Source organism: Molothrus ater, chromosome 3 (genome assembly GCF_012460135.2).
Source record: "Molothrus ater isolate BHLD 08-10-18 breed brown headed cowbird chromosome 3, BPBGC_Mater_1.1, whole genome shotgun sequence".
Lineage (NCBI taxonomy): Eukaryota > Metazoa > Chordata > Aves > Passeriformes > Icteridae > Molothrus > Molothrus ater.
Window position 1 is genome coordinate 18302101 of NC_050480.2, and position 71258 is coordinate 18373358.

General features: G+C 44.7%; 1 protein-coding gene across 1 annotated transcript; it reads left to right on the top strand.

Moving 5' to 3' along the window:
* Positions 1-7276: 7276 nt before the first annotated feature.
* Positions 7277-32371, top strand: DUSP10 (dual specificity phosphatase 10). The gene is made up of 4 exons (XM_036404627.2): positions 7277-7404; positions 8915-9760; positions 26788-27165; positions 30142-32371. Exons 2-4 carry the CDS (start codon positions 8959-8961, stop codon positions 30405-30407), a joined length of 1446 nt encoding a protein of 481 aa, XP_036260520.1. The 5' UTR covers positions 7277-7404; positions 8915-8958; the 3' UTR covers positions 30408-32371.
* The last annotated feature ends 38887 nt before the right edge of the window (positions 32372-71258 follow it).

Genomic DNA, 71258 nt, shown 5'->3' on the forward strand with positions numbered 1-71258 from the left:
GCATTCTCCATAAGCAAATAAGTGAGGATGTTCTCTTAGGACAAATGTTTGGAGTGGTTTCATGAGAATTCAATTAGTTTCTTCTGAAACACCTGCAAATGCCAAAGTGCAGTGCTGCTGACGGCTGACTGAAGTGCTTTTCCTTGAAGCCTGCTTGTGTGGTCCTCCACGCCCTCATCTCTGTGGGCTGGTGGGAGCCTGGTGTCCTTCCACCTGCTTAATCAGGTGAGTGAGCCATGCCATTCATGCCTTGAGAGAGGCTGAGGAGGTTCAGGTGGTCTTTGAGCAAAGGAGTGGAGCTGGTGATTTGCCTGCATGGGTAGTGTTTGCTTGTGGGTCTCTTCTGCTCTGTGCCCCTTTGCTGCTTTGGCACAGGGGCTGGTGCAAATTCAACACCTGGTACAAGAAGAGGTAGAGGAAGGGGGATCTGTGCCTCTTCTGCTGGTTCCTGTCTCAGTGGGCCAGTGGAGGGCAGGCAGCAAGGCAGGAGCAGCAGCTGGAGGTGATGCAGGCACAAAACCCTGGGTTAAAAAGTTGCCTGTAAATCGGGGCAGCTAATGCCAGTTATCTGGGCTGCTATTTGACCCCCAAAAGTCAGGTCAGTTATGTCAGTGAGTGAGGCTGGTGAGAGCTTGGCTCTGGTATTGACACAAATCTGCTGTCTGGAAGGGCTTCTTTTGCATTGCACTTTTTCCACACCCCTGACCTTCAGAGCCTGACTAGTGTTTTCAGGCAAGCAGGACCATGACTGTGGTCCAGGTGGAAGGACTTATGTGAAAGCTTGCTCTGGAGGATGAGAACCAGGAGCTACCCTTCCCAAATAAGAGCTATACAGGGCTGCTGCTCAAGCAGCTACAGTGGCAATTGAAACCAGCACCTCTGATGATCTGTTCTGGCACACTTCCAAGTGCGGAGAAGTCATAAAGGTCATATTCCTGTCCTGCTTCCCCTTTTGTTTCTGGTAGTGGAGGCAGAAATATGCAAGACAGAGTATTCTCACTGTTGTGGCTCAGGAGAGAGAAGCCACATTGGTTCATGAAAGAAAAAACAGGAGGGAGAGCACACCAAATGTAAGAGTTGTCACTTTTAGCAGGAAGAGAGCCATCATTCCTGGCATGAGAAGCAAAGGCTTTACCACCTGGCTTTGCAGGGGGGTAGGAAGGCTTTGGTCTGCCCAGGATGACATCTACAGCCTCTCTCCTGAAAGGATCCCCAGAAGCACTCCATCCCACTGTGTCAGCCCCAGCATGCCCTCCTCTGCCCTGTGCATGTCTGCCTGCAGCTGCCAGGCCAGGATAATCAGATATGTGCCTCTGGGAAGGGGACCTTGTGCATGGAAGGCACTGTTTGCTCTCAAGGCATCGATTGGGAGGGTTGGGCGTGACGGGAGTGGAATTTGGCCCAGCTGGCTGTCAATATCTCTGCAGCACTCTCAGCTCACACCGATTGTCACAGCAGTGACTGTCTGTGCACTTGTTTTCCAACAGAGCCAATTTGGATAATTCACCTTTCCTGATCTCTTTTTAAAGCCAGGAGGGACTAGCCTTTATGACCCCAAACTGCTGAACAGAGTTATGGGAGTGACTCCAACTGGACTTTTTCCAGCCTTCTTGCTCTGCTCCTCATCACCAGTGTCTTCCCCTTTGGCTCTACTAAGAAGAGACACAGTGAGGGATCTCACCCAAGCTCTAAGAAAATGGAGGCAATTTATAAATAAAGACCTTCAGAAAGCAGTTTCTTTTTTCTTTTCATACTCTTTTACTCTTTTCCTCCCAAGCCGTTGTTCCCTCCCGGGCAGCACAGATGTGCCTGCCTTGTCCTGTCCTACTGATGTGCTCTTGGTGTGCTCCTGATGTGTTGCTTCATGTTGCTTCAGGCTGCACCTGAAGATTTCTTGTAACCAGAGTCTCTTCTGCTCTGTAAGGTACAAGTACCCTGAGGAGACCAGTAACTGCCTGTTCACTCAAACAGCCACAGTTTAAATGGGAAAGTCACAATGATAAAAGGACTGTTAAGAAAATAATAATCTCTGTCTGTCCTGCTGAGATTCCTGGCCATGCTGCAGCCAGAGATGATAAGACAATCTTAAATAAAAATGAGCAGGTTGGACCCAGGCAGGTTTGAAAAATTAGATGTCTTTACTGAAGCAAACTCCTATTTAATCTTTCCTCTGTTGCTTTAAAGGTGGAATATACAGCCAGGTAAGTGGAAATATGGTTTTTTTGAAGCCCTGGGTAAATGTCATATAGAGGAATTAAAATGTCAATCTGTAGCTGCATTTGTTTAATGAAATTGTATAAACAAGGCTGGGAGCACACATCATCTCACTCCAGCATCTTAAAGGTTTTGAGCCACTTCCCACTCCTCTGAATGTGCAGCCATCCCCACACTCTGCTGGCAGAAGGGGGGATGCTGATGGTGTGCTGGAGGCAAACTCCCCCAGGTTGGCTTGTTCCCTAATTCATCAAACTAACTCATCCATCTGCAGCAGGTCAAGGTATTTGCGGGGTGGTCTTGAGCTGTCATCTGCCAGCAAGCACAAGGGATGCCTGCAAGGGCTGTGGGGTGAGTATCTGACCACAGTTCCACAGCAGTGACTCAGAGCTGAACTGGAGCAGGCATGGTCAGGAGACGTGGGCTGACTTCACCTGTCTGCCTGCTTGTATTGTTGCTTTGTTTAAAGGATGCTGCTCACCACCATGACTTCCTTGCTCTAACTCTCCTGTGGTGTGCCGCAGAGAAGGGACACCTGGCCTCACTTGTGCCTTACCAAATCCTCACAGGCTGATAACCGTGCAGCAGAAGCATCCACATGGAGTTACAGTGCCAGAGCTGTTGCATTTCAGTTTCTCACTTAGGTAATTTTATAGCAGCTTCCCCACTGCTGGGGATAAGCCATAAAAAGCACGCAGGAGTACCAGGATGCATCTTTATGTTTACTACTGGCTCTCATTTTCCTTATAAATTCACTTTGTGCACAGTTTCAATCCCACCCCCTTGCTTAGAAGATAAACTGTTTGTCTAAAATAGGTTGTTTCCTCTCATATCATATGATCACTTAAGAGGGAAGCTTGTATTTTACTAAGGTGCCTTTAAAACAGGCTTCCAAAAGAAAGGAGAAGGGGGGATATCCTTTTCTTGCAAAATGACTAACAGTGGTTTCTCAGCTTTGCCTGTGTAGTGAATTGAAATTTCTAGCAAAGACAAACAATGGCACCATGTGATGTATTAAAACCGAACAAGAATCAAAGATTGCTTAAAAAAACAAATGGGCAAATTTAAGCAGTTAACACATAGATGTTCAGTCTAGCCCCCAAGGACATTTTCTTTTAGCCAGTTCATGTGATACCTGATGAAGTGCGAGCTACAGGTTTGCAGCTGAAATACTGTGCTGGTTAGCACCTTTGTTTTCCCCAGTTTCCCAATTTTCTACTCCACTGTGTAAGCTGTTGTATTGCTTTAGAGAAGTCACTCAGCCTCTTGCTTCCCATTTCTGCTGGTAAAATTGGGAACTTGCATTGCTCTGTTCAAATGACAGTCTCAGGAGGGACAGGGGTCTGTCCTTTGTTGTCTTTACACTCGGCCTGTTACTGTGAACTCCTGGCTTTGGTTGCTACTGTGCTCCTAAAACCAGAATAACGCTACCCCAGAGAGCAGCCAACATTGGAGTGCCCCATTCTGCAGTCATATGTACAACAGGTGAAATTCTTTCTTCATGCATGACCCCAGAGATTTGAATGTTCAGGGGACAGAACAGCACACCTTCTTCTCTACTTAGGTGCAGGGCAGGTGCTGTACATGGCTGTGTTGATAAAGGAAGTTATGTTCTGGGTCTTTTTCTAATCCTAAACAAGATAAAACGTCCCTGATTGTAGAGTAGAAGAATGGTTGATGTGCAAGAAATATTTCAATAAGAAGGAACTGTTGAGTTTGAGAGCACTTAAGGGGTTGGTAAGAATTGTGATGGCTTCTTTTTCACATCTGTTAAATATTCAGCATGTGCTTTTAGCAATTTTTACCCTTTTTGTGAGGTTGAATAGGTTTGATTGGACTTTATGCAATTAGTATACTGTGAGAGTTTGTGAGGATTTGCTTCAATTCTGAGATAATTTCACTTTGTCTGCCTGTGGTTTTCTTCAAATGTCTGAGCAAGTGCACCATGGTGGCAAAAACATTTGAGGAAAATAAATGTCAAAATCCCATGTGCTGCTACTGCTGAAAGCAGGAATTTAACTAAGATCTGCCAGATTTCATAGTAAGTATTCTTGTGTGCTTTTCAGAAAATAGAAGTTTAGTTTTTAGGGAATAGATAAGTATTGTCTGTTTTGGGTGTTGAATTACAGAGAGCAAAAGCATTTAGAAAGCTGTTTGTTGAATATGCTCAGAAAAAAAAGTCACAGTGGGCTGTGGTTTCTGAGAGCAGGAAAAAACGCCAATCTTATGTCATAGGCTAATAAAATGTATTAAGCATGAAGTCAGTAAAGTCGTGTAGGAAATCCTCTGAAACTGGTGCGGAATAGCAACTTACTGTCAACATTCTTAGAAAAATAAAAAATTAAGTAAAATATCAGACAAAATAAAATTTGGCCTCTCTTTGTATTGTATGAAAACTTGGCAAAGGCTGAGTATCCTTCAGAAGGGAGCATTGCTTGCTATGAGTAACCTCTGCACAGCTCTCCTGTGAGAACTCCTCCATAAGCAAGTCACAACACATTTTCTTGGTGCACATTGTTAGTACTGTACTGAGAAGTTTGGTCAGAAAGTTAAAGGTTGCTAAATCAATGACTCTAAGTGTTTTCTAGCAAATATTTGCCTTAGGAGATGTCTAGCTTTGGGAGATGCACAAACATGAACACAGTTTCCAGCTGCCCGGGTGGAGGGCACCATTTCAGGTGGTGAACTGAACACTGTCCATAGGGAGCTCCTTCCGCAATTGCAAGCATGGCCTGAAAGGGAAGTTTTTGAGGGAAGCATGAACTACCCCTCCTCTGCTGTGAGCCCAGTGCCAACCTCAGCAAGCCACGGACAAAGAGGAATAGAGAGCATGGAAATGCTCCAGTGGTGTCTCACAGTGGCACCTCTGGGGAACTGACCAGTGTTTGTGGAGTCTGAATGAGAATGAGACCAGTGCATTTCTCCATTGAGCTGTTTGCTCCCTCGCTAGGGAGGGCAGCTGTTCATGCAGCAGGCTGGTTTGCATTTTTGCTGGGTAGTGTGGGGACTTATATTTTATGAATATTTTATTCAGAAGGTAATACCTCCAAACTGTGGTCTTTGTGGGGTGAAGTTACTCTATGACTTAATTGCTCGAAGTCTTTCCCCACATTTGTTCTCAGTAGAAGCAGATTGTTGGAGGTGAAGCTGTTACAAGTGGGAGCCTTCCCCCACTTCCCCTTCCTTCCTAGTGTGCAGGGAAACTGGTGCCCTGCTGTGGTATCACAACACTTGAAACCAAAAGCCTCAGTTTGTGCTGGATGAGTTGCTGTCCTACAAGGAACATTAAGGAGAAGCAACTGATTGTTTAAAGAATGGCTGTGAGAAAAAGGATTTGCTGTTTACCTCAGAATTATTAATAAAAAAAAAAATCAGGTATTCAGGGCTTCTAAAGTTTTGCTCTCTGTTTTCATAATTTTTTTAAACTGAGTTTCTGGATGATGATATTACTCCATTTTATATATATATATATATATATATATATATATATATATATATATATATATATATATATACTTTTTTTTTTCAATTGACCCAGTTGGATTGGTAGTTACAGCTTGAAAATCCCAGTTGAAAAATAAATTATCGGTATACATCCCAGAACCAAAATCTTTGGGCGCTAATTTAGATTCAATGTTATCATGCTGACAACTTCTTACCAGCTCTAACTTCATCTTTCCTCCTGTAGCTCGAAGCTTGGTTGGCATTCCCAGCTGGTGAAATGCTTTGTTACCCCCATGGTTAGGAAGGACATGGGAGGATGCATTGCTCTGGATATGCCACTTTCCCTGTCACTGACTTGGTGGATTGATATGTGATGGACTGGACATGATGAGATGTGATTGCTGAACCAGGAAATGTGTAAACAGATTGCACAGTGAGGAAGGAAGGGGCACAGAAATCCTGTGCTGCTGCCAGGTACTCTCCTAGTATGTGTGAGGAGCTGATCCATGTGGCTTGAAAATCAATTCTCACCTTGTAGTGCTCACGTAACAAGGGTGAGAGCTCATTATCTTGCCCATGTCAGCCTCTGACAGAAAGGATGAAAGGGATTCATGCTTATCCTCAAAATCTTGTCCTCCAGCCTGTGCTGCTTTCCTTTTTACACTGACTGGACTGGGAGAGTCCAATCTAATCTGGACATTCAGGATCTTTACTGGACAATGCGCCAAAGCTGGATTCTATCTGAGTTTCCATAACACGCACCATCTGAGGGTCAGGCAGGGACCTCCAGGCCTGGCTGTCTCTGGGCAGTGTAGGGCACATCTCCTGCTCTCCCTGTGATTTAATGATTTTGTGTGAGGAAATTACTGTTCTTCTACTCCCAAGAAGGTAGTGTGGGCTTTTTCTTATCTGCTCCAACTTCAACCTTCCTCCTGTAGCTCAGCGGGTTTGCATGCTGGGCTGTGGATGAAACTCTCCAGTGCTCCCATGGTCAGGGTGGGACTGGTAGGATGGAGATGCCACTTTCCCTGTGTCTGCCTTTGCGGATTGATGGACTGACCCAGGAGGAGATGTGGTTCCTGGGTTTTCCTCCTCCCAAGTACCTCATGAGGTCTTGTTTCTGACAGGGAAGGACTGCTTGGAAAAGCATCTATACAGCATCCTCTCGGGTTGGCGCCGCTGGTTCACTGCTGAGCCTCTTGCGGCGGGGCTGGGGCGGAAAGGCAGCACTGCCCGCTGCCGCCGCACTCCGGGAGCGGGGATGATGCTCTCCTGGCCTCCGTGGCTGGTGCCGCTGCCCCATTCCCGTGGGCCGCGGCCACGGCCGCGGCCACGGCCACGGCCACGGCCACGGCCACGGCCACGGCCGAACGCGGGGCGCTCCCGGACGCTCCCCGTCCTGCGGGGGCGCTGCCGCGGGACCGCGGGCAGAGGCGGCTGCCCCGGGGCTCGGGGCCGGCGCCGCGCCCTCCCCATTGGCTACCAATGACGTCACCGCCCCACCTCCGGGCCGGCCCCCGCGCTTCGATTGGTCGGCTCTGCCGCCCGTCGGCGCCGGCCCCGCCCCCGCCGGGCCGTACATTTACGCGGTAGCAAAAGAGAAAGTAACGAGGATGGTGCGGGCGGCGCGCGGAGTCCGGGGCGGGCGGCGCGCGGGGCAGCGGGCGCGACACGCACCGGCACCAGCGGCTCCTCCCGCGGCGGCTGCCGCCACTTCTGCGCACCGGGACGGAGCGCGACGCGCCGGTGAGTGCGGCGCACGGTGCGGAGCGGGGGCTGCGGCTGCGGGAGCCCGCGCCAGGGCTGCGGTGGCGGGGAGCGCCGGCCCGGCCCGCCGCGCGATTGGCGGTAGCCCCGGCTCCCTGCGATCGGGGGCAAAACTTTAGCTTCTCTCTGCTCCTGGGCTCTTTTCGTTGTCTCCCCTCACTTGGGTAACTGGTTTGTCTCCCTCGTTTATTAAACAATTTTAAGTGCGTCAGGCGAATGCGCTCGGGGCGCCCTTATTCTAGGTGTTATCCTAAAATAGGGCGAGGGGAGGGTTGGGAAAAGAACGGGCTGGGAAAGCCTCTCGAGCGAGCCGCCGCTGGCCCCGCTCTGCCCAGCCGCGGCACCTCCCCCGTGCCCGGGCGGGCGGGTCGCGGCACCTTTCCGCGCTCCGGAGGTACCCGCGGGTTTGCTACGTAGAGCGGTGGCTGCTGGAGGTGGCAGTGCCCCCCGGCCATCCCTTATTCGGGATGGACATCTCCTAGCCGGCCCGGTGCAGAGCCGGCCGGGGAGGCAAACGGGAGCTGCGAGTGCTCGCCCCGCTCCGGGGTCTTGGTGGAGTTGGTGAAGTTGGTGCTGGGATGGGTTTTTCAGAGGGAGCTGCGGCTGCTCCCGAAGTTGCTGGTGAAGGTGACGCACTGTCAGGGCTGGCTTTGGGTATTTTGTTCCTGTCGTCTTCGTTGTCTGCCGAGTAGAAACGGGGGGATTCAAATCCTGTGTGCTGCGTCTTAGCAAATGGGAAGGCAAAGGTGGGGAAGGCAGTGACCTTGCCTGGGGCGGAGGGGACCACTCTTTGAAGAAGCTGTGAAGTGTGGTGGGGAGCGGGAATTTACCTCACGGACTGCTGGAGAACAGCCGACTTCCCGAGCCTGGAGCTAAGGGCTTAACTGGGATTGGATTCACCTCTAACAGGGGGAGGGAAGTGCAAGGTGCATGCTTATAAGGATCTCCAGAAGCTAATTTTTTTGTTTTCTATTGGGTATTTTTTTGTTTAGCCTTATGTGTTCAAGTTTGTAACTGTCTCAGAAAATTTATTCACAGGCTAATTTTATTCCAGCATGCTGGAAAAGTTGCATATCACCTCTGACACATTCAGCTATTCAGCTCTTATGCGTTTCTCCCTGTAGTGGACTCAGCCCAGTAGTTGCTTCCTTTTCAGTGAGCAACGGGATAAGGGAATGTGCCTCTGTCGTTATCAGTGGTGAGCTTTCCAGCCTGGGGTTTCGGAATAGCTCAGTACCGTCTGCATGTAGCTAAATGCCTTCTCCTGCACAGTCCAAGCTGCTCGTGTGGATTCTGCGTGCTATGGGCGCACATGCAGATAGCTGAAGTATTCCCTGCAGCACTGAAAAGGCTTTTTACTGTGAACTGGTAACTGTCAGAAGGGGTGTAGGGGTAATGAGTGTCGGCAAAATAAGTTGCTGGATCTCTCGGTTTATGTGATTTCATGATCTGTTTTCATCACCTTTCCCTTCTGCTTTTTCTTTTTCAGGGTGATCTTGAGTTCTTCTTAGCTTGCTAGTGCTCAGCCTCCTCATGCCTCCATCTCCTTTAGACGACAGGGTAGTAGTGGCACTTTCGAGGCCAGTGAGACCTCAGGATCTCAACCTGTGTTTAGACTCCAGCTTCCTTGAATCTGCTTCTTCTGCTGGTGAGAGCCACTCCAGTCTGCTCGGCGGAGTTGTCGTGTCCCTAAAGACTGCTAATCTCACGTATATGCCCTCATCCAACGGCTCTGCACGCTCTCTGAGTTGTGGATGCAGCAGTGCCAGTTGCTGCACTGTGGCAACTTACGACAAGGACACTCAGGCCCAAACTCAAGCGAGCACCGGCAGCACCCACACCGGAGCCTCCCCCGCCTGCCCTACCAACCAAATGGTCAACAGCAATGAGAACGCCGGCAGCCTGAGCCCGCTGGGCGGAGTGGGGAGCCCTGTCTCGGGCAGCACCAAGCAACTCGCCAGCATCAAAATCATCTACCCCAATGATCTGGCCAAGAAGATGACCAAATGCAGCAAGAGCCACCAACAGAACCAAGGTCCTGTCATCATTGACTGCAGGCCCTTCATGGAGTATAATAAGAGCCACATTCAAGGGGCTGTCCACATTAACTGTTCTGACAAGATCAGCCGGAGAAGGCTCCAGCAGGGCAAGATCACAGTCTTGGACTTGATCTCCTGCCGGGAAGGCAAGGACTCCTTCAAGAGAATCTTTTCCAAAGAAATTGTAGTTTATGATGAGAATACCAATGAGCCAAGCAGGGTGATGCCTTCCCAGCCACTCCACATAGTGCTGGAGTCACTCAAGCGAGAAGGCAAGGAGCCCTTAGTCCTAAAAGGTAATCCTCCTCATTGCCCAGACACAGTGTGTTGGTTTGCTTTGCAGTGTGTACTCTCTGCTGTTAGCCTTGCTGATGGTTGCACCTTGAAAGCATCTGTTTATCTCTGGGAAGGCCTGGATGTCTCAAGTCACCAGTGGCAAAGCAAATGCCTTCCATGGACAAATCATGGTGCTGGTAGCAGAGAGGTGCTTGCTTTTCTCTGGATGTTGTCCTTGAGTAGCAGGAGGGTTGAGAAGTGCAAGGAGGAGGAAATGTGCTTCCTGGTGTCTGTCTGTGCAAACAAAGAATTTCCCCCAGTGCTTATTCTGAGTATTTATAGCTCAAGGAGCAGAGGTCCAGGAGGGGATACTTCCCTTTTAGTTTGTCAGACTGACCTTTACTTAGCAGCCTTATTTTAGTCCATGTAAAACTGGACTCATAGGCGCTGGAGATGGACAGTGGGAGAGTAGAAGGAGGGGGGAGGAAAGATAAGGGAAGTCACTTGGTCTGAGGCATTGTATCATGGACCAGTCAGCACAACTTGAGCAATCAAGCCCAGTTTTGGTGATACGGGGTCAGAATAATGGACAGGGGGAAATTATTTGTTTAAAGAGTGATCTGAAAGTGGTGTGTTTCTGTGTATGAGTGCTTATTTATGTATATGGCTTTCCTGTAAAGGCTCCTGTTTTAATATGGAATTTGGTTTATCCCTTAATGCTCTGGTGGAGATGAGCCCCACCAATTAAGGCATCATCCAAGGACACTTCACTTTATTCTCGAGATCCTATTTATAACAATGCTGTCCTCTAGATTAAATTTCCTTTCCCCTGGGTGCTTATGCCATTCGGAGGTATGGTTGGCAGAGACTGGCTGTGGCAGGGGGAAACTATGGAAGGATTTGCTGCTTAGCTCATACTGTATGTATTTAATTTGCTTAATTTTTCTGTGCAGCTTGCTACTTCCAACCTGCACAGTGTGGCAGGAGAATGGAGTGGGCTGGTACTTTATCCCTTTTCCTCAGCTGAGTTTCATGGCTTTGTAGGATCTAGGGGTCCTGTGAGATACTCCTCTGTGTGTCTTGGGGAAGCTTGAAATTGCTGAACTGTCCCCTTGCTCCTGGTAAGAGTGTGGTCATGCTGGGCTTGTTTTGATACTTGCTACAGGATCCCAGCATGCTTTTCTGGAGTCTCTGGGGTCATCAATGAGGCGCTTGGCAGAGCGAGGCTGCCACTGGAGTTGTGCCTTTCTGGTGGTAATCCTTCTGTTGTACAGCCTTTGCAGCTGGGTATGTGGTTGTAGTCTGCAAGCCTTCCTATCTTTAGAAAAGTGGAGTGCTGAAGGTGTTCTCTGTGTTTCTCTGAAAATACTGCACCTTCTCTGAACCTCTCATAGTACTTCTTCAGTACCTGGAATGAGATCATGGCTGAGATGAAGCTGCAGAGCAGTAATTGGGCAGCGCTGAGCTGCTGGGCCATCACCGTAACTCCACTCCCATTCCTTGAAGTGGTGCTCCAGCTGGGGTCAGATGGAGTTGAGCATGGGATAAAGCAGCATTTAGGAAGGCTACGGGTAACTTTCCGAGCTGGGGGCGTGGCACTGGAAGCGCTCGTTATTTAGTTTCACTTGACAGATAGCGTTTTTTCCGTCGTGCTTCAGCCGCCCTGGAGCTGGCGTATCCCCATCCTTGTGTTCAGGCGCTAAAACGAAACTGGGGGTGGCCGGGGAGCCCTCTTTGCCTGGGTCTGTTACTTTTAGTGATTTCTCTCTCTCTCTCCACTGCCCGGCCCTAATTTATTGCTGGTCCATCTGATCCCCCGTGTTGTTTTTGCAAACACTGGTTGCTAGCCGGGCTGTCCAAGTTCCCGTCCCCCCGATGCGGTGCCACCTTCTCCATGTTTGGTGTTGCCTGTCAGCCCGCGGCCCCGCTGCCGCTCTCGGGGCACGCTGGCACGTCGCGGGCTCGGTCCCATCGCCGAGCCGGGGCTTGGGTTACAGCTTTGCCTGGCCCCGCCGGCGAGCGGCTTTGAGGTGCCCCAGGCTTTTTAAGCAGCACAGAAACCTTTCCAAGGCCGGGCCATGATCTACAGATAAATGTATGTATAGTGTGCCTTATGAGGCACGAGTTAAAAAGACATGATGTCGTTTATTTTTAATGTAGCAGACCAATGTATAAACTAGCGATGTGACAAGAGAGGGTTTCATGTACGCTGTGGCATGGAAGATTTTAAGACTTCAGTTCCTCCCTTTCTATCCATTCCTCTTCTTGCTACTTCCTTTAACATTTTTTGGTCATAAATGTAACACATGCATAATTTTGATTTAAGCTCTTAAGAAAGATTTGCTTATTTCTTTTGCCACGAGGCACAGCAACACTTGAGACAGGCATTAATCGTCTATTTTTACAAAAAATAAACCCATAAGGATCCTGTATTTTGTAGTCCTGCTATACGGGCAGTAGCAGCCTGAGCTGTCCTGGCTAAAGCTGCTGCTCAGTCTGTTTATAAACAAAATAGGAAGAAATCATATTTCCCCCAACACCCCATGACCATGTTATTCCATGTTTGCTGAAAACTAAAGGCCTTGCTTTTTGTCGATGCTTTTTTTTTTTTTTTAATTTAGTTCTTTTTTTCTTAGCATTGGAATGGAGATGGGGGCAGTTAAATGAGCCCGGTGTCCCTTCTGCTTGAGGCCAATGTCAAAGCTGAATTTGGAGAGGGGAAGAACATGGTGCTGTGACCCCAGGCTGGGTCAGCAGCCCTGGCCCTCCTTGGTAGGGCTGTACCCTTTTCTGTCCTGCAAACCCAACAGTGAGGCATCACTGCCTTCCCTGAGCACCTCAGCTCATAGCAAAAGTTTCCTTGAGTCTTGGGAGCTGGTGTGCTTAAGATTGCTACTAGGACCTCAAAATGGAAAGTGGGAAATACATTTGCATTCAGATGAAAAGTACTCGTTTTCCATGACTGAAACATTTAGGCTTGGAGTTCAGCTTTTTTTTTTTTTTTTTTCACAAGCTAAATTCACTCTACAAAGGAAAATAAAATGAAAAATTGAAGCATCTATGCCAGCACATCTTGGCAGCTTTTAACACAAGAGGAGTTGCCTTTGTCTCCCTGACCAGGGTCCAGTGGCATTGTCTCCATCCTGCTGTTCTTCCTTTTCCCTCAAGACCCAGCAGCAGGAGCCTTGTGAACCTGCTTAAGTCTTGTGTGTAGTTTGTAAGGGCTGCTGTGTTTGACTTCAAGGAATTTAAAAGGAGAGGTGAAAAATATGATTTGGCTTTTCTTTTAATTCCCACTATATGCTGTAAACTCATGGCTGGACTTCTGCAAAGGAGATGGGGAGGAACCAGCTGGTTCCTCCACAAAACCTGGTTGTTTTTTTGTTTTTGTTCACAGTCTGAGGACTTATTTATGCTCTGCCTTTCAGTCTTCTCTCTGCTCATCTGACGGGGAAATAAATGAAGTGACTTGCTCTCATTATAGTGGGGAGTGTAAGACCTGCCAAGAAACCACTTCATGCTTTCTGCCATGGTCTAAGAATAGTTTCAGATCTCTTACCACACTAGAGTCACATATCAGCAAAGTTGAAACAACTACAAAGGGACTTTGTAAGCAAGTAATTATTCCTTACAAAAGGAATAATTATTTGCTTTATATTCTCCTACGTTCATGTAAATACTGTGATCAGCTGCCTTTGGAATACCTGACCTGGTCACTTGTACAAATACCTTAATTATTACTTTGATTAATTATAGAATTTAGCACTGTCAGTGTTGCTTTAAACCCTAATTGGATTACACTGCGCAAATGTATTTGAAAGTAAAACTTGATGTAATGGTCAACAAATCCAGCTGACCAACAAAACATGTGCCTGGCACTTATTTCCACCAGAGATCTCCACTGAATAAGTATTAGGTCATGGTTGTAATAGGGAAATGTGTAGTTTTAAAAACACAGGACATTTCACACGAGTCACTTAACATTTAAAAATAAAATGTGTTCCCTCTGTGCGGCAGAGGAGAGCTGGCCCTATCATTCACTGGGGGAAAAGCTTCTGCTAGCTCTGTCAGGTTGAGATTTCACCTTCAGTGTTCAGGCTCTGATTGCTGGTGCTTAAAGTATTTTTCTACTGGAATAAATAATATTCTTTGCCATCACACTAGAAAATTGTTTGTATGTGTCATTACCTTTTGCATATAGATAAATTGGGATGATGGTGTGGCTGGAGACCAGGGTCTTTGACATATTTTGAGGGTATACTTCTGCAGAGGAGAGTTACCTCTACATTTTGCCTATTCAACAGTAATGGTAAATGTGGCTTTTTCTCTGAGATTATGGCATCTGAGAGTTTGCTGTGCTGGCTTGCATGGTGCCTATCACATTTTAACTGTCCTTGGAAAGAGAGCAATGACAGTGCCTTGGAAAGGGAGGAATAGAAAGGAGATTCCCCCCCTAGTTTTTGCTCCCCAGTTTCTTATGCCCTTGGAATTAAGAACCAAAATGTTACATTAGGCAAACCTCTCTGATGCTTGTAAAGAAAAATCCAGTTCTGTGTAAACTGGGGTAGCATTCCCTATGATGTTCCTGGTAGGTAGATGTTGGATTATAATTAGCTGAATGCCTCATGTGCTGACCTTACCCTTGCCCTGCCAGAAAATTTCCTCGACTGAAATCTCTCTAGGATGGTGTGCTCGTCTGTCTTCTGGCTTTTTGTTCTTGAGGTGAACAGAACCTTTTGGAGAGGCTCAGAATGGAAGGGTAGCTGTGTTTGAGGTTTGAGTGGTGTCTGGATCTTAACTAATACAGCTGGGCTATTTAAAAAAATGTTTTTTAGACCTGTACATGTGTGATTTGCTTCCAAAGCAGCAGCCAAAGTTTTCACTACACTTATGAGCACAGAGGTTTTTAGTGAGATTGCCTTGGCTTTATGATGCATTTGAAGAGGGGACCCATCCCTTGTCTTTAGGCTATGACTTTTTACTCTGTGAAAAGCCCCATTATATTTAGGGCTTTTTATTTATGCAAACAACTCAGAAGTGAAGAAATGCTATAAATATAAGCAGCATGCAGACATCTCAACGTTTCCCTGCTTTGCAATTTCGCCAGCTAGTCAGGAGGGAAACACCTCTCAAATATTCACCATCAGCTTGCAGGGCTGTCAAGTCATGCTATTTAAATAAATAGATTATGGTAATCTGAAGATAACCTAATGCCTTGTCCCTCTGTGTGTGAGACGAGATTTGTGTGGTGCTTTGGCCTTGTTGGGAAGTCCCTGGTGGGCTTGGGAGAGTGCTGGCTACAGAAGTCACAAGGCTGACCTGAATTACTGTGAGCAGCTGTTTTTCTGAAGCTTTAAGTCTAAGTTCTCACCTGAATCAGTGTGTAGCAGTTTTTTAAACACCTCTGTACTGTAAAAGTTAATTTGTTGTTAACATAAAGGCGTTTGGTAAGCTGGGGCTTAAAGCAGAGCAGTGTATATATCATGGATATCACCTTTCCCTGCCTCATGGAAAAGTAAAGGCAGCAAAGAGTCCGGTTGAGAGGAGATTGGATCAAAGTGCTGTCTTGAACATTGCATTTGCTTCAGCTTCCTCTGGCAGGCTTTTCACCTCCTCTTGATCCATTGAGTGTTGAGGGTTGTGGGAAAGCTGAAATGTGCACTAGCGCTCTTGGGTTTGGCCACCAGTCCTGGCAATGCCACTCAGGACACTCTGTGATGAGGCAGAACTGGGACTGCTGTGGGCAGGAGGCACGAGGGATTCAGGGGATGTGTTTTTGCAGCTGGAAAGTTCAGGGGTGCTCATGGTCTCTGCACAGTGTATTGATAAATGCTCTGTGGTTCAGTAGTGAAGCTTGGGGGGTTTGTTGTTTCATTTCATTTAAACATCTTGTGACTTTTTAGTACAGGAAGCTCTTTGCTTCAATTAATGTCTATGGTGAAGGCAGCCTCACATTTGGGAGCACTCTGAAGGTTGTTTTTGGTGTGTCCTCTGCTGCTTAGAAAGATTTTGATTCCCCATGGACCTGTGTCCTACCCAGAGGTGGTCTCTGACCTAGTTCTGGAGCAGCATTTTGGGGGCTGGAAGGAAAGGGGAAGAGATGGAGAAGCAAGTCTGTCCACCATGTGGTACAAAAAGGGAGGAACTAGACTAGAGGTATAAATCTGGGCCTAGATAGCAGGGCAGTCTTGTGGCCAGGGGAGCTCTGATTAAGCCAACACGACAAACTTGCCATGAGGTGTAGAGAAGTTATTTTCATCTGATTTGGATGTGGTTTTTTTGTTTTCTTTTGTTGTGGGTTTTTTGGTTGGTTGGTTGCTTTGGTTTTTTTTGTTTTGTTTTTTTTTTTTTTTTTTAATGCCCTTTGCACCATTTGTTATACAGAGCTTATCTCTCTTGTTGCCATTGGTGTTAAGTGTGTTTGATCCTGGCTCCATCCACAGTCACAGTGGTGCCCTGGGAGAACACAGCTACCTGCTGCAGAGAGTGGGAGATGGATTTAGGAGCATCCTCTTCCCTTGTGCATTTTTGCACATAATTTTGCAAATTTTAGGCTCTGATTTGCCTCCAGGTATTTTTTTTTTTAAAATAGAGGTTCATCTTCATGTGTTTCTCTGCTTGGGTGAGGGAATTGCCTCCTTTTACAAAGGAATGCTCTGCTCCCAGTAAAAAGAGCGAGATCAGGAAGGGGCACAAGCTTCTGATCTCCTGGCACTTGGTTTCAGTGAGCCTGTCCCAGGAGAATGTGTGCAGAGAGACCTAAACTGGCCAGTCTGCAGGGAGCAGCTGGGACCTTGTAGGTCTAGGTGCCACCTAGTTCCTCTGACCTGAAAGAATGAGCTTCTGATTGCTGCTGCCTGGAGCAATGCCACCCTTTGTCTAGCTCAGCTACATCCACCCACAGCACCTGCAGTGGGAGCTTCTGCATTGGGCTGTCCCCACTGGAGGGTCTGGGCATGGTGGGGTCAGGAGGGAACTGTAAATCTGTCATTCCCTGCTGCTGGAGGACAGGAATGCTCCTACTGGGTGGGAGGGTTTGGGAACCACTGCTCCTGCCAGGGTTAAGTGCTGCTTTGTGTGCATGCAACACCGTGCTTACAAGATCAGGGCTTTGAAGGAGTAAATTGGAAAATATAAATTAAGAGAATAATAATAGAGATGTGAACACATTTGTTTCCAACTCTTTTACTATGCCCTAGCTTTAAAAAGTCTACAGCCTGCCTGGATAAATTCCCACTTGATTCACTGCAACAGAGAAGAGCTGCTTCTAATTAAAGGTAATAAAAAGAACAAATGTTACTCTTTGTCCACACATGAATTATCATATATTTTTTTTTCTTACAATGGCTTAAAGAAAATAGAAGAAAACTTGCAAGCTTCTGTCATACCAGTCAAATTGGTTGTCTCCAGTTCATTATGCCAAAGTGTGATATTAAGCCTTATGTAAGCAGTTGAACACTAATGCTTTAAAGCAAAAGCTGCTGTTGGAGCAGTTGACCTGCACTATGTTGATGCTGGGCTCTTAATTATTCTTATTTCTGTTAAGGTAATGGGAATCTGTCTGTACAGTGGATGAGAGCTAAAAATAAGACTTTTGCTGCTGCTTAAAATTTGCTGGCATATTTTAGGTACAGAACCACTCTGATTGTTTACAATGAAATTATTCATAGGTGTTAGTCCAGGAAGGCAGAGCATCATCTCTGTTGAGGGACAACACAGTTCTTATGTTTCCTGGGAAATATTAGTGGAGACAGTGACTTATTTTATTTGGACACAAGGGTTGATTTTCATCTAGCTGGAAATATTCCTTGTTTTATTGCTGTTTAGCTCTGGATTCTGTTAATATGTCTTTTTCTCTTCCCCCTCTCCCTGCTTCCTTCTTGCCTTGAGTCTGAAGAATATGGATGCAATCTTGGTCAACTTTCTCTTTGCCTGTGGGGTTTTTGGGGGCTAGCCTTGGTTCCTTGACCATTTAGACTGGGATGTATGTGCCAGCAGAGCTGGCCCTGAAGCTTTTATCAAAGTGGGGGCTAGCATACACCATGCTAGTTCCAGTAGTATGCTGCTTTTAATTTGGACTCTGTGGCACTGAGATATGTCAAGAAACCATCCTTTGCTTTCCTTGTTTTTCCTTCATGTGTTTTGGAATACCTTGCTAGAAAATGTCAAATCAGAGCCAGATACTGTTATTTCTAGATAAAAGGGTAGAAACTTTTCAGTCTAAAAAGAGTTTAAATTCATCAGGAATGGATGGTACTCCCAAATGAGAGTGTGCTATATCAGCACCCTGTTTTCCTTTCATATTAATGTGCATGGTGCTGATGTTTCTGATGTAGAGGAGCTGTGGCTTAGACTGGAAAAGAGCCTGTGTTATTCTCAGGAGAAACAAAGCAGCCTGCCCTCTCTTTAGAAAGAAACTGTCCTGGAGAGGTTGCTCTTAAAAGGGGAAAAAGAATAAATGGGTGGCTGAAGCATGAAAATGTCAGTGTTCTCTAAAATGCTCAGATTAAACAGAAAGGTCTACTCCTACGCATCCAGGATTACGCATGTCTGACACAGTGCTGGGACCCTTCTACCTCCTCAGACGTGCTGAGCCACAGCTGCCCGCATCCTGCTCCTGTGCTGGCTCTTTCCGGGCCACTTGCTTGAGAGATGCATATGGTGATGGCCAGGGAGGGAACTGGTAATAGATTAGAAAACAAATGAAACTTGCTGTTTTGGGCAAATCTGCTCAGCTCTACCTCTGTCTGGGAAAACAGACCCATAGCTCTTTGTCAATATAAAACCATTTGTGGTATTGTATTGCATTAAAATAGTTTCTGTTCCCTCCTCTCTTACTTCTCCTGCCTCTTTTGTACATAGCTTTAGCATTTCTTGATGACCTTTTTGTTAATATGATTTCCAGTGGGAGCATTTCACAGTAGAAGTATGTATTCCTTCAGGGTTTATGCTGACATTTCCAGTGATTATTTAATTGGACTTCATGTTAGCCTGCATCCCCATGGGAACACATACTTTTGCCATGAGAAGTTGTAATGTGACTAATTTTGAGTTTCTGCTATAAACGCTTGCCCTCCAGGGAGGGTACGTCCACTCCTCCATGGTGGCTGCAGAGTCGTCACCATAGCGTGTTTTGGTTGTGGGGTTTCTTGCCTTATTCCTATTTACATTCTTGTATAGTTTAGTCCTTGTACCAAAATTCAGAGCAGGCCTTCTCCTCTTTCACCTTCCTGACCACTCCCCAAGGATAACACAGTGGTTTGAAGAATGCTAGCTTATTTTCCTGTGAATACTTGAGTTTTTGTTTTGAAATAAGCAGAATCAGCACTCCCATAACATAGGGCAGATTTCCAGTTACAAGCTGGAACCACTGTCTTGAGTACAGAGAGGGGGTCCCAAATTATTCAGGGTGGCTTCTGGACAGGCTGATGAGCCCAAAGGTTAGTAGCATCTCTTGGAAAAGCTGACAGGTAAAGGGATGGGATATGTGAGTTTGCTTGGGTGTTCAGGGTCTGAGAAAAAACCCTAAATTTAAGACACAAAAAAGTATAAAGAAGAGTTAAACTGAAATCCAAGAAAGGTTTTCTAGTGGCAGGTCAAGGAAGAAAGATTGTTTTTTCTAATTCGAATGGATTTAGATGATCTAGTAGTCATGAGAAGAGGAAAAGTGACGAGGTGAAAGCTGATGGTGGAAAAAAGCAAGTCATGTGTTGAGGTGTGGGAGGCTCCTGGGGAGTGATGGTGTGGTTGAAAATGGGTGGTGGCGGAATGGGAGGAGACGAGAATGGAGCTGGACAGAGCCAGCAATTCTGGTACAGTCTGGCAGGGAATGGGGTTTTGGATGACTTCTCACCTGCCTCCCCAGGATGTGACCCTGGGAGAGCCAGCTTTGCTGTGCCTGGTGTCAGAGGAAAAAAATAAAAGTGGATGAGGCCAGGGACCTCAAAAGCCAGTGAGAGAGGATGTGCTGTGACGAGGGGTGTGAACCATAGTGAGATAAAATTAGAAATAACATGCAAATTAGAAATAACATGCAAGGGACATGTGTGCATGTCCCTTGATGCTGAGGGGAAACCTTTCGTCTTTATCCAGCGTTGCACTCTTGACTTCTAAAGGGACCTCAAAGCCATTGTGTCAAGGATGTCCTTGTGACTCCTCTAGGCCAGAATTTGTGTACAAACTGACCTCTCGGGATAGTTCCCACGTGGAAAAAAACTGACCTTGCAAGTTCTTTGGAATGTGAAGTTTTGCCTTTTTTTTGAAGTGCTGTTGGCAGCTCAGTTCAAGGGAGAGACTAGATTAGATTGAGTGTATCGAGGTGGAAGCTGTTCTTTGTGTGTGCTGTTTAGTTTTACTTTTTTATGTTTGCTCAAAGCTTAATCTTTTGCAGCACAGCTGTTGCTGAATGCTGTGTGGGTGACAGGGAAAGCCCCATGGCAGGGTTTCCTTGGAACATCCCACAGGCAGGTGAGCAGTTCACTAATGTCACCTGGCTGAGTGTGGTCCAATAGGTCCCCACCCCTGTGGATATAAGGGAGTTGTCCTTCCTGCTGTGTGGGCAAATACAGTATTTCCAGCCATGTCAAAGTTGCTGCAGCAAGTGAGGGCAAGCCTTGAGCACTGCTCAGCTGTAGCTGTGGTGAGGAGATGGCCATCTGCTTGAAGAGTAGGAACACTCCTACAGTGATCTGCTTGGATTGGCCCTGTTCCTCTAGAAGAAGTTTGGGAAGCAGAGCCCTGCTTGGGCAAGGAAAGTGTGTGTCTTGTGTTGTTCTGAGATCTGAGCATCCCTTCTTTCAGTGCCTCAGGATGGATAGAGCATAATCCCCAGGACACACCAGGAACCATCTTTGTTATGGCTAAAATCACTCCAGCAACATCTGTGAGCAAGTGTTATGGCTGCATCTTCTATAGCAAGGTGGCCTTAGGTCCTGTGCATGATGGATGCAACCCCAGTGCCTCCATCCCCTCCCTGACAGTTTCCTTGGTGCTCAGCTGACCTACACCTGCAGCCATAGCTGTGTTGGTGGCATGAAGAGATGGTCTAGGTTGTTGTCCATATCCTAGGAGTGGATTGGGCCTATAATGGCAGAATTCTGCTTCAACCTGTACAGCAGCATCTGCCTTGGTAGAAGGCCCATGGTACAGGAGCAGCCCGCATGGTGGCATTGCAGTGGTGGTGGCTCAGCACCAGTGCGCCACCCTGCAGCAGGACCTCTAGACACTGGTGGGCAGCATGGTAGGGGGTAGCTATGAGACCTGGGCCCTCCTGCTCAGGAGGCTGAGGAAGGAGGAGAGCACTTGGTGGGTGAAGCATCTGGACAGTACCTAACTTCTATTTTTACATGCTGGAGTCACGTTTGCTTAACCTTGAGGCATCCTGTGCTTTGAATCAACTTGACACAAAGTCATCTGTTCATTAATAACACAGGAGCAGTTTAATTGTTGTCTTAGTGGAAAAATACATGAGACTGTCATCAGCTGTTGCTTCTGGCAGTGCTTTTCTGCAGTAATGTAAATAAATGAGGTCACAGGTTTAAAGGAACAGGCTGTATTGCACAAATTCAAAGCATTGTCTTAAACAGATACACACCAATTGTCTGAGTGTCTCTGTCCTGCACCCCAAATGCTCCCTGTGAAATTTCAGCCCTAAAGTCACTCAAACACAGCTGCAGGGTTTGCTGTGATGGTACTGACAGGGCACATGCTGAGTGGGTGTTTTAAAGCTTGGCTTCACTACTGAGCGACTGAAGCTTGTGTGACCAGAACTGTGGTATCACCAGATTCTCTGCTGTGCACTCCACAAGAGCCCAGCAACACGAGAGGAGGGGAATTTACAGATTGAACATCTCTTTCGCTGATACTTCCCAATGTCCTGGGATTTCTGTTCTTCTTGTGCTTGTGTGTGCATTGCTTTTTTTTTTTCCCCCCTTTTTTTTCCGAGATAGCTTTGTGGTATTGTAATCAAGGATGAGCAGATCCAGAAATCTGCCTGGACGGCTTTGAAAACCATATAAAAGGTCTGGTTGTCTCCTAAGACCACGTGCGTAGTCTAAATATGGCTCCCACATCTGCAGTCTGTCATGTATAAAAGTATGTTCCTGTTTGCAGTGCGAGCGGGAACACCCAGTACCTGCCACACTCAGAACAAAGTATATCCACACCGATGAGGTAATGCAAAGGTGTTGCTTTGTGGTGCGGGTATTTGCCTGTAGCTGCCTCTCTCTAAGCTCTCCCACTGGAAACAAGGTCATTTACTTCCTTAACTTTGGGGCAAGAGCCTGTTTCCAGATAGGAAACATATTGCAAATGTGCCAAAGCATATTGTGAACTCAAATCCTAGTTTGCATATAGTCATGCAGCCAGAGAGCAGCAGTGGTGGCTGAAGGAGAGACAGAGGAGGAGGCCAGGTACAGGTGTTACTGTACTCCTTGTACTTAAATTCTCAATATTCTTGAACAATGAACAACAAACAACAAAAACCCTAAACTAAAAAGCTGCAGTGGTACAAACAAATGAAAAAAATCCCCTCAAACAAACAAATCCCCAACCAGCCACTTTTATAAATTTGTTTCTCTGGATTTCTTTGAAGATGATGCTATTTCAAGGCCATAGTCTCTCATAAAAAGCTGGCTGCCTCATTCTTGCTGTACCTTTTGTGCTTGTTTTGCATCGTATTTGCCCTCTTCTGATGGCAAATGACGGACACTGTGTTAAGCATGAATTTAATGCCAGACCCATGATTCTTGTCTTTTTTTATTTGTTCAGAGCTGCTTTGGCTGCTGTTCAGCTGCTCACCTGGTTTTGCAGTGGTGGTGCGAGCCCTGGGGTCCTGGGTGGCTTTGGAGCTGGAAAATCTGTGTGCAGCTGCTTCTTGGGTGCTGCCTGATGGGAGAGTTTGAGGAGCATTAAGTGAGATGTTTATGGGCAGATGGCAGCAGAGAATTTGAACAAATGAATGGGAATAGCTGGAGCACGTAAGGTGCTGACTTAAAACTTCTCCAAAATTTTTGAGGTCTCAGACACTTCAAAGTCTGTTGTCACTTACTAACTGTTCTGGCAGGGCAGGATGTTGGAAAATGTCATACAGTTATAACAGCCAGAATGGTTCTGCAGCTTGGGTCTTGCATCAGTGGTGAGCAAAGAGCCCTTGGTGTTCTGTTGTATTCTGCTAAATACCACACGAGGCCATCTGCCAGCAAGGGTTCTACTTCACTGATTGATTTCCTCATGGAAGAAATACCTTGGGTTCCCCAGAGTGCTGAGTGTCCTTGTATGTCCATCTCTGTTTCGGTTTGGGTATGTTCAGCCCTCTGAACACCTGCCCAGCAGCCGTTCTGGAACAGAGCAAAGGCACTTGGGATGTTGTCCGTGCCCAAGCACATCTGCAGCACACAGCTGCATCCCACTGGCTGGGCATACTTCCTCATGCTTTAGTCATTACAAGCTCTGTGGAGTGTTTAAAGCCAGGAGAGATGGGCTGCAGGCAGGACAGTGTTGAAATGGACATCCATCACTGGCTCATCTGCCTGCTGGCATTTTGGTTTGTCACTGAAGGTGGCTACACTCTTGAGTCCATACTCCGTGGCTGTGGTTCCAGCAGACTGCCATGCATTCCCATGGACTTTCTTGGTGGATATATTATGTTGCCTCTCTACTTAGGTTGTCTCTATATGATGAAGGCTTTTCCCATATTGCAAACAGTATCTGAAAAGCTGCTTTTAAAATGCAGCTTTTGTGCTAGTAAGAGACTTCTGCTAAATTGTGCTTCTCGGCCACAGGTGCTTTTACTGCCCTCTGTAGTGCTTCCTACATTCCCCAGGTTTGGAAAGGCTTGGGCAGGGTGAATCACAAAACAGCTTTTGTTACAACCCCAAGTTGCGTCTCTGCATCCATGCCTTGAGCTTCCTTGTGATCTGGAGTTGTGGTCAGTAGCAGTGGTGTCTTGCACTTTACTGAGTCTAATGAATCAACTCTTAGACCAGGCTTGCAAGAGATTTGTGTTGGCCTCTGGTGTGGGAGCAGCCTCTTCTCTCCCACCTTTTCTACTCTCCCTAAATGAAGACTTGAAATGAACTGAAATAGCAGCAGCTTGCCAAGGGAATACAGATGCATTTGAATACTTTGTATGTTGTATTTACCTTCATGTGGAAAATCCATCCCTCTCTTTCTGATTGATCATTATTAACTTTGCTTGGACCTGTTTTGGGAGGTAGTCTCAAACTTAAGAAAAGCCTGAGCATTATATGTGCTTGAGTGCCACTTAAATTACTCTAGTGCCTCATAAATCAGTTTGTGCAAGGATCATGTGAGTTGAGAATGGAGCAGCACTCAGGAGGTGTCTGGGTCCTTTTTTGGGACCTGCATGACTCATATGGCAGCACAGATACAAGCTAAGCTCCTGCTCTTCGATTAGAGTTCAGCTTGATGCCATGACTGCATCTTGCTGCATCATTTCCTGGGTACCAGTGTTCTTGTCCAGTCCTCCCTTGCTGACATGTCTGAGCCAGAGCAGGTTAGTAATCCTCTCCCCAGTAATGTGTTCTTTCAGGAACATTTGCTCTGAGAGTTGCTTTAAATATTGTTTGAAATTACTTTTTAACTCTCCTCTCACATGAGGAGATGAACAAGGAGAGAGGGGGATGTGAACTGACATTGGGAATGGTGACACTGGCAAATGTCTGTAAAAAATTGTGAATGAAGGTATTATATGTCTGGCTACTCCACTTGTTGGGGCATCTTCCGTATGTTGTATTTGAGGTCCCTTCCCATCCTTTGCCCTGATATTCTGCTGTGTCTTACAAGGCAGCTGGTGAAGCAAGATGATGTCTGCCACACCATCAGTGTGTCCCCACCTGAGTGATGAACCAGTGGGGTTCTACCTCCAGCTATGGCTGCTTATTCCCAAAAGTCATCAGGAGAGGTGGAAAATGAGCGTTGGCTCTGGAGTCACTAAAAAAAAAACTTTTTCAGGGGTTTTCTTGGGAATCCCAGCATGCTGTAGCTATTGTTTAAACAGCAATATTCAAGCTGAATGGATTGCTTGCCCATTCAGAAAGATGGGAATGTAGGTTAGGGTTTAGTCTTTAGCCTAGACTGTAGGCTGGGGCTGTTGGTTTAGATGAGACTTCAAACATCTTCAGCTTGGGGACCATCATCTTGTTTATTTTCTTGAGTGGACTGAGAAGACTTTTCAAGCCCTGTTGAGGCCAGGTGGTGCAGTTGAGGTCAAATTTTTGTCCTTGCTCTTCTTTCTAGATCTTCAGGGGATCTTCTTCTGATCCCCTGTTATAACAATTTACAGAATAGAGATCTTTAAGGCAAATCTGTTTGCTCTGTCCTATAAAGAGCAGAAATAGCTGAAGACAAGCACATTTTTGAGGCAGGGGAAATATTCTGCATTTTGTAGGCATTTCAAGGATTTCAGGGAAATTACGTTACTAGCAGTGCGTGAAGGACACAAGTTTGGATGTGGAAAAGGGTACTTTCATTACAGGGGCTCAGATGGTTGTAACTAGTCTGGGTGCCTTGTGCCCTTGAAATACAGCACAGGGCACTGAAATGGGCCTGGGTGGGTCCCACCCTAAGCATGTCACAGACACTTGAATTGGACATTTGAATTGCAGCCCTCAACAGTAGGCATTGAAACCCTTTGCTGTGTCTGATCCAGAGCCTGAGTGGGGGCATATTTTGCTTCACTTTAACACTTTCACTGGATCACTGTGAAAGAGCATGGAAAAGACAAATAGCTTCTCTCTTATTTTTTTTCTTTTTAAATAACATTATTGGGAGGGTGACATTCCGCATTTATTTTGGCTAGTGGGGCTCTTTCTAGTAACTTCAGATTCGCTCTCTGCTCTCCTGGATTTTTTTTGGCCTACAGTTAACTAAGTGCAATTGAGCCTGAGCACTTGGCTCATGTTGATGCTGAGCATGACTTCAAGTATCCTGGTTCAACAGCAACGTGCGTGAGGTGGGGGGGAACACATCCCTGCGTTTCTCCTCTTTCTGCCTTTTTCTTTCAGAGGAGAGCCACCTGTTAGCATTACATCAGTGACTCCCAGGAACGCTGCTGCCTCCTACCAAAGGCCTTGAACAAAGTAGTAGTTCTTGTATTGTTTGCACTCAAAGAGCTGATGTCATGCCAGCTGATGTCATTGTGTGCTTTATGGGATCGCCATGGAAACTGGGCAGGTGGGGAGCCTGCTGCTGATGTCAGTGCAGAATGAGGTGTAGAAAGAAGGTCCACTTTGCTTGCTCCAGCTCTGTGAAGCCACCCTCCTCGAAAAAAAAAAAAAAAAGAAAAAAGTAAGGGAAGGGAAATGGTTATTGAAAAAGCCAGCAATAGAGCAGGGAAGGCATGAGCTTCCTTCACTGAAAAACTGACTTCTCCCTCCCCCCTCAGATCCATTTCCCAATCCATTTTAATGTCCTAAAAATAACTCTTGCTAGATATTTTCAGGTGGCTGGGGCAGCAAAAGGAGAGCTGTTTGCCATATGTTAAGCAAGCCCCTCAGTTGCTGTTAGGTTACAAGGAGTGGTTTTCTTTTGTTTGGGTGCACAGATGGGTACATGCTGTTCCCTGGAGCGATGCCGGGGTGAGCTGCTCCCATCCCCCTCAGAGCTTTTGGGTGGAGAGATGCCCTGCAGGCCTGCTAAAGGGCAGGTAAAGCTAAGACTGTCCCAGCTGGCTTGCTGCTCTGCTCTAGTGCGCTGATAGCCCCTTGGCCCTTAGTTCTGGTGAAGTTTCTCTCTTGAAACTCCTTCCTTGTCACGTGGGCTGGTAGGTGAGGCAGCCTCAGCAGGCTGATGTTGCACAGAGGCATGTTTGTCTGTGAGCCCTGTTGTTCCTTGGCACCATCCACTGCGCAGAGGGAGGACAATGCCTGCTGCTGAATCATGCCACCCTTGCTGTCGACAGCCCAGTGGCACTGTTACAGTGGTGGTGGGGACAGTAGAACCAGCTCCAGTCCTTGTGGCCCCACTGTGTGCTCTGAAGGAATCTTGGGGTATCTAACCAAAGTATCTGCTTGATCTCTCTTCCCAGGAGGACTCAGTGGTTTCAAGCAGAACCATGAAAACCTCTGTGACAACTCCCTCCAGCTGCAAGAGTGCCCCGAGGGGGGAGGAGGGAGTGGTGCCTCCGCTGTGCCCCCCGTGCTACCTCAGTCCATCCCCACCACGCCAGACATTGAGAACGCTGAGCTCACCCCCATCCTGCCTTTCCTTTTCCTCGGAAACGAGCATGATGCTCAGGACTTGGAGAAAATGCAGAGGATGAACATTGGCTACGTCATCAACGTGACCACTCACCTGCCCCTGTACCATTATGAGAAAGGCATGTTCAACTACAAGCGGCTCCCAGCCACTGACAGCAACAAGCAGAATCTCAGGCAGTATTTTGAAGAGGCTTTTGAGTTCATTGGTAATTACCCTTGCCTGGAAATACTCCTGTTTGTTTTTTTATTGTTATTATTTTTACCCGTTATAACAATTTAGAGTGAACTTTATGCTTTGCCAGCAACTCTGAAGGCTGGTTAAGGCCATATTTCCTTTAGTTTGGGTTGTCAGAAATGCTGAGCACCTCATATTTCTGTCCTTTCTCATCTCTGGCCCATCTGGTTAAGTAGCCCGAGGTTACAAATTTTATCCTGTGCTATTAACGCCTACCTCCAGGCTTCTAAATTCAGGAAACCCTAAAAAATTGAGACTTCCGTCATCCCCTTGTTTTGATTCCTTTGAATTCCTAGTTTCCACACAGTGGCTTTCAGCAAGTTTTTCATAGTGACTGTTCTTAATGGTCTCTCAGTCTTTGCTAACTTAATGAGAAAACTGACAAACTTTCACACTTGGCTTGTTCCACCATTAGATTTGTAGCTTCAGAGTGTATGTGTGGTTGAGCAGATAGTGATGAAAACTTGCATTAATAAGCCTCTAAACCCTGTAGGCTGTGTGAGAGAGTTCACCACAGACACGCCGCTTGTTGTGGAGATTGCTGAAGAAGTGACCCAGCAGCGTTGTTCTGGACCTCGTTACAATCAACACAGCACAGCCCTCAGCCAAGTTTGGGGCCATGCTCAGCTAGGCTAAAGCCAGATGGCCACTTCAAGCAGGGCTGGTCAGAGACGACTTCAGCATGTAGTGCTGAAAGCTTTTGAAGACCTTGCCTTGCCCCTCTAGAAGTCTTTGTTGACACTGCTTTTGTGGCATAGTAAAGGCTTCGCTAGCACAAGTATGTGAAATATGCCAGGGGAACCACTGACATAAAATTCTATTTTCTTGTGCTGAGACTGAGCTAATTCCTTTACCAATACTTCATGCTTGATGGAGGAGTACTAGACAAAGAAAGATGTGTGTTTGTGTGTGCAGCACAGTGTAGGTCCTTGACTGACCCCATAATGGCAGGGAGGTGCAGAGCCATGTTCCTCCCTCCCCTCCTTTGTGCTGGCTCTGCACTCAGGTGCACTCAGGCTCAGCAAGGATTTGGCCCCAGCTGTGGGACCAGGGAGGAGGGCCAGGCTCAGCAGGTTGCTGTGAGCCCATCTACCCCTGCTGTGCGCCGGGCAGGGCTGGCAGCTCAGAAGCAGATGGCTCCTCAGCCTTGCCTGGCTGTGTCTTGGCAGGGGGTCATAGTGTGCTGATGCCTATGCTCTGCAGCCACACTGCTTTAGTGAAGTGAATAGAGAAATCACTGCTTATGCTGCAGTTCAGGTGAATCTTAGCATTCTGAGCCTTTGGGCTTGTCTTCTACAGTGTGAAGAAGGATCTCTAACTCAAATTTTCCCTTGTTTTCTTAACCCAGTCCCAGCAGTACCAGTAGTGCTGTCAGCTTCCCAAGCTGCTGGTTACTGTGTGCCTGGGAAGGTGAACACTTGTTTGGGTGAAAGGCAGAGAAAAGGAAACCTTGCTTTGATCCTCTAGGAAAACAGCTGTATCAAGAAATTCAGTAAAACCTTAAACTTCAAGTTCAACAAGATGAGGAGATATTATAGGCTAAGCTTAGGAAGAGACTGTGAAGCTCCATTGAGGTCTTTCTGAGGTACAAGAGAGAGATTTCTGCTCCCCTCATCCCCTTGAATTGCAGGATTGGAGTTCTCAAAACCACTGAAAGATAGTGTTTACCAAGAGCAGTGAAAGCAGCTTTGCTCTGGAAAGGTTTAGAAAGCCTTTCAAAACCCATTTTACTTCCTTTTTAATAATTGCATCTTGAGGGTCTGTCTTTGTTTTAATAAACAAATATATCTCTATTGAGAGTTTTTCTTCCCTCTCAAATTAACCAGCTGGGGAAGTAACCGGCCAAAGCTTTCCCTTCCTCAGGGTAAACTTTAAATTGCATTTGAGAAGATTTGGAAATGTTTAAACTGTGGATTGTTGGCCTATGTTTCTTTAAATATGTCTTCAAAAAACCACAACCAACCCCAGGTTTAGCTAAGACTAAAGCCATAGGAAGTGAAATCATCTCTGGGAATGTGTGGCAAAATGCATTAGAGAGTTTCAGCTTTCTGAAATACTAACTGGCAAAAATGTCTAGAGGGATGTTGGCTTCATTTATGCTCTCACAGTACAGGTTGAACATGTGGGGTGGGTTGAACTGTACTCTTGGTGGGGTTGGATTCGTGCCAAAACCTGCAAACTAAATTCATGTTCCTCCTGTGGATTGAAATAAAAGAAGTAGTTGGAAGTGTGACTTCCTGAAAGTTCAATCTCCTGTTTTAACAGCAAGCTGTGGCAGATGAGGATGGTATGGTAGTGACTGTCCTCTCTCATGTCATGTTAGCATGTGATTAGAAGGACTCTGTCCTCCCTAAATGCTGCCCAGGGTCCCTCCCTGTAAGTGATGAATCTTGGTGGGGTGTGTGTGTATATCCAGCTCCTCCTTTTGTAGAGACACCACAGCAGAGACACCCACTGAAGCTCATTTCAAGAGTACTTTTGTAAAGCTTCAGAGGACAGGGCATTGAAACACATGTATTGTTATGAATTGAATCTGAAAATATCTGGTTTCTAGAAGTGGTTCCCTGCTCTGAAAAACAGGGAGGTTGAGCTGCTGACATAATGCAGTGGTGTTGCAACTGAGGTGGAAATGAAGCCTGAGATTCCTCATCATGGACCTTGCCCTCCTCACAAAATGCTCATGGCAGTGAAGCAGCATCTCTCAATGCATGGTTCCACTAATAAAGGGAAGAGAATGGATGTGAGGATTTTCAGTGTCAGAGTGGACTGGGGGTTTCACATTCAGTAGCTCTGAAACCTTGGGGGAAGATGTGCTGGAGGGGAAGAGACACCGTGAAAAGTTCAAATCAAGGAACTTTTCTCATTAAGTTACTCTTAATTGCACTGAGCTTGTTCTGATTTACAAACAGGCAGAAATCTTACTTTCTTTTGTCTGTCTTGTTTGCAGAGGAAGCTCATCAGTGTGGAAAAGGTCTCCTCATCCACTGCCAGGCTGGTGTCTCCCGATCTGCCACCATCGTTATTGCATACCTAATGAAGCACACACGCATGACCATGACAGATGCCTATAAATTTGTCAAAGGAAAACGACCAATCATTTCCCCCAACCTTAACTTTATGGGGCAGTTACTGGAGTTTGAAGAAGACCTGAACAATGGAGTCACCCCACGAATCCTCACACCAAAGCTGATCGGTGTCGAGACTGTCGTGTGACGGCCATGCTGCGAGGGGGTGGAATGTGTTCTTCACCTGATTTGGGGCAGTGATGGGTGGTTGTGGGGTTTTTCTTTTTAGCTTTCAAAGGGGAGTTTTGTGGCAAACTTTTTGTGAATAAAAACCTTTTTTTGTAAGGAAAGGTTTTTAAAAGATCCAAGAACTTTGCTGGGTTTGGGATGCTGTTGTGATTTCCTTCTCAGACACCGTCACAGCAGGGAGGCTTCAGAGAAAAAGAGTACTTTTTAAAATAAAAACAACAGGAAGAAGAAATGTTGGGATTTTTTTCTTTTAAGTTTTATTTTTCCCTCCTCTCCAGCTACTTGTAGAGTTTATGGCTAAGTAGTCTGTGCAGGTTCATAGACTGAAGAAACCTAAGTTGAAGACAAAACACAAATAGCCAAAACAAAGCAGAAAAAAAACTCCCTGAAACAGAAGGGCCTTCGTTCTGCAAAGACTGTGCAGAATGCTCACTGATGCAAAGGAAATCAGAGCAGCTTAAAAGTCTGCAAGGCACTTTTCACACTTCTGACTCAAACTAAAAAAGAAAACAAAGTTTATTTGGTGTGTGTCATGTTCCAGTTCTATTTTTCTATTTTGGGGTGTTAGGTTTTAACAGCAAGGGACTTCGATCATTCGATGCCATATGCCTTCACTGGCTTCTTGTGCAATAATAATTTGGGGTTTGTTTTGAGTGTTCAAACCAATTAAGAGTTGGCTGCCCACTAATAATAAGATAATAATTTTTCAAGTCTAATAGTGCAACAGCAGCCAGCTTGATTCAGAAAGGATAAATGAGAGCAATTACTTCTTTCCTTTATATGATTTTGATCCTGGTTACAGTGCCATAAACCTTGTTACATATGTATATCAGAATGTACAAAAATGTAGAACAAGCAAAGTTTATTTAAAAATATTTTTCGCACAAAATATTGGTGTGTTTCAGTTGTCTATGTAAAAGAAATTTGATTATAAAACAAAAAATCTTTTGGAAAGTGTGTGTCCTTTTATTTCTTTAGCCATTTTCCATTTTCTTTCTATGGGATGGGGTTTTTGTTTTGTTCCCTTTGGTTTGTTTTTTTGTGGCATAGTACCTCTCCCATTGACAACATTGATCTCTCTTGTTTGGCATCTCCCCTTCAGCGTTGTGTTCCTGTCCTCTGCTGGTGGAACATGTTGTCTTTACTTTCTGCTGTACTCTTCCATCTCTCTATAACCAGGTTTTTCTTTCTGGTTCAGCTGAATTAGCACTATTGGTAAGGGCTTTTTGGAACAGACCTGTTATTTCTACAGCTCAGTAGCCATTTGGAAAAATAAGAAATAAACAATCTCCACTGATTCCTTTTCATATTCCTGTAGTTAGCTTGTCTTCTATGTTACAAAATTGTCCAGTTTTTAGACATATGTTGGTCACATGTTCTTTTCCCTGGCTTCTCTATAGCCCCCTTGTTTAGCAGTTCCACAGTTCCTGGGAATTGTCCTCCTGGGATTTTCCCCTCCCTCTTGCCCTTCTTCCCTTCATGCCACTCCTTTTCCAGCTGTGTCAGTGTTGTGTGGTGTGTATTGTAGGGCTAATGTTTCTGCCTGTGTCCCTTGGGCAGCTGACTTACACTTTCCTTGTTTGTACTCACTTTTTTTTTAATGCTATGGTATGACCTGATCTGTTCTGGATTGTTACCACCTCTAAAATTTATTTGTATGACCCTAAAAGGAGTTAAAAAAACATTTTTCATGTGATTCTGTTGTGCAAACTGATCTATCCCAGGAAGGCTGATAGCAGTAAAGGCTTTTTTTAGATGAAAACCTACATGGACTGAACCACGTGTAAAACAGGACCTGTTGGAAAACTTAATGTATAGTCACATTAGACATGTATATTTTTGTGGACATTTTACTTAAAATATTGTTACTATACCGATACTTTCTTGAAACTTATTCCTTTATTAAATTATTTTTCTACTGGAGTTGAATTTTAATTTTTTTTTCTTTTCTATGATTATTATTGGTCCTTTTGTTGAAAACATCCTTGGCAGTGATAGTTGCCCAGGAAGCAAAACTTCTTGAACTGTGACTGCTCCTGGAGCTAAGGGAGAGTGTGGCTGGACAGAGAGGGTGCCATTTGCTGGCTGGGAACCTTTGTGCTTTGGGAAGGAAGGAAGTCCCTTAGCAAAGCTACTTTTCTTCCCTCCCTCCCCCCTTTCCTCATGTTTGGGCCCAACCTCTTCCAGCTGTTCTCCATGAGCTGCAGGTGCCCCTGGTTAGGAAGGAGGGAGGAGATTAGAAAACCTTTCTTACCAGAGAACCAAAAGTAGAAGGGCTGGAGGCTGGCTGAAAAGTTGGTCCTTGCAGCCTGTTTGTGGCTATAAACACTGTGTTATTCACCAGAGGTAAGCTGGTGCTGCATATTTGCATAGAGGTTAAGCAAGCTGCATATTTGGGACCCAGCATGAAGGGAAGGAGGACTTGATTCAAAGTTATCTTCCATGGTAGTCCTTTTCTTGTTCGAACACTTTGACAGGGAGGAAGGTTGTGCTGCACCAACATGACTCACAGCATCCTCTCTTTGGTTCAGCCTTGGTCACTGCATGCTCAGTGCATTAGGATGAAGTTTGTAGACATGTAAGTACTGGTGTTTAATTCTTATTTGAGCCAATGAGTAGCTCTTGCAGCCTTGAGTGAGTTCCTGGTAGCAGAGGATTTGATGTGTTTGCCTCAGTCAGGCTCAGCAGTTTGGCTGCTGCTGCTCCATGCATGGGTGTGGAGCTGGAGTTTCTGGTGCAGGAGCCCTGACAGCCTGTTCTTGTCACTCTGAGGAGCAGTGCCTGATTTTATTCTCTAGTGTGATGGTCTTGGAAATGATGGGGCAGGGCAGTGTAAGGCTGTGAGTGAGTAGAGTTTGCTGTGGGTTTGTTGATAGTGGACGTGGGCTGATCAAACCCCTCCTTTGTGCAGACCATTCCTTGGAGGGGAGCTCTGGAGGGTTATGTCCCACTGAAGGCAGTGCTGGGAAATGAGAACTGCTTCACCAGGGAACAGGTTGGAGGGTAATGCTGATTTTTTTTCTTAAGGCAGAATTTACTGAAGCTAGTAAATGATCACATAGCATCTTTTTGCTAAGGGCAGGAGAAATTTGGTGAGGGTTTGAGGAGTCCTGCCTGTGTGCACATTTTGGATCCTTTTCTGCTACCCAGTATGATGCACTGCAAATATGCGCCTGCGTGTCAGTCGAAAGCCTCTGCCTGAGCACTACATGCTTCTAGCTGGAAAAAATTCAAGATCTGCCTTCATTTCTGGGAGGAAGCAAGGCTGAAGGGATGGGGGCCAGAATAGTGATAGGGTTTAAACAGGTACTGTTATTGCTGTGGCACAGGAACACCAGAAAGGTATTTAGGACTTTAAGGACAGAACTGAGGCTTGATCATTCATCCCCTGCTCTTACAGATGGCTGTGACACCCTTGTCAGCCACTCCAAGATAAGGCATGGTTAAAAAAAAAAGGGAAAATCACTCCTTTTATTCACACATGAGTGTCAGTGAGACCAAGACCCGCTTTTCCCTGCTTGGCGTCAGCATTGTGCTCTTGTGTGAAGTGTGCTAAAATAGGCACGGTTCTGGAAAATTGATTCCTTCATAACTCATTTTCCATTTCTCCCCTGAGTTCTTGTTTCTGAGAATATTGCCCAGGTCCTGTGAGTGGCTCCCTGAAGTCTATCTTGCAAAGCAAGGCAGATATTGTGAGCAAGTGCTGCTTGTTGTTGGGAATTTAGTTTCTCTTTACAAATGGTGACCCAGCCATGTGTGAGACCTGCTATAAAGCTCTGTTAAAGGTAAAACTGTTCAATTAATCCATCTTGAAAGCTATCCTGAATTAGGGTTGGACTTCCAGAGCCAAGAGATTGTTTAACTTTCCACGCTAAGCAGCTCATATGCTTTATTCTTCTTGATCACACTGGGGATAACAGAATCCCCCTTCTTGTCTTGGCAGATGTTTTTCTGAGGCTTCCTATGGCTTTATCTTTCGCAGATGTGCCAGCATCCTTTGGAAAAAGAAAGATGAAAGGTCCCTACCCTACTCTCTTGACAGATACAGACTTGGAGTGTTTTGAGCTGAAGCAAACGTGTGGGAATTGCATTGGTGTCTTATAGTCACAAGCTCTGCCAAGGACTCCTTGCAGGGAGGTGTGTTCAAAAGCATAAGCAGGAGCTGACAAGGCTGAGGAGCCACAAGGAGTGTGGGAAAAGGCAGATAGGGGGAGTGTTTTGGCCTCCAGTCCTGCTTAGCCCTGGTGAAGCTGACTCCTGGCATGTGTGCTACCAGCAGCAGGAAGGTCTCTGGGAACTAAAGATGCTGATTCAGCAAGGAGGACAAAAAAGCCTCTGGGAATTGAAGATGCTGATTCAGTAGGGAGAATAAAAATAAAGCCTGCTCTGTCTCGACTGAGCTAAGGATGGAATCAAAGAGAGATAATGAGTAGTTGAGGGCTGGCTCCTTAGCAGGTATCTGCTTTCCTGTGGCCTGTTTGTCTGCTGTTCCTGTAGGTACCACAGAGATGTTACTAATAAGCAGGTTTCAAATGGTTTGGGCCAGCCTGAGATCAGTAGCTGATAATCAGAGCCATTTGTTTTCCCAGTGAGTATACAGCTGCTGGAAACAGAGTTCAGGTCCTGTTGTGTTCCCAAGAGTGATCCTCAGTGCTCCAGCCCCCATCATCCTCCCACTGCTGGGTGCAGTATTAATCCCTCTGCTCAGTCCAGAGCTCCTTTTGCTGAGGGGTTTCTTGTCTCTGCTGTCTCCACTCCTTCTGTTTGGCCCTTTTCCCAGTGGAGCATAAGCTGGAGGAGCAGGCTTCTTTCTTGTCTTGCTTTAGCTGTCTTCTGCATCTTTTTCAGTCTTGTGATTCCTCAGACTGGAGGAAAGCGACTTAAAGTCAGTCATTTTTAAGGCATTGCAGCAGGATGAATGTTTGCAATGATCTTGATGGACTTCTGGTGTGACTCGGTTATTATCAGGCAGCAACTCTTCCTGGGAACCCAGAGCTCAAGATGTCCTGCAGCAATTCCAGCTTGCAACTGCCTCCTTATTAGAAACAAGGGGCACTGTTGGGATGGCAAAATTGCGTATTTCAATCACCTGCTGAGCATCTCTATTTGGTGCTGCCCAAGTGGAGAGGCCTCTCAGGTGAGCTGGAGTGAGGAACAGTAGCAGAACTTACCCAAGGAGCAGCCAGGAACCCTACTGCTGACTTGGTGATTGAGCTGCCCAGCTCTTTGCATCTTTATGGAGTCAGTATCCTGTATCCTGCAGTATGTGGAGATGCATTCCCTGGCCTTGGAAGCTGTCTGAGGTCCTGTTGAATTTGGCTGGATCCAGTCTGGCTTAAATCCTGCCCTGTGAGATGCCCATCTGTTCAGTGTCCTTTCGGGATGTGACGGGAGTTTGTCACACTGAGCCAAGAGCCTGTGAGCTCCTACTTCAGGGCTGGGTTCATTTCATTGGCAAGGAAAAATAACCTAAAGGTTTATTCCTGAGGATAAGAATGGCTGTATCTTGGAGGAGAAAAGTTCAGCATGGTACAGAAACGCATGAAACACTTGAAAAAACCTTCATGTGAACCAGAGAGTAAAATTAAAAATGTAGCAAGCTATTTCTGTTAGATTAATCACTAAATGAGAGGTTAAATATAATTTGACTCATATGCCTTGTCTTCACACTTCTGTACCTTAGTTTCTTTGATTGTCTATATATAAGAAGTGACATTGGAGAGCATGGATTTATCCTGAAGATTTATTTGTCATGGAGGGATGAAGGAGCTGTCTGGCACTTGTAAGCTTCATATCGAGTTGCGCTTCTGGCAGACACCAGTGGAGCATTTAAAGAAGATCACACTGTCGAGCAGCATAGTAAGTTGCTATAAGGATGGGCAGAGGTTTGTTTGTGGTGCAGGGACTCTGGGTAGAGGGCTGCTGGGTTTTAGAATCTCTCTCTGGTCCAGGACACATGCAGGTACAGAATGTCTACTCAGAGGCATTGGCAGCAGCTTCAATGAGAGCATGTTGGTTGTTAAAATCTGTTGGGGTGATGGAAGAGGATTCTGGTGTGAAAAACAGATACTGGCAGGTGGCTAAGGAGCTGTTCATATTTTCAGAGATCTGAACAAGGTCTGGCTGTCCTGAACCAAGCTTTGCCCTGCTAGCACCCATTTGGAAGCTCTTTAAAGGCATCCAGCATTGATGCAGTGTTGTGCATCTGCCTCAATGTTTTGCTCTGTCTTGTAACCTTTTAACACCTGTGACTGAACTTTTGCAGTTACTGATAGTAGCTTGTAGGGACTTGTTTCCAGTGTGAGGCAAACAGGTACCGAGGGTCACACTGATGGATTATTTTCCTCCTCTGTTTTCAGCTGTGCCTCTTGAGTGGTGCGGGCTGTGGTGACCATCAGGACATGGTATGGAGTCTGGCTGTTCACCTGCTGGAGTGTGTTCTGTTGGAGAAACTCCTCTGGGCTTAGCTTTTCTGGGCTGGGATCTGTGACAGTACCTGAGATGGAAACTCCAGTGCCCTGTGTGTGAGCTATTTCTTCCAGCTGACTTAGCTGAACTCTGATGCGTGTAGCAACAGTAACAATCTCAGGAAGTTTGAAGAGTCCATTTCCTACCCTGAATTTTGAAGCATATTGATGATTGGATTCACAGTCACAAATACATAAACTTTGTCAGGGAATCTAGGCAGATGAAACATTTACTGCTCCATAGGAGATGTATGAACATAGTATGTTGGACATAAGAAAGGATTTGGTATATTTAGAAGTCCTCTCTGCCTTGAAGTATCACCCACACTTGTAAATAACAACATGGAAGCAGGAGGCAAGACTTCATCCTTTAGACAGGTGCTGTTTCTCCCATTCTGCAGCTGGGGCAGATGGGAGGGATCTCCATGGTCAGAGTGAGGGACAGAGCGCAGGAGCTAGAATCCCTCTTCCTTTATCAATGTCACAAAACCATTTCTTATGCTGATAAATGTGGTGATTAGGTACAGCTTCAGACACCTGGGGGCTTCTCCTTGCAGCTGGAGCAAATTAGGTGCTCCTTGTGTCCAGCTGTCCTATGAGCACTGAAAATGCTGGAGGAACTTTAGCTGCCACAAAGTGACACTGTTAGTGCCATTCATCGTGCCATTCACCACAGTGGCACTTGTTAGTGCCATTCACCAAACCCCTTTCTCACTTTCTCTCTAGTGCTGTATGAGCATTAGCAAGTGGTCCCCCACACCTTAGCTCCAGGGGCAGAGCAGCGTGTATATATGGCTGCTACCCTCCTATATTTAACAAAGCTGTGATTACATGCAGATATAGAAGGAGCTGATAAGCTGTTTGATTGCTCAGCAGAGAAATGGCACCAAAATAGTTGTAGTGTTGTTTCTAATTGCAATGGATGAGCAGCCTGCCTCATTAATCCTCCCTATCAGCAGCACATAGCCTGTCTGCACCAGAATAGCTCTGATCTCAGCAAACCTGCATCCAGCCCTGGCCTTCTGTTTTTGACGTATTTGGAAAAGACCAGCTTCCAGCACAGCCCCAAAGGGACTTCCGCTTGGCTGGGCTGACCATCCACAGCAGAGATGACCCAGGGCATGAGGGGTTCTGTGGTGTTTCGGGAGGCTGCCAGGGTGCACACACGTCTGCGCAACCCTGACCTTAGGCTGAGCGAGAGCGCTGCTTTGGCAGGTGCTGCAGTGCAGGCACTCAGATAATCACAGAATGACTGAGGTTGGGAAAGTCCTCTGAGATTGAGTCTGACCGTTAACTGCCACTGGCGAGGGGTGAACCATTGCCCTGGCATCTCCTGTGGCCCAGAGGGTGATGTGCAGGTTGCTAAATATGGTGCAGGCAGGAGATTTGCTTTGGGGATGGGCTAATAATGCCTGTTGAAAGGTGTGAGTTTTTTCCTCATCTTTTTTCCTTCATTTTAGTTGTGCATGTTGTATTGGCTTTGAAGGCTGCAGAGCTAGCAGCATCCTACAGCACACTGCTGAGGTGGGATGTGTCAGCTGAGTGCTGATAGCTGGCTGGGACCACTTGGTCAGTGCCAGCACATCTCAAGATGGGCACCCGCAGAGCTGAGCCCTTCTCCATTCACCACCTTGCCAAGAGCATCTTGAAAACCATCCAACCTAACTGCCCTCCCAGCTGAATTCCTGAGGTGGCTGGGCTGGATGTGGCTGGACAAACCACTGGGGAATTAAGTAAATAAACTCTTGGTACCTTTGCCCTGCTTTCACTGGGGTGACTGTACATTGTACATGAGGAAGCAGAGGAACCATGGCTTGGTGCAATCTGTCAGAGTAAGGGTCACATATGGGGAAACTCAGCAAAAAGGTTTCTGGATCAACCTAACATCCCAAGGAAGTTTACTATAGTATTTTTGCTTCTTCAACCTCTCCTATTCTACGTTTCTCTCTGCCAGGTGCCTCTAGTAGCATTCCAGGCTACGCACCACAGAATAATGATGATTTGCTGATTGAAATTCTCCTTTCTGTTTCAGCTGGAAATGGTGTTTCTCTTTGCTTCCTTTTTTACCCTTAAGGTGAAAAAAAAAAACCAAACAGTCTTTTAATGATTGAAGGGTGGAAAAGGCATAATCACCTTGATGAAAAGTAAGGGAGATGTGAAGAAACAGAGGAAGGCATGGACAGGGAAAATTGGGCACAGAAGTGAGAGTCCCCATCACCCAGATTTGAGGGACAGTGACAGGTCTCTCTTAAATGGTGGGGATTTGGGAATGCCACTTCTGGCAGTTGATAGCAGGACCTCTTGAGGTGAGGTGCTGACCAGGGATAGAAATGAGTCCTAGAAGCTGGGCTGAAGCAAACCCCACTACTTTTGCTTCACTCATTTGTTTATGATATTGGCCTGGTTCACAGGGATGGAAACAGTGACCAGATAGGCAGGGAGTTTTTGAGTGGCCAAAAGTCCCCCTTAGTCCCTGCTCTGGGCAGTGGTGATAGCTGGGCTGAGATCAGGCACCTGAAGAAGGCAGTGGAGTAATTGTGTGTCCATTCAAGGGTTTGAGAACCAGGATGGGCCTGGGGCCAGCTGGCTGAAAGCTGGTTGGCTCCAACAGGCATCCTAATGCTGGGAGACAAGTCTGGATGCCCAGCCATTGGCAGATTTTCCTGCCTGAGGTCCATCTTGTCTTCCCTGCAGCCCTTTTGCCGTAAAGGTTAAATTCTTTGTCCTCACGAAAGGGACTTGGCACTTTGTCATTGCCCTGCTCACCCTGTCTCACTGTGGCTTCCTTGCACTTATCATGAGAAGGCTCAGGTGTCTGTTCCTTGTAATTTGACTGAACCTGAGCTATTGAGGTTAAAATTTTCCATGCTGGGTAGGTGCCAAGGCTAAGCACCCCTTTATGAACATCTGAAGCTGGTTTAATCTATTTCCATTGTATTCTTAGGTAATTCTCTTTTAACTTGAACTGATAAGAGTGCTTGGAATAAGATGTTTGGATTTTATTCATGAGGAAGATTAAAATAATTTAAATTTCATTAGGAAAATTATGAATTTCATTAACAGCAAGACATTGCATAGAATGCATAATTCTCTTAAGAGTTTTGTTTAGAAAATAATTGGAAAGAAACCTTTTGATAAGGTCAGAATATGTCACTTTAACATTTTTAGTGATGAAACTGTTCAATTGCTCACCCCCTAAAAGGGCTTCATCTTCTGAATGCACATCTAAAATGAAATCAAGTTGTTGGTCAAAAGAACTGACCAACGAGTTTTGGCTTTCCTCAAAACTTTTTGGTCATCTGGGAAGGAACAGTTTTTTAAATGGCTTGGTGTAGGTAGTTTTTGAAACTATGGTGTTTCTTCCAATAAGGTATGCTAACATTTCCCAGTGGATCATAATCCCAAATAGTAAATGTGAGAGAGAGGGGAGCTTTGTCTGCCTGCCTTGGTTGTTTCACAGTCTTTGAAGTCCCCTGAGGGTGTGGAGGTGCCTGGCCAGGGGCTGGTGTGGGTCACCAGCAGGAGCACTGGTGCCATGAGTGTGACCCAGGTCTGTAAAGGATGTCAGAGTGGTGTGCTGACATCCTGAAATATGGTTGCTGCTCTTCCAGAGGAATCCAAGGTTTCAACTGTGTGAAGTGTCCAGCCTGGCCATGGTGAGAGGGAAAACACAGAAAGGGGCTCCAGTGTTGGGTTTGTATTGTCTTCAGGCAGCATGGACTCTGAAGTTGTGCTGCTGCTAAATCAGATCTCATGGGGCTATGGGTGGGAAAGGAAAATGGGAAAATGTCTGTGCCAGTGGTGGGCAGCACTTGCAAGGCTTCTGTGCCTTCCCTGGAGGATGTTGGCAATGTATTTGTTCTACCAAGAACAACTATGGCAGCAAAAGGGGTACAAGTAGACTCATATCTCTGAATTGGGTCTTAACATGAAGGTGGAATTCTTTTTATAGAAAATCATGATATATTCTCATGCTCATAAGAGATCTTAAAAAATATTGACTCACAGAGACTCCACAGAGTTTCAGGCTTTCCCAAACAAAACTTCAGTCTCTTCAGCCTGCCAGACTTTGAAGGAAGTAAAGCTTCCCTTCTAGATGATGGTTTCTAAAAACAAACTTTATGCAGGTATTTATTTTCTTCCTTCCTAATGCTTGTCTGATCCCCTCTGGGGGAGGACTCAGACTAGAAGCACTCAGCTGTGCTTACTGGGAAAATCCTTCACTTGATACCCTGAAAATGTAAGAGAAGGACTTATGGGTGTGGGAGTTTTATGTTTGCAGTCTTGACAAGTGAACTTTCTCATTTGCAGTTGAGCTGAGACTGAGTTTGAGCTGGACATTCCCTGCTGGATATCCCTGTGAGGATCTAGCCCAGCTGGAGGCCATGGAAACTGTCAACTCCAAGCCAATATCAAAAGCAAACCACAGAGCCAGTGATGCTGCTGTGGTTGTAGCAATGCTGTGCCACACTCTGAGGGATGTGGGCTCCTGAAACAGCTCCTGACCCAGGGCTGGTCACCAGCCAGGGCAGCGGTGACAGCTGGGGCTGATCTCCCTGACCTGGGAATGTCACCTTACACCCATGTCAGGGGAGGTTTACTTGTTTCTGCTCCTCTTTCTGGACAAGCAGGCAGGCATTTATGTGGTAAAGCATGGTCTTAATTCTCACTCTCAGCATTTCGTCTGTTCTATGAGGGAAGGGAAATACATCTCAGGGCTCAGTTCTGCTTGCAGAAAGTGTGGGTGCAAGAAGACAGGTTGGAAGTCCTTCAAGAGAAGCTGTGGCCTTAGAAGCAAATAATGGAACCATAGAACAGGTTGGGTTGGAAGGGATGTTAAAGATCGTCTATTTCCACTCCTGCCTTGGTGCAGCTCTCTGGATTCACCCTGAAAACACCTGATGTGCTGCATGAGGTCTTGGGGTGGGAATGCTTTTTATTAGAGCATGAACATTCAGAGATGAAGCAAAGGGGTTTAAGTATTCACCAGGGAACGTTGGTGCTGAATTAAAGGAGGCTTGATAATATAGTCAAGAAGGGAAGAAAGCAACACGTGGAAGTTGTTTTCTCTGTGGTAAAGGAGAACAAGCAGTAAAAGCTAGTAGAAAGACCCACAACACACTGTGAGAAAATCAGCCCAAAATGTGCTGGAAAGAGCAAAATGGTTCATAATTATCATAAGACCATTATCCTGTGAAAACCTGCCATCTAAGGTTGAGTTAGAAGCAAGCAAATTATGGTTCAAAGGGATTTTAACATTTTGGTAATTCAGAGAGATATATAATTTAGTTGGTAATTTACCTTTTATTTCTTATAAAAGCATCTACCCCCTTACTGCAGGGCAGGTATCAAAGACATTGGTTTCATTTCATGCAGATAATTCCACTGATGACGTAAAAAGTATTATCTTAAATAACTTTTCAGCAACTTTTCTTTATTAAAATTTCAGAATTTCATGTCTTGTATGCACAGCTTTGGTTTTCATGGACGATACTAAGGTTGGTTCCTCTGAATTATTTTGTAGAGATTTGTGGCATTTTTTAGAAGTTGTTAGCAAAATTTTTATGGACCTGTCATCACAGCATTTAAGCAATCTAATTTACTCAAAAGCATCCTTGCAATTAGCAGTTTGAGTAAATTTTTAACCTATTTTGAAATGTTTGATTTTTGTTTTTACTACTTTGGGGCTGAGGTCCCCAATGCTTCTAAGCTTCTGCAAAGTGAAACCCTCTCAAATGTCTGATCTCAAAAGCCCTGCAGGTGCTGCCTGAAGCTGAAGCTCTCAAGGACCTGTAAGTTTTTATTCTCTTTCCACACACCTGGTTCCTCTTGCTCTTCTCCCCAGGTTCTGTGTTCTATAAATGGAAATTCTGAGATAAGGATCTTTCTCCTTTCCCCTTTTCCCCCCTATTATGTTTTGACCACTTGCTTATCCTGTTCCAGGCAGGATGCAATATTTCTCAGAGATGGCCTTTCTTCTTCCTTATCAGCCCCTCTATAACCCAGAAAATAAATCAGTGAACGTTCAAATTCCAATCTAGTTATCAAAATCACAGTGTTGGAGTTATTACAAAATACATTTGCCTCTCTGTACCCATGCCTTCAAAATTACTCACTAATGTTGGCAGTTTGTGCAAAGATCTTTTTGTCTATTTGAAAGTGGCTACTAATAAATCCAGATTTTAAGCGTTGCCATGTTTAGCACCAGCTTTTTATCATTTTCCTGTAGTCCCTGACTCCATGGCTGGTGGTGAGCATCAGTCATGCTCACAATCTGACCCACCTCAATCCACTGACAATGTATTTTTCCCACTACTGGAAATTCATCCTGTTTATTATGCACTTGCTCAGCTTTCTTCCTTCATCGTCTTCTCCTTACCTGATGCTGAGGTTGAATGCCACGGAAATAATCCTCCACGAGCACTTAGCCAGCCTATTTTCTGTCCTCCTAGCTGGCTGATTGACTAACTTTATTTCTATTATTTAATTTTATTCAGTAAACCTTTAAAGGATTTCTTTCTGAATGCAAATAAAGAGATAATTATTTAATGTAATTATTTTATTAACATACTTTACAGACTTTTTTTACCATAATTGTGTTGAGGTTTTTATATACTTAATGCGTTACAGTCCTGATGGCACCACTGGATTTTGAAATTCCAGTGAACAACTTAAGTTAACTTCTAATCAGAAAGAAGTAAAACTTATGCCTGACTTCTAAGCTATTCTGACCTGACAAATTCATTTCTGAAGCATCTTTTTGCTGTGGTCTCCTTCCTCTCTAGTGGACAGCATAGTCTTAAATTTGTCCTTATGAAACTAATCTGATGTTGAGTTTGAGTGTTAACTCTGGATCTCCTGTTGACTGTGTGGCCCGGCAGAAGGGTGACAGGGTAAGTCCATAAGACAGCATAGTCTTAAATTTGTCCTTATGAAACTAATCTGATGTTGAGTTTGAGTGTTAACTCTGGATCTCCTGTTGACTGTGTGGCCCGGCAGAAGGGTGACAGGGTAAGTCCATCTGTATTGTCAGGTCACTTCTCAGATCCAGTCCTGCCAGGTACTTTCCCAAAAGCTGAGAGATACCTGTGGCATATGAAAAATGTGCCAGCAGTGAATAGATTTAATCATCACTAAATCCCAGATGGGGGCTGGAACTTGCAGTCCTCTACTCAAATATGCTTTTTTTTTTTCCTTCTTCTTCTTCTTCTTTTTTTTTTTTTTTTTTTTATTTGTAAGGAATTTGATGATTGGCAGCTCAGTCTTCACAGTCTCAATTTAAAAGCATTGCTGTTCTTGGTCTGTGTGCATGGGCAGGGAAACTGAGCTGCTGCCAGCCTGAAGGAAGTTCCTTAGCAGTAACACTCTTGCAGTGATCACTTGCAGTCTATGAGTATTCCGTAAAAATATCAAAAAAATCTGCTGCCAGAATCTATAGAAGCCTTTTCATAAATCCTGAAGTAAACTGGGCCGTAGTAATTGCTGCCAGGCAGGACTGAATAGTGTTTCTTTGTAGCATAAAATCTGGGGTGAAAAAAGTTGAATTAAATACCTCAAAAGAAGCAAATTTAAGACATTTAAAGAATAAGTAGCTTTCTGGATAATAAGCAGGACCACAATTCTCTCTGCACATCTGTCCCTTGTTGATAATGAAGCGGGGACTTGGTTACGAGGACATAGGTTATGGCTGAGATTGCTCAAGAAATAACATTTTCTAACTGATTGGAGAGAGTGGAAGTGGGCAGTTGGGAATGAAAATTTCCACCAGAGGAAATGATGGGTTGATGGAATTGTTATGCAGAGCTTAAACAGTGACTTGGAAACAGCCTTGGGTCTAGGACATCTGTACTTTGCCCGAGAATGTCTGCACCAGATACTGTGAGAAATGTTCTAGTTCATTCTAACGTAATGGTGGTTTTCCCAAGAGATCCTGACATGCCTGATGGCTTCCCTTGCAAAGGGGGGTGTGCAGTGAGGGTAAGACACTGTTTTATGCACATATGAGGTGCCAATAGCGAGTTACTGAAGTCTGTGTCACCATGTCCTCACTTTGCTGTCCCCTGCCAAGTTTGCAGACACTCCTGACTTGAACCTCAGTGACAAAGAATGGTGAGATGTGACTCCTGTGCTGCCTCTGCTCCCAGGGGTCTGTGTGCCCCAGGCCAAATAACTGGGAGCCCTAAAGGCAGACCAGAATCCAGCCTTTCATTAGAAGTGTGATATGAACTTGGAGTAAAGCTGAAATTAAATGTGGATTAAAATGCTGGATGTCACTTAAAACTAAATAGTTATTGACTGGTGTGAGGTACAGTCTCATCATAAGGCCCTGTCTCATCTAATTAGATGTAATAGGGTTAAAAATATAACAATATCATTAAATTACAATAATTGCAGGAAAGTGTGAATCATAGCACAGCTAAAGCTCATGAAACTTGCTGTCAGTGTTCATGCATTCATTGCTGGAAATGGCTAAAGCAGCAGCTGTGGTGAAACATTCCTGACAGAGAGGAGTGGGTGACTTACTGGGGCTGGGTTTGGGGGTTTGATCATACACCAAAAAAACAAGGAGCTGGCTTCCTCGAGAGGATGTCCAAAGTGACTTTTTCCTCTTCTGCTTGTTCTTTTTCTGGCTGTGGCTGGGCAGAGCTGGGAGCATTTGTCACCATCCTTCAGTTTCTCATGATCCCAAGTCCACATCTTCCCCTGCTTAGTGGAGACCAAACAGGTAAATATGCAGGGTGAACTCCCCTGAACTTATACTGGGTTTTTCTGGAGGGTTATAACAGGATATGACCAGAGAGTGAGGAGTTCTCACCTTCCTCTTCCCCTTTCCTTGGAGGGAGGAGGTTCTGCTGTTTCCAGCTGGAATGCTGTGGATGTTGAGTGAAAATGCTGCTGTGAACAGGACAACAGGCATTTCCCACCCCTGCATGGGTGAGGCAGATGCTGGTTAGAGGGAGCTCTGTGTGGAAGTCACTAAAGCAAAATTTGGTTGGTGACTGCTCCCTGCTGAAGAGGCAGGGAGACCATCTGACCAAACACCAAGTGATGGAGCAGAAAGGTCAGGACATTTTCTTTTAATTTCCACAATTGGTAAGTGTCCAGCTTGATACCAAGGTTTCCAAAGGTGAGAACATTTGGAAACATTTTGGTGAATATTTCTGTTTTGGCTTGCTTGGTGGATATATTTGCTTAGTTCCTTCCTGCTGTCTGTGGTCCTAAAGTCTTGTAGGGCCTGACTAAGGAGAAATGAGACAGATTTGTGGGTGTTGGGACTTTTTCATGACATGGTGGTGTGCTTGTGGAGCAATAACTTTGGACAGAGTGGATGTCAGCATTTGGCCTTGACAATTACATGCCTGTGTGTGAGAAATGCAGCATTCCTAGGGAAAGAGTAGTGAGAGAACCAGGAGTTGTTAAGGAGAACCACAAAGCCAGCAACCAGCATGATGAGGTCATTGTGTCTGAGGGTAATGTGGTTCCTGGGAAAGGTTTTAGCAACTGATTACTTTTCTGCTCATGCAGAGACAGTTTTTGGGTCCTGCCAGTGGTCAATAAAAACACATCCATTGCTTCATGAAGCTGAAGCTTACCAAGTCCCTGAGTGGGATTCTGTTGGTCTGGTGTGTGTTGGGGTATGTGGGGCTCGGTCCATGTGTGCTGCTGCTGATCAAGAAACCCTAAATTTTGTGCACTCAGGCTGTCTTGCTTCCTCAAAGACACTCTGAATTTGTTCCCTCTTCTTCAGAAGGATGCTCTCACAGCGGGTAAGGAGGCAGCCCTGAGAATTGGTGCCTGAATTACTCAATGCCTCTGAAGTGTGTTGTTTGAAGAGGGAAGGATAGAAAAGCGGAGGAGATAATGACTCTGCTGTCTTGGTAAGAGCTGGGAAGGCACAGGGATGCAGAGGAAGATTGACTTGTCTCTAGGATACATTAAGACACTACATTCTGATCTGTAAAATGTTTGAGCTTCAACAATACAGAAATTAGAGAGATGATGTCTCTAAGAGCAGCCACTGGCATGCTTTCTTTTCATTATGACCATTAAAATGTGGCATGTCATGAAAACTGTGCCCCTCCACCTGCCTGAGCACAGATGTCCAGTTAGACACAGCAGTTATTGATGAGCAAAGGCAATAAATGCCTGCAGGGGGTGTGTGTGGCTTCCTGTGTATTAGTAGATACTCTGCTGTTGTCTTACAGAAAATTAATGAAATCTGAGCAGTGGGAAATCAGTGCTGTGTTGTGGCTGGCAAGCAGCAGTGTGTCAGTTTTCCTCTCCTTCCCCCACCCTCTGCAAATTATGAGGTGCCTGGATTAGTGACATAAGAATGAGTAAGGTTTTTCTGAGTTTGCTTATATAAAATCTAGTCCAAGTACATTTACTGAGGGGATACAGTTTTTCCTAGCATTAAATCACAGCCTGCTCTGGCAGTGATTCCCAAGCCTTTCCAGTAGGCAAAGTTCCCTTTCCAACCTACCAAGAAGAAGGGCAGGCTCAGCCCCATCTACCCCCAGCTCTCTCAATGAGTCCCAGGGGAGAAACATATGTATTTTATGGATGATTACTAAATTCTGTGGAGACACAATCCTAGTATTGCTCCAGGCAGTTCTTATGAAAGTGCTGCTGCAAATAAATACAGATGCCCTTTATAATTTTTTGTCTTAATGTAGGAATTGCTCATCTGTGAGGTGTGAACAGGCCCCATCACCACCACCCAGCAAGAAAGGGTCATAGGCCTGCTCCCCAGATTTTGTTAGTCCACTAGCTGCATCTGAACAACCTCTTTTAAAATAGTTTAAGATTTTGAACCTCCTTAGGTCCAAACAGACAGTGTTATCTCAGATGCCAGCTACATAAAAATCCTCATGTGTTTCATGCCAGTGAAGCTGTCAGCCAGGTCTCTGAGCCATCTGAGACCCTCTTTGGGGCAAGGCACAAAAAATCTAAAGGAAGGTTTTCCTCTGACACAGAGGAATCCTATTGCTTGTGGTCATCTAGATGAATAGGAAATAGCTAAGGAAAGGGACTGGATTTTAGGGATAAACATGACAGCACCTTAGAGAAACAGATTGCTGGAGATGTGGGGGGGATGGGACTGTAGGAGTAGCTTGGCCATGTGCTATATGTCCTGCAACATGGAAAAAGGCACTGCTGTTTGGGTATCTGTATGGCAGTGCCCTATGTCCCCTTGCAGAGCCTGGCAGAGCAGCAGGGAGGGCTTGGCATGCTGCCTCCATCCCCCGGCAAGGAGATTACAAAAGGGGTACATCTGCCCACCAAACAAGAAAAGGGAGATATTAATTAACCCAGGAGGTTAATTTCATTAGGATATGAAAACCCCTTGACTGATCCTGCCTTGAGCACAGCTCACTGTGATGAGGCAGCTGCTCTCCTCCATGGCCTGGGAGAGGGGGAAGGACAGGAGCTGTGGTGCTGCAGGGGGAGGATGTAAGTAATACCCAGCACTTGAGCCTAACTGAACCTGCTAGGAGATGTCACACCAATGTGCGGGGACTCATCCAAGGGAACATTTATCTGGCAGCTTTGGATTCGACTTGTGGAGGCGCCTCTGAATGCCAAGTTCAGGTAGTTCAGCGCACAGCAATTCCCACTCGTTCTGGAGAGGAGCTGGAGGATGTGCATGTGTGTGTCCCTGGCACCACAGCATTCCCTGCCTGTTTACAAACTGTGGTTTTGTGTACACTAATGCTTGGCAGCTTACATAAACAGGCTTGCTGTTGATGCTTGAGCAGCAGTGGGCTCCAGCTCTCCTGACTGTGACTGCTCTGCTCACAGAAATAGAAGGCGTTTTTTAAGTCATTCTGACTTTGAACACTGCACTGTGAGCCAATCTTTTATATTAAAAATAACACTTCCTTACAGAGTCTCTTTTGGAGTGCCTGTGTATCTCCGCTTTCCTTCCTTCTTCTGTGCTTAAATAAAGACTGATTAATTACTCAAGCTTTTCTCTGCATAAATGATGAGGATCTCTGGCAAGCAATATGATACTGCTATCTTCATGCTGTCCATTGAAATCTAGGGAAATCAAGCTACTTGCTAGTCACTGTCAGTGGTGCAAGACAGTGCTGTAGGTTTTGAGCAGGGGAAATCGTGCATAAAATATTAGATAAGGGCTTTATTTGAATGAATCTGATTTCCAGAAGAACTGGTTAATCGTGTGTTTGCTTCACCTAAAATTAAAAATGGACCAAACTTTAGTCCTCTTTGCACCTGTGAGCTGTATAAGGCCAGCACAGAGTCAAACCTGACCAAAGCAATATGGAAATTTTCAAGTAAAAAATTGAATTTTTCATTTTTATTTTACAAGGACTCTGAAGTGTTTCATTTTTGTTTATGACTTGGGGAGGGTCCCTTTTTCTTGGTTCATTTTGCTTGGTTGGGGGGTTTTTGACCCCCGTATCAATTGGAATTTGTGTTGGAAGCTTTTGGAGCTCATTTCTGCAGAAAGGTCTGTTTAGGAAGAAAAAGAGAAAGGATTGTTTAACATATCAGTAATAAATTAGATCCTCTTATCAGTGTTACTTATGTTAGAAGAGCCCATTTTGGTGTCGGGAAGCATGTGCTGTGTTCTCATTTCTGTACTGACATAGTAGCCAGCTTTGCTAATCATTTTGTCTCCTCCTGCCTCTTCTTTCTCACTTGTAAATTGAGGCCGATGTTGCTTTCCTCCTTCATAATGTACTTTAAAACCCATAGAAGGAGATTGCTGGCGGATGATCAAAGGGGAGCCTGATGGCACTGTTCAATACATCAAAAATGGGGTTTATTACATGAGTTCTACTACTGGAAAGCTTGAATTTACATTTACAGTGGTATGAATCTGACTGAGAGCTCTCTGACGTCAATGCAGTGCTTTGCATTGGTTTCAAAGGACATTAAATTAAGCTTTACATAAAAATGCATGCTTCATCCTTTTTGCTGACTGATGTATTTTCCATTTGTAAAACGGGACTTAATTCACTTGAACTATCAGAGGATATACAAGGCATATTTTGCAGCCTGAACAGGGCAGAGTCCATAAAAATTTGGAGCAGAATTCTCTTTGTGGTGATCTTAGAAAATCATAAAGCTGTTTCTTGTCTCTGAAAATAGCAGAAGCACCACTATAAAATGGGGATTGGAATCCTGATCTTCTCCCTCTTCAGACTACAGAAATGTCTGCTGGGTCTATCTTGGCAAATCCCTCCCAGTGATTGAATGACAGGAATTCAACCTGCTAAAAGAAGAAACAGCATATGTGGGCACAGAAAATAGATAGAGACAGTTCATTAAGAAAAACCAACATACTGTGTGCTCTTGAATTAATAGTACAAGAAGAGATCAGTGATTACTTATCCACTGTCCCTTCCCCTTTGTTTGCAGTGTCCAAGGAGACTTTTGTGCAGTAGGCTGAGTGTGTACATGAAATCTCTGCCATTGCCATTCACACTGCCCATACCTGACCCTTGAGAGCTGTGAGTTGTGCATATAAATGGACACACCCCTGTTAAACTGGCAGCCTTTGAAGACACTGCTCTCCCTTCCACACATAGAAATAAAGCAACTAGAGTCTTCTTTTCTAGATTATTCCTCCTGCCCGCAAAACCTTGATTTTTAAGATCTCCAATTAACCCTTTAGAAGTAACTAATAATCCTGAATTTTTTTATTTCTTTTTACTGATTACAATTATATGGTAGCTTTAGCCTCCTATTTTCTGCAGCAACCCAAAGGCAAATACTCAGCTGAGTTATTTCAGCAGACAATCAGACCAAAGAGGGGCAAACTGTGGCTAGGACATGGTCTGCCATGGATAGAGGTATGGACAAATTTGCCATGGACAAATCCATAGCAGTGAGACAACACTGTCTTGTCAACACCCTTTTGTGGCACTTTTGGAGAGAGATGCTCACCTGCTTGGTTTCTTTTGGTGAGTTTATAGTTCTTGACTATAACCTGATTCTAGGCTCTGCCTGTCTGGAATTGCAAAATGATCCTCATTTCCCTGTACCTTTCTCAGAATCAGTCCACTTTGCAGCAGGCTGGTGGTGAGCTCTTTTCCTCCTGAAAGGTAGTTTATCCACCTATTCCTCAGAATGACCACACTTATGGACAGTGGTGATTATGGATAAGGTTTGATAAATATCTGCAGCATTTTCTCAAGTTCTAAAACCAAATTACTCTTTTCATCATCACACTGAGGAATATCATAGGTAAGAGACAGGTTAATATATAGCCTGGCTTTCAGGTGTATGTCTTCTACTTCCGAGAAACAACTCTTTCAGCAATCAACATAACAGATGTACAAACATCTATCCATGTGGAGCTACTGTGAGGTCATGGGATACCACAGAAGCAAAGGTGTTGCAAAGGTCAGAAAAATTGCCCAGATTTAACGATAACACAAAGTATACTTCAGAACTGGTCTAGAGCATAGCTTTTTAATGATAAGGTTTTTTCCTCAACTGAAGATCCATCACAAGGTATTGGATACATGATCCTAATGATCAGTCATTCCACTCCTGCTATGTCTTTTATTTCTAGGATGAATTGGCCTAGGTTCATCTTTCATCAGTTGATTCCCACTATACTTTTGTTTGCTGAATGTAAGAGCCATTAGTTATGACAGTTGTGAAAATTGGTGATTAAACTGTGAGAAAAACATTTGCAATGTTTTGGTTTTTTTCCCCACAAATGCTCCAGACTAAGTTGTGTACATCCCTCCAGCTTTAACTGTTTTCATTATCCACTGAACCCGTCACAGTTTCCTGACTGCTTTCTAGGCATGTGGATAGCATAATGCAGCACAGCAGTAGCTGCAACAGTGCCAAATGAGAGGTTATTTGGCTTCTTGATATTCCCCTGTTTGCATGCTTTGATTATGCTGATCACAGTAAGTCACACTGGTTTGAAAAATGCCATCAACATAAGCCTTCTTTAATAGTTGCTGGTTCCCTGTGCGCATGGCCTGGGTCCCTCCCTCAGGGGTACAGAGCCATTCAGTCACCTCTCCCAGAGCAGGAGATTGTTCTTGGCTCACCAGCAGTTCTGACCAGCAGCCATCACTGCCTGTCCTGCTTCCTCCCTGATCCTCAGATCTCTCTGTCATTTGTAACCCTGGATCAAGAGTGATTTTGTTTGTGCTTCAGCTGACAAAAAGTGATAACACTGGGTGAGGACCATTTGTTCAGAATGCCACAAAAACCCACCTGTGTTTGGAAGTGTATTGCCTGCTGGAGATCTGATATCTGCCGAGGTTCAGAGCCACATGGGTCAGTACCATCATCGTTCTTTGGTCCAGGAGGGAAGTTATTGCAGAAAGGTAAGAGCTGTGACCTCAGTTCCAGTCCCACACCAGCCATCCTCTTGTCTTGGTCAAAATTGTGCCTTTCTGGTACAATAAAACTGTTCTTACCCTCTCCTGGATCTTCAAAGGTCTCAAGATTCAGCTTCAGTGATCTAAACAACTCTTTGGACAACTATTTTTAAAACTTGAATCCACATTAGCTTTAATTAACCTTCGCCTGTTATTTTTATAACAGAGGGTATTTCATCACCATATACTAGGAGCTGGTGCTCTCTTACCTATTTCTGTAGCAGAGAAATATCTATCAACTGCTACTGTATTTTCTTAATTTTACAGATAGCTGTACAGTTTCTGCATTGCTTTCCTTTCTTAGCATCCTCAGAAAAACTGAATCACCTTTAATTAGGGCTAAATTAAATTTCTTTTTTTAAATCATCTGTTCTTTCAGATTTAAATTTGTATTATTAGCTAAAAACTTTTGCAGTTGGCCCTGTGTGACAGCTTGGGGTTTTGACATTGTTTCAAGAGTACAGTTGCTCATTTCTCTTGAAGCCAAGGGCTTTTAGAATTTACTTTTTTTAAAAAAAAGCGGACTCTTCATTACTAGGCTATTTAGTAAAATGCTATTAAATAATGATAGCTCATAATTTTATGTGCCTTTTTTTCCTGTCACTCTCAAATACTTTTAGCTTTGTGAAATGGCAGGAAGTAGATTTAGATCAGCAGTTTGAGCTGTCCCTTTGTGGTCAAAATGAGGAGTCAAAGAACTCATATGTACCAAAGTGTCACCAAGTGGTTTCTGGTTTGATTTTCCTTCTCCTTGCTACCTGCTAGATTGAGCCAAGATACAGCCTTCTTGAGCCAGGAAATGGTTGAAACTGTTGCTGATAATGTAAACAATATGGACATAATTTTGTTGTGGCAGTTTGACACCTCTGAATCAAGATCTTAGTGCTGAAAGGATGGTCATGATGCTGGGAGAAAGGAGAAGGAGAAAGCTAAGTTAGAGAGGGAGGCTTCAAGATCTCATCTTCTCTGATCACTTGCATGATTTTGGAGGTCTGTAGGAGATAATGACACATTAATCTGCCCTGCATTTTTTCAGAGCATTGACTCATGCATTTGTATTTGTTGGTGGGATGTCAATGACAACACAGCACTCTATTTGACAAAAAAAGCTACTTCTTCCAATAAAACCTCTCTGCATACACAGTTGTAGCCAAGAACAGATTTTACTGGTTTCCCCCTGCTATCTCAATGTTTTTCCGTCTTTATTCCTTGCTTTCTTTCTAATAACCTGTTTCTATCTTGTGGTATTTACATGCTGCTCACAATAACATCTATAATTTATGAGCCTTACTTTTGGTGCACTGGAGGATCAAAACAACATCCAAAAAGCATGACGCAGTAGTCTCAGCTTTGATATTACTTTATTTTTAGTTGTTCTCCCTACACAGAGCAGCATGACATTTTCTGTCAGGTCCTGCTACAAATTTTCTAGACTGCATTGCCTGAGGCCCAAATGATTATAAATTTGTATTTTTGAGGTGGACTGTTTTAGATTTCCCTGACATGTTAGCAGCAATCACTCCTGAAACAGCTGGAGGTTTTGCCCACGAAATATTTTAGCTGCAGATTAAGGCAACAATTTTGCTTCAGCCTTTTTGCATCTTTTTCAAGATGAGGCTGCCTTAAAAGCAACAGGGCAAAATACTAATGAAAGAAATATTTTCTCTCTCTTTCTCTATCTTTCTCTCTCTTTCTCTCTCTTTCTCTCTCTTTCTCTCTCTCTCTTTCTCTCTCTTTCTCTCTCTTTCTCTCTCTTTCTCTCTCTTTCTCTCTCTTTCCCTCTCTTTCCCTCTCTTTCCCTCTCTTTCCCTCTCTTTCCCTCTCTTTCCCTCTCTTTCCCTCTCTTTCCCTCTCTTTCCCTCTCTTTCCCTCTCTTTCCCTCTCTTTCCCTCTCTTTCCCTCTCTTTCCCTCTCTTTCCCTCTCTTTCCCTCTCTTTCCCTCTCTTTCCCTCTCTTTCCCTCTCTTTCCCTCTCTTTCCCTCTCTTTCTCTCTCTCTCTCTTTCTCTCTTGTACTTGTCGCAGTTAGCAGTACACTAGCTCTCAATGAATGCTGTTATCAGCACTTGAGGGCTTTCCAGAGAGAAGAGAAATGTCACTAGTGGAGAAAGCAAGTCACAGCTTCAGACAGTAGATGAGTGGCAGAACTGGAAACAAGGCCAAGTTTTCGTATCCCAGTGTCTAAAATACTGCTTGATTGAGCAGGGTAAAAGGTATTTTTTTAAGCTCACATGTGCCCAATGGTTTCAGTATTTCAGCTCCTCATTATGGTCTCCATTGAGCTACAGGGAGGTGGGGAATCTGCTTGGCAGCTTCCAGACCATGTTACCAGCTGTGAAGAAGCTAGGTTGTAAAATTTTACCTGCCCCTTCCTAACCTTTCCATAATTTGCTTTGTGTTATATTTCCACAGTCCCCAGTCCCAGTTTGTATTGTATGTGCAGGAACTGAAGGAGAAGCTCAGACTGCTGAAGGGCACCATTTATCACAGGACATTGCAGGTGCTTTTTCCCCGGGAAGGGCTGGGGCTTGTTTGTGTATTTCTATTCTTAAATTCTGTATGAAACCTAATCTGAAGCACTTTAGTAACAGCTGGAAGTGCCAGAAGATTTCTTTGAAAACTTTCATGAGATCAGGTATGATCTCATGTTTTATAGATAAAACACCTTATGACTCCATTGGAAATGGGAAGTCCTAACAATTGTGCCATGCAGTCTGGATTCCCAGGGGGGAGTATTTTTAGGCCTGCCATTAGCACTACCAACTCTAGCCTATCAGCTCTCCAGCAGGTATTTAAGCTTCTCTAGAAGCCAGTTGTGTTTTGGCTCCACAAGCCCAGTATTGTACTCGGCTTGGTGTGCCCTGCTCCTGATCTGGTCGGCCAAGCATTCCCACTGCATGGCTCCTTCAGGCACCCTCACTGCATCCAATGCCAAGCTGTGCTCCATCTCCTTCAACACAAACTGCTAGACACTGCCCAGGTTGGTTGGCAACTCAAAATGCTCAATAAAAATGTTATGGCCTTCAGTAAGCAAGGGCAGGTGGGTTGGAGTGGACAGGAAAAGAGAAAGCTTGAGGGAAGCCATATAGCACCTTCCAGTGCCTGAAAGGATCTGCAAGAGAGCTGGAGAGTGGCCTTTTACAAGGAAAAGTACTGATAGGACAAGGGGCGATGGCTTCAAACTGAAAGAGAGTAGGTATGGATTCGATATTAGGAAGAAATTCTGAACTGTGAGGGTGGCAAGGCACTGGCAAAGGTTGCCTAGAGAAGCTGTGGATGTCCCATCCCTGGATGTGTTCAAGGTCAGAATGAGCTTTGAGCAGCCTGGTCTGGTATAAGGTGTCCCTGTCCATGGCAGAGGGTTGTAACTGGATGATCTTTACAGTCCCTTTGAATACAGACCACTTTGAGATTCTGAATTCCATGTGTGGCGGGGACTTTGGGAAGCTGAAAGCCGTTGATCCATTGAGAGGAAAAACATTTCAGGAACTGCCAGCAGGGAGAGGGGAAAGAGTGAGGATCATGTAGTTGCTTCTGAATTTGAAGTAGAAAGAGAAATAGGATAGGGTAGTGCTGGGAGGATCCAGAGAATGTTAAAAGGATTAACTGTAAGCAAGGAGGGTTATGGAGAAGAAGGAATTTTATACTGAAATAGGGCTAAAAGGCAAAAAAACCCAAAGCCAGCAAAAAACCAAACAAACCAACCAAAAACCTCCAGAAAAGCTGGGGTTTGGGGAGGGAGCTATGAAAAGGAATAAAGCACGATGTCTCTGTTAGCCTGGGGATGCAAGACTGATTTGTTTCTTAACGTCCTTAATGTTTGACTAGATATGAAACCAAGAATTAGTTTTATTTGTTTTTAAGATACTGTCCATTGTAGCGCAATTCCTGCTAAAGGAGGGATTTTCACTCAAGAATTTGGGGTAATAAAGGAGAGGGAAGAGGCTGCATGTGCAGGGTAGAGGACCCATGATTCCATAAAATGCAATACAAATATTTAAGGGGTAGGAAGGTCCTGAAATGGGTTGTTTGTGAGTTGGTAAGGCCCATAATCTTAGAGAAGATTGAGTACCCTTATCCTCCATTTCCAGTGCTGGTATTCATGGCTCATGGGAAATCTCTGTGCAACCCAGATATCTCTTGTTCCTACAAAATATGTAAAATTTAAATGCCTGAGGAAGACTTTCTTAGAAACCAGAGTATACTTGTCGTGCTATTTAGACAACCAGTATTTCAGGGTAAGAATACAGAGATATGGACTACAGCCAGGAGGATAAATATATATGGCCACAGCACAATGTGGCTGAATCCCATCTGAGAGTTCCCATCACAATGTCAGTGTAAATGTCTGCTTCCCTCAGTCAGACTTGGCTTCAAGGGATGCATCCCATGAAGGGAAAATGCAACTGCAAACTCTTGGAGCTAGCTAGGAAGGTGTTAAAACCTCAGCCAAAATATGAAGCTGTATTACATAAGGTTTGGAAAAGTCCAGATTGCCCCTCCATGGCTAATCTGTCATAGCCCTCTGCTGGCTTGCTGTTGTTTCACAGCAAATACAAACTGATTTAGGTAAGTTTAGTGGGGTTTTGGGTTGTAATTGGGATTTTTTTAACTAGTTCAGTCACTGTGTACTGTTTCAGGTGAAAACAGGCCTAAGGAAAGTTAGTGTGACACACTGCAGTGTGTTGGATCTCACAGGCTGCTGCTGAGATGAGCAGCTCATCAGACATAAAATGATCCTTATTTTGGCAGATCATAAAATCTGAAATGTGAAAACAATGGTATTTAAAACCACTTTCTGTTCTTGATATTTTGTCAATAAAACCCCTATACTAATCCACTGGATGCAGTTGTTGCCCAGTCTCTAATGACTCTTCCTGTGCAAACAAACCAGTGGATGAGAGTAGGTGGTTGCCTGTCCAACACCCCCCTCCAGTCACAGAGGATGGGTTTGCTCTTACAGCCCAGCCATCACACAGTGGGTGACAAACATGCTTCTCCCAGCAATGTCTGAAGTAGGGTACTGAGCTGTGGCTCAGAGCAGTGGTTCAGGGAATGTGTGCCTTGAGCACTCAGCGTGGGTTTTTATGGTGTAAACGCGGTTAAAATTATGAGGATTATGAGGGAATCTCTTCCCCCCCCCCCCCCCCCCCCACACACTTTTAAAATTAAATTACTCATGAGGAGGCATCAGGACCATTTGCACAGGCAGAAGAGATGAAGATTGGATTGAACAAATAAATCAAACACCTTCATTTTCTGTCCACGTCCCTCTTGGATCTATTTCACTGCACGGCTTTCTGTGGATGAACAGTACAGGCTTTGGCATTGCATACGGGTGTGCTATGAATGTAACATTCCTTGAAAGTGGACCATTTTATATAAAATAATGTCCCCCCCATCCACATGCCTTTGATTTGGTTTGCACATGTTCCACCAAGCTTCCTTGACTGGATGTGCCTGTTGCTGTCTCACTTTCTCTGCTGGCACTCGGAGGGAAGCTGCTGTTGCCTACTCTGCAGAGCCAGTTATTTCCAGCCATCAAACCAGCTGCAGCCTGAAACTTCATAAATGTCATTAATTTGGGGTCCTGCTCTGCAGTTATAAGTCAATCCAGCTATGTAGGTCCTGCACCTATTTATAACCTAGCAGTGCGTCTCTGGGGGCTTTGTGCAGTTCTTTGCTCCGTGCCATGTGGGTGATAATGTAATAGCTGGGCATATAAGATTTCCTCTACCACTTTTCAGAAGCAGCAGGTGCAGTATCAGCAGACTGCTCTGGTAATAGAGCACAGGTAAGGTGGGAGCTGCTTTGTGGAATGCTCTCTCCTGTTTCTGCTGCACCATCTGATGTTTAGAGAGGGGTTTGTTTCCTGCTCCTCTGTGTCAGTGAGCTCCCAGCTGGAACAGACGACAAAAGATGAAATATACTGATGGAGTGGTATCACTTTTGCAGCAATGAGCAGCTGCAATGTTCCCTGAGAGTTTTTCCATGCAAAACCTGGGGGGAAGATGCAATATCACTGTCTGCTTCGTAACCAGAGCATGGCAGTGCTGGATGCTGTGTGGATGAACACCCACCTCCAAGAAACTCCACAGTTTGAAACAAAATGGTTCAAGAGAGATGCAGGAGACCACAAAGAAATGGCAAAATGACAGTCAGCACCACAGACAGAGGATGTAGGGCAATCAGCAACCTCTGGGCTGTCAGGTTGTCTGCAGGTAAATTGACAAGAGAGCACTGCAGTGGAGACACTTTGTGGTTGCTCATAGGAGTTCCTCGAAAAGAAAGAAGTTTTTCTCAAGACACTCTAGCCTATTGGGGGTAGACTAGCGGCTTTGGGGGTTAAATCCCCAAAATAAAATCAATCTTGGGAAAAAAAAACCCAAATGAACATGGACTGTTTGCTTATGGATGTTCTTGCTTGTGTGTTTTATCCAGAAGCAGGTGAGACTGGAGCTTGGAGAAGTAAGGTCTTTTACCTCTGCCTGCACAGGGAAACCAAGTGGAGGGAGAGAGGAAAGGATGTGATCTGGCCACTTAAGGGAAATTCTCTGTTGTCTGCAGTGATATGCTCCTTCTACTCCTCAACTGCTTCTTTTATATCGTGTCTGTGGATCTGAAGCTGAACACACACCTGATGTATAGGCTTGCTTAGTTCAGCCAGATGCCTTCACAGCTGCTTTGTGGCTGCTGAAATGCTTAAAAATGGTTAATAGGAAGGGCAATATCTCATATGTTTCTTGGGTGAGATATGCCATACAGACAGGTTAGAAAACACTCAGGTTTTGTGCGTGGGGACAGGTTCCCCAAATGCTCAGCAGCACATACCTTATGTGGGTTGGGGTATGGGGTGATGGTTTTTGTGCTCTGGGTGATGGTGGTTGTGCTCTGGGAGCCTCTCTGGTCTGGGAACAGCTGAACTTGGATCCACCTCTCCTGTTGTGGGTACAGCCCTGGGAAAGGGAATACATTATGCCTACTATTGGCAGTGACTTGAAGAGAAGCCAGGCTTAGACGTGAACCTTTGAGGATAAAGGGAAGGCTATTTCATGCAGTCCTGACTGAGGGACAATGGCCGCTACCTGTGCCTACTACATTACCTAAGAAAAGCTTCTCAAAAAAAGCACCCCAAACCAACACTTTTTGGTTTATCTTTTCATAAGCCAAAACTTTAGGCTAAGTGTCAATTCAAGAGATGGCAAAGGCTTCCTCTAATAAGAATGGTTGAGGTAGTCTGGGACAAGGACCTGGTGGGGAAAGCACCGAGACAGAGATGCTGTGGGGGAAGGAGGACGGTGGCACTGGAATGGTGAACTTAGAGAAAATGGAGGAACTTGGGAGGGAGCCAAGTGCATTGGGGGAAAACTGAGATTGGAAAAAGAGCCAACATAAGCAAAGAGTCAGCAAGTGAAGGACAGAGAGTAAACAAACCTGCTCTAAATGGGTCTAGGAAAGAACAGGGCAGAAGGACCTGAGCACAAAAGCATGTCCTGTGCAGGGTCTAAAATAGGGCTGAGCCTTGGTCCTCCACTGCCAGAAAGCAGCTGCAGAGCCTGGAGTGAGGACCTGGGCCTCAGCATCCTCTGCTTGCTGAATGGCACAGGACAACCCACTGAGGTCCTATGCAACTGAAAGGCAGAGATTTCCTTTTTGGTCCCTGCCTCCTGGAAAATCTCACTGAAGGGACCTGGTGCAGGGCCCCACAGGCAAACAGGCACGGGGATATGGGACACCTAGTGTGTGGGAGAAAAGGAATTTCAGGTTTGCCTTGAAATCTCCTTATGGAATGAAACACAGGCTTGGGGGGAAAAAAAGTGTCATCATGTAATTAAAGAATTCTTGTAATAGACAAGATCACCTTCATTTCTTCCTCTGGCCAGCTTTTTGAGTGCTTCACTTTTTAGCCTCTATGCCTTTTGGTGGATATTTGGGGATGTAATGTAGCTATGGAATTCCATGCAACAGAAGAGGATGAAAATGTTTCTCCACTTTGTAAAGTATTCATAGGATTCACAAAAGGATCTCCAGTGGGTAGCCCTGTGTCTTGGCCTTTGAATCCCCAGGTGATTATTTTCTAGCATGATGTAATTTCCTTTCAGAAAGGGAAACCCAGGCTTCGAACCAGGCAGACAGATTTTGCCTTTCTCTACCCTGATGTCTTTTCCAGGTGAGTGTTCTTATAGTGTTTGACCTTTCAAATTAGACAAAGGAATGACTGAAAATGTAATGCTTCTTGGGGGTTTGAGGTCATTCACGCTGCATCATAACATGTCATAAAAGGGCAGTAATTCACGGGGCCCTGCCTGGTGCTACAATGATATGAAGTCCTCTTGCCTGCAAAATGTGTCTGGGGATGATGAAGCTGTTGCAGGCTGGATGCTATGGAAAGGGGGCACAGGCAAAAATTTTGATGACTTTTAACACAGTCCTTATGTTCAGCTCTGGCGTTCTCATTGTTTTTCCTGGTTGGCTGTCACCTGAATATTTTGTCCTTTAGAAAATGGTCAAAAGCTGTTCCTGGGGCTGAACATCAAGGAATGAGTGTGCAGGCAGGACATGGATTGCTGTGTACAGGGTCTTGCCTGTAAATTTCGGGGGAATGGATTTTGATGAAGAACTGGCTGACTGGAACAGAGAAGAGGTTTGATCCAGCACATGTGCCTGCTGTATTTAATCAGCTATAATAATTACAGATAGATTGAACCAAAATCCTTATGGGGTGCTGCTCCACCAGCCTTTCACACACGGGGGGATGTCCACGGTGACATTACGTGGCAGGCATGAACAGTGGAAACAATGCCCTGTAATCCCACCCACAAGACTGGCACAGGAAACCTTCCCAGCCATCCAAACAATTGCCCTGCCTGAAATGGGCTGCATTGTTTCCAAAAACTGGCTGAAACACCCTTATTTTACACAGGATGATTTACATGAAGATGGTCATGTAATCCTGCTGTTAAATTCCCTACCAGGATAGCAGCAACTTACACGAAGTCTCAGGCTACAGGGTTCTACATGTGATAGTTTATGGAAACAGTCATCCAGAGGGGAAGTAGGGGTTCAACAACAACCAGGAAAAGGGCTAAGGGCTTAGAAGGAGATCTTGCTGCCTGCTTCCAGCCAGATTCACTGCTCACCAGCCAGCAGCAGCACCAGGCTCATGGTACAGTGATATGCTGTGGATTAGACTTATGCTGTCTGGTTTTTTCCATACACAGGATAGAGCAAAATTAGAGAATGGCATAAAATGAAAAGGCATTAAATCTGCATGTTTTTACAGAAATTGTTCTGAAATCCTAGGCAATGCAACAAAACTGGGCTTTCACAGGCAGTTCTTAGTGTCCTTTCTATACTGATTCCAAAGCCTGCTAATTGAATTGAAATTACCAGCATGATTAAAGATCCTATGGCTTTGTTTCTGTCCTATAATTTTCAAAACCAGAAATGGAGGGGTACCAAATAAAACTAGAAAGGTGTTTGCTCTGACCCAGAATGGTTGCTTTTACTACCATTCTCTGTCTCCTCCCTTGGGAAATGGGGCTAATGGCTGTGTCTGCTCTGCAGCTGAGGATGTGGCTAGAGCCATCCCACAGGTCACAGGAGGCTGCCGGGACTGGGTAACTCATGCCTGCACTCCTTGTCCCAGGTCCAGGCTTGTCCCAGGACTTGCTTGTTCTCCTGTATGACCTGTTGGCCTATTTCCAGCCTTATAGGTCAATCTCAAGGGAAAATATCAAGCAGGGAGTAGACCAGATCCTTTCTGAATGATACAAATAACAATAGATAACCACATTGCACCAACCTTAACTGAAGGAAAGCCAGATTTGTATCTCTCAGCTGTGATGAGTGACCCCCTCTGCCTCTTGTGAGACTTTTGTGAAGGATTGCAGTTTCTATAGAAGGGAAAGTGTTCTTAAGACTGACAAATTTTGTGTAACCTTCCCATAGGCTTGCTCTTAGTATTCTAGGCTTTTAAAAATATGCTTTTAGTTACAAATAGAAAGCTTTATGTCTGATCATTTCTCATTAGCTGCTCAAAGGCTAAATAAGTTAGCCTTTGTTCTAGTTATGTTATCTAGCCCTTCCCACTACATTTCATGGCTTCAGAGAGAGCACTTGGTCTTTTCCTTCACCTGTCCTGGTGCTGGGAGGGTGGCAAAGTGGCAGTGACTCCTTCCCTGGCCAGTGCACTTAGAGCTGGCTGTTCAGAGCCTGCATTAGAAGACTGCCTGTTCTAACGCTACCAAAGACATGATCTCCAACACAGCATCAAACTTCAGCTGAAATGCAGGTCTGACAATGTGTGAAAGTACAGTAACATAAATAAGATGTTGGCCGTAGATCTTCTGATGATGGATGTAAGTGTAAGTATGAAGTGTGCTCTCTAAAAATAGCCTACATGGAGAAGGTGCTGGAAGTGCTGGCTATGGGAGAGGCTTAAAAATAGGTCATAGATAACCAAAAGAGTAAAATAGCAACATCAGCAACATTCATTGTGCAAGTCCAACATTTCAGGGCACCTGGACACTTGGGATCAGCTGGGGGTGAAATGGCGCCTGTGTGTGATAGATCTTTCTGCAAAGGCAAAATATGGGATGGAAAGTCTAACTGGGTTTACATCTGAAAGGCACATAAGTTGTCCATTTAATGAAGAGGAGTCACGTTTTATTACCCCTTTAATTCCATATAAAAGAGGAAGAGTTTCCCCAACATTTCCCACTTTCTTTTCTAGTCTTCTCTTTTACGAACATCCTTCATTTGCTACTGGCCTGTTCCTGCTCTGGGCAGTGCTGTAGATGTGTTTGCCCAGTGAATACTCTGGGGGAAGATGTGACAAGCTATCTGTCTCGACAGCATGTGCCTCCTCTTTACAGCTAAATCCTGCTCTCTCCAGCTACATCCAGGGCAATCCTGTAGGTTTTGGTGGCAGGACTGGCAGAGTACAGGCTGAGCAGGAGTGACGAGACCTTGTGGTAGAGTGTGTCTGTGCCAGCTCTGCCCTCACTGCAGAGACCCTGACAGGGCAAATACACCCAAGAAAGACTGCATGAGTGTGCCTGGAATAACCTGAGAGTTTGAAGGGCCCAGGCTTGTGCAAACCTCTCAGTTAAAAGCTGCACGGAGTGAAAATAAAAGCTGAAGCGGACTAAGAACTGAACAGAACCTGAGAGTATTTGATATGTAATTTTACTTTACAGTGGAAGATATGAGAAGTAGGGGTTCAGCCTTCAAAATGAATCCAAATAACTCCTTCAGGCTCCCCAGTGATCTTTGCACAATGAATACTTGAAAAATAGACATGACCATGTTCTGTACCTTGCACTCCTATGTGGTCCTTACTGAATTGATGTGTAACACATTGACCTGCCACTGGAATGAGTGAGTGTATTCCAGTGCTGTCTCTCTGTTATTTCAACTAAAATAAATTAGATTTTTACACAGTTTTCATTGCCTATTCTTCTTTTCACCCGTATTGAGACGTTGTTTATAGGCAGTTTAAGGATTCTTCCATTCCCTCTCACACCTCCAGTGAGAACTTCAATCCATGAGAAACTCCAACCAAACCATTTTCTACCTGCTCATATCGCTTGTTTCATTGAGCAAGAGCTGCAGCATTTCCCCCAGCAAGAAGGGGCTAAACTATTTATTAAAATATGAAATCCTTCATTATTTAAAATCATAAAAGGAGAAAATAGGACCTACCTTTTTGGACCTGAATGTGCTCTAAGATCATTCTTCTAATATAGGTGTGGTATACAAAGAAAGCATGAATGGAGGTTTCTTTTGTGGTCTTTTAGGAATTTCTAGATCAAATAGTGTTGCTTGGCAAGCTGACAAATAGGTTTCATTTTTTTGTAATCACCAGATCTTAAAACACTGTGATCAACAGCCATACAATCACTGAGGGCTGAGTAAGAATAGACATTGGGTTGCTTTTTTTTAGGGCACAGCAGAACTCTCATTAACTCTTTCAGCTCCCTTCTGCCACACATTAGCTAAAAGTAAATTATTGCAATGCAGCAAAGAATTTCTGGGCTGACACGTGGTGATTGTGTGCTGCCTGGAGACCACAGACTGTCAGGTGCTTGCTCCCAGTCCTCCACATCTCAGTCTGTCAGGGCAGAACATGTGGGTCTTTCTATAGAGGCCCAATGACTCTGCAGTCACTGTGCTTGTGCTTACAAAGGTGATGAGCTGTGGAGTTTTTGTTTTTCAAATGATAAATCTTGCCTGGCTCTGAGGTTCTTCCTGTATATGACACAATACAGCCATGTTGAGTATATTTGTGTATCTTTCTGTCTGTCTTCATAAATTATTCATGTAAAATGGGAGTATTTTGATGTTCCTCCATGGAACAGCCAAGCTGCTGTAGAACAAGACTAGTGTTCTCTACAACACCCTTTGCAGTGCTCTTCAGGCTTAAATAATGTTTCAGGGCATGACTGGGCTGCCTTGGCAACAATGCACTGTTGGGGTTACTGGGAAAAAAATAATACAAGGAAGGGTAAGTATCAGCTGAACTGAGGAAAAAATTTTGTAATGTTTTTCACTAACACGTTTAGAACAGTGTTGTTAGGGAAGATCCTGCCAGTGTAAGGGTTTTTCTGTTTGCAGTTGTGAGACATCAAATTCGTTCATAGTCACTTTAACCACTACTGTAGTAAGCCTTGAAACAATGAAGAAGTGTTGCTTAGTGATTGAGCTGTGAGCAATGGTGGTTTTCATACACAGCATGGCCAGCATTTCCCCAGGCGGGTCTTTAAACCCACCTCATGGTGTTGCTGCACCACGCTGGAACTTCTGGAGAGGTATGAAAGGCTGCAGATAGAACTCTTTGTCCCAGGCACTAAACATTCAGTGGTGATTTTGCAACAAAGATTTAGAACAAGAAAACTGAGTTTTCTTGAGCTTGCTTACTGTGTGTTTAGCTAGCAAAACATGAAGTGATATCTGTTGTATGACTCTTCAGTGGCCAGCATGAGAAATGAGGGCAGAAGAGGGCCACATGGGATGGAAGGCAGCATACTGTAGTTTGAATAGCACTGGCCAAATCCTGGGCCCCTTGTTTCCACTTCAGCCGGTGTTGGAACACTGGGCCACGTGGCTGCTCTGTGTGGGCACAGAGCTACACTTAACCTTTCCTTTCTACAGAGTTCAGATGTAGTGAAACAAGGGAAAATACTTCTTCATGCCATAGCGGCATGAATCTATCAGATTCCTACATCAGTAGGTTGACTGAGTCTTCCTGAGACTCACCATCAATAAATGCCCATCATCTCTTAGTTTGAAGGAGAAGGAACAACAAAAAATCTGCACTGACCCCTATTTCAGACTTTTCCTTTTTTTTGTCTATTTTAAGTTAAGGGGATAGAGGAGGGAAGACTGGGAGAGGAAGTTGAGATGAAGAATCCTCCTCCGTGCCCTTGGATAGCTGCAACATTTGCATCTCTTTTTTGAGGTCAAAGCCTTGTCCATCATTGGTGTTTGAGAGAGACCGAGCTGCAAACACACCGGGGAGTGCCTCTGCTGCAGGTTTTTGCAGTCTAAAGGAACAATCATCCCTACATTTCTCTAGTACTCAGCTTTCAGGAGATTGCTTTGAACATTTTTGACATATCAGATGGCATAGTAGTGCTGAAGCTGATACTTTGATCTGCAGGGAAGTGATGCTGAGCCATCACTGGAGTATTTTTTCTGCAGGAAAACTCCAGTTAAGGAAAATGCCATAGCAGGCTATCAGTTCTGGCATGAAACTGCTAGCAGGTGGATATCGTGATGGGAAGTGTTAAGTGAGTGCAGCTGGCTTGTTCTCTCGCTTACATAAAAGAGAAGTGGGACCTGCCCTCAGGCTAGAGTGAGAATTTGGGTTTGGCATGAGGCGGAGAACATGTAACAGGGACAACAAAGCCTGAAGTGAAGCCTTAGGCTGAGGTTTAACACAGTATATCGGGAGAAGTGAGGGCAATGTTATTTTAGCTTTCCAGGCCTTGTCCTTAGCCTGTGTGAGTGATTTCAGTGCAGCTGTTACAAAAAGCGTAAGAAGGAGGTGAAAGGAACTCTGAAATGTCACGCGCTGCCACAACCTGGAACTAGCTTTTTAAGGCCATCTTTGAAAAACAATTGTCTTATCTGCTTTTGAATTCTGATGCAGCCAGCTGCTGCCATCCTTGTAATGCTGCATTTGGCTTAGCCTTAGAGGTCTTTTTCTCTTTCCCTGCAGTTTTAGACTGCCAATTCTTGACCTGGTCTGGGGAAATGGCTTTCTTCTCCCCCTTTGCAGCGATTCTTTACATTCAAATGCCTTTCATCCTGAATTCTCCTATTTTTCTTGGTAGAAGAGGGTTAGTGCGGAGTTTTGAGGGGTTCTTTTGCTTTCCTCACCAAGTCAATACTCCCACATATGTGGTAATAAGAGAGACATATGTGGAATTAAGGGAGTTTGTGTGCAGAGTTTAGCTGCCTTTTTCTGAAGTGGCCAGATTTATGATGGGGAAAGAATGAACAGCTTTGGCAGAAAAGCACTACAGCTTTGGATCCATGCTGGAGAAGCTCTTGGCTATGCTGCAACAGAAAGTCTACAGTAGGAAGATTCCAGTCTTTTTGCTCAGAGTAAAGAAGATAAAATGATGTTCAAGCCATAGATTTTATCTAAACCATGCTTTTACTATAAGCAAACAAAAAGGAAATGCTAGAATATTATGTTTAATTTGGTCTAAGTGCTTTACTATATATCTATTTCTGTTTCCTCCATTTCTCTGGGCATCCTTGTAAATTAAAACACAGGGATTCCCCCACAGCTATAATTTCATTTGACCTTCTTCTGAAAGAATTTTAAAGTGTCATCGCACTTCAAATGTGAACATATTCCCTTCAGCACAGCCCCTGTACTGGCTGGAGTGGGAGTACTCTCAAATCCTGGCTGCCCAACATCCACCAGCCATGTGTGACTGTCCTGTTCCTAACCCAGCTGCAGGGTCACTTCTTTGGAATGACCACTGCTCTGCCTTCTTCCTCTCTGTTTCCATTCTTACTGTTTCTCACTGCAGCTTTAGTGAAGCACTGGCAGGGCTTTCTCTGTGGATGTGGAGAGGGGAGTACAAAATCTGAGCCAGGCCATGGTGGGGGTTCCTGTCTACCTGTCCTGCTTCTTCCACAGACTTTGGGCACTCCTTTGGACTGTTCTATAAAAACTTAATCACTTCAGACATAAGGACCAAATGCTCTTGGCAATATATTAAAATGATCATGCCTAATCTTGGACCTGACACATACGTAGCTCTTCACACATTTGAAAGTAAGGCTATTAATTAGTTCTCAGAGCTCCAGCTGTGAAAGATGATCACTTTGCTGTTGAAAAGAACATATCGAATTAAATGAACCATCAGACAAAGCAAGGGCCCTTTTCCTACAGCCTTGTGAAAACATAAATAAGTTCTCAGATTTCTGTTTTATGGGGGAACTTGACATCCAGAGAGGTCAAAAAAGCCTGTAGATACTGAAGTCCCATTTACCTTCTGTTGTAGGTGCCAAGTTGTCTCGGTTTGGAAAGACAGGAGTCTGCTAAGGAAGGCAAGAGCTTACTCTGAAATGGAGAATGTAAACCTTCTTCACTTCTCTGAATTGTTATAAATTTTAAATTAAGGGGCTCTCAGGAAAAAATATGGGAGCAGGAAATAACAGTTCTTAAATAGGGAAGAAAAATAAAAGGATGAAATAAACAATGCAGTGCACTAGAACAACACTGACAGTCAGAACTCAACCTGACACCCTGTGGGTCAGGGTGTTGGCAGCAGTCCAATTGGAAACATGGCTGCAGTCCTCCTGGAGTGTCAGGTGTGGCTCTGCTGGAACAGGGATCCTGCAGAAAAAGTGTGTAGTTCTCTTCCAAAGATCCAGCAGAAGAAGAGGCAGCTGCTGTTCTTCTGGGAAATCCAGTAGAGAAGCCATGCTGGTGTTCCAGAACCTCTGATTATATCTGGGTACAAATGCTTGGCTGCTCCCTCTGGGCGGAGCATCTCACAATGGGATGCTGTAGTTCTTATCAGTCATGCAGTGACATTCAATAGCCTGTTATCAGCAGATCTCCCTTCTTGAGGGAGGAGTGATTGTGATCATTTAGAGAGAAAGATAAGGCAAACTGCCCACTTGACAGAAGACAACTGCCATACAGATGGTAATAGAATACATCTTGCCTTGCAACCTGGAACACAAGTCCACCCTGGAAGTCTCTGCAAAACTATGCACTACTAGAAAACAATCTTGCTTTCACATCAGTTTATTTTTGAAAATATCTCTAGCAGAATAATCTGGTTTGTAACTAGATGACAAACCCAGTTTATATTAAAAATAGTCTTGAGTTTTTGTGCACTGTATACATAATTCCCATTTGGGATTGTTTTTTTCAATTTGATCCTTTTTATCACAATCCAGTGAGGGAAAAGTAAGAATGAAGTTTCTAGTCCTAAAACAAGGTGTTAAGCAAGGCTGAATAGAGGATAGAATGTAGCTCAGCCTTCCTCAAGAAATTAAAGGGTGGTTGAAGAATGCACGACAGTCATCCACTGCCTTGTTCCTCTGTGCAAGGTGTTAGTCACTGTTCTAACCTCTGTTGCTCTTTGCCTGTGCAGGTTCTCCAGGGTGTACAGAAAGAGCTTTGAATTCAGCTGTGGTTGCAAGGAGAATGGTGTCTTACACCCCTGGCAAGTGAAATGCTATGAGTGAGGAAAGGAAGACTTGCCACTGTAATTTTGAGGTTCTGGCCTGTGTTTCCATAGCAGGCATGAAAGCATGGGATGAAGCTCAGGCCATGCTCAAGATGGTAATTCCAGCCCGCTGGAAAAGTTCTGTACCTAGGTAGAGCAACTTATGTCCCTTTGCTCACTCACTGTAGCTTGAGCACTGTGAATTCATTGAGTCCTTTTGAATTAATCTCAGTTTATACCAGTGCTCTGGGAGAGAGGCACACATAGGCTAAATTCTGGTCTGCTCTTCAGTGTTGAGATGCTGCCACACACAGCGTTTAGATGCAAAACAAGAACACAGATGCTGACAGGATTCCCCTCAGGCTGTGGATAGTGGTGGTGGTCACTGAGCTGCTGTGTCCCCCTGCAGTGGAGTAACTGCACTGGAAAGGGGACCTCAAATGGGATAACTCACACAAGTTTTGTTCAATGTCATTTATAAAACCCCTTAATTGGCTTTTACATTAGTGACTGTTTTACATTTGTAACCGTTAATTAACTTTTGCATTTTTAACTGTTTAAAGTTACTAGTTTGATCAATTAAAAGTGTTCAAGTTAATGAGGTAAATATTATAAAATCATTATAAAGTTATACTAGTTATTCAGTACATTCCAAATGAATGTTTAATCATCCTGTTAAAATAATTAATAAAATAAGAACTATGGCATTCATATTCTCTGAAAAATCCCTTTGCCTGGGATTTTTCTCCTAGGAAGCTGAGATGCCTCAGAGAAAAAGGAAAACAATAATTATCTCATTTGCTTCTCCTCTGTTTTGCTCATGTGGAATGTGTTTGGAGATTGTTTACCCACAGGTGATTGTTTCATTGGTTTCTGGTGTGAGTTGTTTTGTCTCATTGGCCAATCAGTGCCAAGCTGTGTCAGGACTCTGGAGAGAGTCACGAGTTTTCATTATTATCTTTTTAGCATTCTGGAAGTATCCTCTCTGTATTCTTTAGTATAGTTTAGTATAGTATTCTTTAATATAATATAGTATTGTAAAATAATAAACTAGCCTTCTGAGAACATGGAGTCAGATTCATCATTCCTTCTTTCATTTGGGCACCCTGCAAATACAATAAAGAGTGATACTATTTTTATAATCCTTTGTTCTTAACCTAATTGCATTATTTGTAAGTTTAATAATCTCTTTTAAGTATCACACTTTCAAAGGTCCCGGTGCAGTTTCCTCTCACCAACAGCACACAGCATTTTACAGATGATTTCTAACCCATTCCAAGGAATTTGTAACTTGATACCACAGCGACTGTGCATAATAATGAGACCTTCCCGCCAAAAACCTCAGTGATATCATCACACCCCAGTGACAGCACACTATTGGAAAGAAGATCTTGCCTCATCATCTACTAGCACCAATCACCAGAGACAATGGGAGCAGAACTGCAAGTAAGGACTGAGGGGACCGAGAATGTAAAAGGGGCAACCTGACCTGAAGAGCTGTCTTTTGCTGTCTTTTACTGTTCCTTTGACTGTGAGTTAGCTGCAGCAGGGGACCCAACACTGCAGACTTTGGTCAATATCTCTTTTTAGAGACCTTTTTACAGATTTGAGGGCAGACTAACTGCATTCACTGCAGTGCCATCAGGTTCTTGCCTTGGGGCCAAATGCCAGTTCGGCTAGAGGTTTCCACAATCCTTGGGGCCAGGACTTTTTTTTCTCTTTTTTTCCCTTCTCCTTTTATCCCTTCCTCCCCTTTGTTTTTCCCCTTTAAATAAACACCCTATTTTTGTTCAAATCCCCAAAGTTGTATCTTTTTTTATCACATTCAGCAAGTTGAGGGTATGTCAGACCCATATCTTCCACAATTTCCCAGAATTGTGAATACCCCAAGGACACAACCTTACCAAGGTTCCTCTTCTACAGCTGGAGAGGTGTCAACAGTGTCCTGCTGGGAGGTTTCCTGACACCTGGGTCCCACCAGCGACACCATGGCAGGGCTTGAGGAAGTTGGTGGTAGCAGCATAAGCAAAGGAAAATGGAGTCACATTTTTATTCAAATGAGTGCAATGTCATCGGTGTGTTTGGCTTAACAGTTGTTTATACCTCATAGGATGGCTTTCAAAAGCAGGTTGTATTTTCTCTCCATTAAGACAATACACAGTGGTTTTTCTGCTCATCAAGTGGCAGAAAGAGAACATAAGCTCGTTCCATTCACTCACCCTTAAAAATGTGTGAGTGATGGACTACTGAAGAGATGGG

Excerpts from the sequence above, each read along its gene's own strand:
- DUSP10 (XM_036404627.2), top strand. The coding sequence starts at position 8,959 with ATGCCTCCATCTCCTTTAGACGACAGGGTAGTAGTGGCACTTTCGAGG. Across the intron at positions 9,761-26,787 it reads GGAGCCCTTAGTCCTAAAAG|GAGGACTCAGTGGTTTCAAG; the intron begins GTAATCCTCCTC and ends CTCTCTTCCCAG. Across the intron at positions 27,166-30,141 it reads AGAGGCTTTTGAGTTCATTG|AGGAAGCTCATCAGTGTGGA; the intron begins GTAATTACCCTT and ends TCTTGTTTGCAG.